We start from the raw sequence: 69,579 nt of genomic DNA, 5'->3' as shown, positions 1-69,579 counted from the left end.
GCTTATGGAGGCAGCAGTCAACTCATCCTGTTTACTTACTGCTGACACAGCAGGTTGTGGTCAGCGAGGCTGTCCACCACAGCCTCCCGGGGTGGGGTGGGGACCAGGATGCTGACACACACAGGCACACACACTCAGCCATGACCAGGTCAGTCTGCCCCGCAGAATCCACAGGTCTTGGGCTGCCTTGCTCTGCTGTCTAGGATGCTGCGGTAGAGTCAGTTGGGTTGAGGTCACCTCCTCTGCTGCTGACGTTGATGGCCCAGCATGGCTGGCGGTGATTCGGGGAAGATCTCCCGACTGAAGACGAGTACACAGGGCACAGCTCCTCGGAGGATGGGGAGGTCTCAGAAGTGAGAAGTGCAGCATCCGGAGGACAAAACGTTAGAAGGCATCCTGCTCAGAGTTCCCATTTCTACATAAGGGAGTTAGGACCACAGAGTAAGCAAAGGGCTTGTGGACTCCGTTACCCTTCACCACATCCTCTTTCTGCTCCAGTGTTGGAGCTCCTCCCTCTTTAATCTGTGTGTTCTGAGACACTTCTCAGTTGTTTTTACTCAGTTTCCCCAAATTTTGTGCAGTTGCTGCGGCTCAGGGCTGGGCTGGAGATTGACAAGATTTCCAGGGGTCGGTATTACGAGTGGGCAAGGGGGTGTGAGCAAGGCCAGAATGTGTTGGGGGACAGATGGTGGTGTTGGTGGATATTTAAATCGTCGCAAGGAAATGAGGCTGAGGAAATGGTGCTCTGTGTTTTCCAGGTGACTGACTAGGACCTGACTCCTAAACTCAGAGGTCAAGGGCCCCAGAGGGCAAAGACTGTCAATCAAAAGACCAAGGGCCCTGACTGGTGTGACTCAGTTGGTAGAGTGTCACCCTGCATATCTAAAGGTTGCCAGTTCGATTCCTGGTCAGGGCATGTGCCTGAGTTTCAGGTTCAGCCCCCAGTCGGGGCACATACAAGAGGCAACTGATCTATGTTTCTCTCTCACATTGATGTTTCTCTCCCCCTCCTTCTCTCTTCCTTCCCCTCTCTCTAAAAATGAACAAATAAAAACTTTAAAAAACAAAAAAAGACCAAGAACACAGAAAAGCCACATAAGCTGAGAGTCTAGGTGGATGCCCTCTGATGGTTCGAGGGGGTTCTCAGAATGCCTGTGGTCATCTTGAGCTTGCCACGGTCTGCCTCATGGCCTGAGTGTGGGCGAACTGGGATGTGAAGAGCCAGAGAGACCAGGGCTTGGTGGGGGCAGCTCTACCACTCACAGCTGGATGACAGGGGCCCATGCTTCTACCAGGAGATTATTCATTGTCTGAAATTCAGATTGAACTGGGTGTTCTATATTTTTATTTGTTCAATCTGGCAACCCTTCTAAGCCCTCCAAAGGTCAGCCCCCAACCCCAACGTGAGGCCATTGCAGCAAAACCTGAACTTCTTTGAAGTCCGGAATTTCACCTCAAAAACTTGCATAAACTTTAAGGTTTTCTCCATGTTGCTATCTTTGTTTGGATGTAAAGCAGGTAATAAATTATGCTTTTTATTTTACTATTTTTTAAATTTATTTTTAGACAGGGGAAGGGAGGGAGAAAGAGAGGGAGAAAACATCGGTGTGTCGTGGCGACTCATGCGCCCCCTAGCTGGGCTCCTGGCCTGCAACCCAGGCATGTGCCCTGATGGGAATTGAACCAGTGACCTTTGGTTTTCAGGCCCGCACTCAATCCACTTAGCTACAGCAGCCAGAGCAAATTATCCTTTTTAAAAGGCAAACATTTCCCACCTATTTATACCCAGTTGTAGATTAATTAAGGTCCTACTTATCTCGATGGTCAACTTTCCAGGGAGGTTTGCACCAGGCACCAGTGAAAGAGGAAAGGAAGAACAAGAGTGAGATTTTTCAAAGGTCACGTTTGCTCAATTTAAAGGACTTCATTTTTGCTTTCTATTTGCCTTTTTGATATGTATTTCACTGTCTCTTCTTTCACAAAATGGTGATTATTTTAGTAAAAAAAAAAAAAAGAAGCAAATTCCCTTACTCAGTGAAATAAAGGCTGAGCAGGCAGAGAGAGCCAGAGCATCTTGGAAAGTGGAGAGCAGGCAGGAGGGTCCAAATCCCTGAAAACAGCAAAGGGCTTTCAGAGCAGTGGCTACACACTGGAATAACCAGGAGGCCCGAGTAGCACTGCAGGTCCCCTGTATCAGAACCTTGGTAGGTGGTACCACGAGAAAGTGCTTTTAAAGCTTCTCAGGTGGTTCCAATGTGCAGCTGACGTTGACACTACTGCTTTGGAGCTTTGCTACTCAAAGTCTGGCCTGAGGACCAGAGGCATCAGCCTCTCCTGGGAGCTTATTCGAAATGCAGAATCTCAGGCCCCACCCCAGACCTGCTGAATCAGGACCTGCATTTTAACAAGGTCCCCAGGTGCGTCAAGTACATTCTGAGAAGCCCTGCTTTAGTGGACCTGTCAGGAGCCTCATCTTGATGGGGTAGTCTCAGCAGGGGCTGGCCTCCTTCAGTGGGGACCTGAAGGCCACAGGTGCTGGCGTCTCTCTCCATCAGAGCCTGTTGCAGTGCCATCCACTTCTGGGTGTGTGGATTTGGAGCCTTACCACAGTAGTGGAACTTGTATCCTTTGTCTGTGTCTGTTAGTGTCTTTTCATCAATACATCATTGTCCCATCAGGACAGCCACACAGTGACCAAGGGTATTGGCTGTCCTGGTGGAGAAACTGAAGGATACCAGTCAGGATGTGTGGAGAGGACAAGAGAAGTATACGGTGTGGCCTTGGCTTCAGATCTAAGCTTTATTTACTGCGTGGCCGTGCAGGCCTGGTTTTGAGCCATGCATCCTCTTGTTTTCTAACTTTTCCCCGTCAGATGGACTTGACATAACTTATGAAAAATCTGGGTGAGCAAAGACACTCTTCATTTATGTTTCTTTATCAGTCGAATAGAGAAATTACATCCCCCAGCCAGGAAAAATCACTTCCTTGGGCACATGTGACCCACCCCTTCTACAACCTAATAGACTCCCTAAGGGCAGAGACTGCTGCCTGTTACCCCCAAATCACCGCCCCCGCTCCCCCCCTTCCTGGGCACACAGCTCGAATTCGTTTCCCAGGTTCCCTTGTAGTAAAAGTGTGACTATGTGACTGGTTTTGGCCAATGGTGTGTGAGCAGAAGTAATGTCTTTCTTCAAGGTAAGGCTTTCCTGCTGGCTTTGTTGCTGCTAGTGATTGCTAGAGGCAAAGGTTGGAATGAACCTAGATTGCCGAATGCAAAGGAAAGCCATCATGCAATGGGAACACTTCTTGATTTTTTTATTTTTATTACATTTTATTTATTTATCTTTAGAGAGGAAGGGAAGGAGAAAGGGAGAGAAGTATCAATATATGGTTGCCTCTCATGCATCCCCTGCTGGGAACTGGCCTGCAACGCAGGCGTGTGCCCTGACTGGGAATCAAACTGCGGTTGTTTGTTTTGCAGGCCTGCACTCAATCCACTGAGCTACACCAGCCAGAGCTATTGTGTGGGAAAGATATGAATACATATTCTGTTTGAACCACTGTATTTGGGGGTCTCTTTGTTACCGCAGCCAACATTACTGTAACTAACACTTTTTAAAGCCCCTCTCTGTTACCCTAGCTGGTGTGGTTCAGTGGTTTGAGTGCCAGCCTGCAAATCAAAGGGTCGCCGGTTTGATTCACAGTCAGGGCATATGCCTGGGTTGAGAGTCAGGTCCCCAGTAGGGGGATGCATAAGAGGCAACCATACATTGATGTTTCTCTCCCTCTCTTTCTCCCTCCCTTCTCCTCTGTCTAAAATAAATAAATACAACCCCCAACAACCTTCTTTGTTACTCTGCCCTCATAACCCTGGGCAACCTGTTCCCTGTGACGATGGGGGTGTGGAAGTGCTTCGTACACCGTGCAGGGCCCTACACTGACTGATCAGTGCTTTACTACTGTCTCCACGCAAAAGGGTCTAAGTCAGTTGCATCAGTGTAGCTGAGACTGACGCTAATGATTGCTGACATCTAGAGGGGGCCTGATGGCTTAGACATTGCTTTCCATACGTTTTATTCCTTTTGATCCTTACCACAACCCTGAGAGACAGGCTTTTATCTTCATGCTCATTTTAAGGATGACGGAAGGGAACATGCTGAACTTGCTCAAGGCCTCACAGCTGATCAGGTGCCCGAGCCTGACCTTTCCCCCCTTGTCGTTCTGGGACCAAACAATGAAGAACTGTTTTAGCTCTAATATTCTGTACCAATTAGGCTCCTCAGGCCACCTTTAAGCAACAGGGAAACAGGTTGTACCCGAGGCTGCCGATGCTGGTGATTTGTAAGAAGTGCTTAAATTCCAGGCCCTAGTTGCCACTGCCTATCCCAGAAATCTGTTCTTAAAAATGAGAGAGAGGTATTATTTGGGGTTTCTGCTCTGTGGTGCATGTTCTGCAAAGATGACTGTAGAGGAGTCCTTACATTCCTGTATGCACTTTTTAAAAAGACTTTATTTATTTATCTTTAGAGGGGAAGGGAAGGAGAGAGGGAGAGAAATATCAATGTGTGGTTGCCTCTCGTGCATCCCCTGCTAGGAACTGGCCTGCAACCCAGGCATATGCCCTGAACGGGAATCGAACCTCGATCCTTTGAATTGCAGGCCCATGCTCAATCCACTGAGCCACACCAGCCAGGGCTGTATGCTCATTTTTTCATGGATTGAATCATGTTCCACCCTCACCGACAGGTCGAGTGTGTTGGAGATACACTGGAGTCCTGACATCCAGTACCTCTGGACAGGTCTTTGTCGTAGCAGCCCTAGCAAATTAATGCAACATTCCACTCTTCCTGGCAAGAGGTAGAGTCAATTTACCCCCTCCTTGAATCTGTGCTGGCTTTTGACTTTGTGTGGCCAGTAGAACGTGGCAGAAATCGTGAACTGGCAGTTCTGGGCCCAGGTCTTCAGATGTTTGACAGCTTCCATTTTTACCCTCTGAGGAGCCAGGCTGCCATGTTGTAAGGAAGTCTAGACTATCCCACTGGAGAAGTCACATGGAGAGAGAAGCCGTTTATATTGTTCCAGGCCCAGCCAAGCTTCCAGCTGATGTCCCCAGTGATCTCAAATGTAGCAGAAGAACTGTCCAGCTGAGCCCAGTCACCACAAAGGGTCAAGGGAAATAAGAAATCATTGCTGTTTTAAGCAACTAAGTTTTGAGGCTGGTTTGTAGGGCAGCAACGGACAACTGAAATGTATTCTGGCAAGTACTCCAGCCCCTCTGCCACGGTTGTCCCTAAAACCATTCTTGCTACCATCCTCCTGAATGGATTCTGGGCGACACCCTTCTCCTCACATTGCTTACTTCCACATAAAACTCCCCGGCGGTGCCTCTGGCTTCAGGCCTGGATGATGCCAGGGCCCCATCTGCAAAGGAGACTAGGAAAGAGAGTTTCTGGCTTTGTAGCAGGGGTGCAAGACGTGTGACCTGGCAAATTCCCTCGACGTGGGAGGGTGTTCAAAAGACTCTGTGCATTCCAAAAAACATGATGAAAGTCTTCAACAATGGCATATATATACATATATATGTAAACTTACATATATATGTATATATTTATCTTTTGCGGGACAAGGTGTGAATTTACTCTGTGCTTGGCACACAGCTCTGGGTCCATTCACCTTCTAATTGTAAACACTGTTCTGGCATCACACTTCTTCATTCTCCATCCCTGTGGTTTGGATGGGGTGGATGCTGGGGCTGGGCGTGTGATTCAGGCCCAAACAATGCTATGTGACCCAATACGAGCTATTTGATATAATCTTGGATTTTTGCTGGGACAGCTGAAAGAAATGAAGACTTGGGCTACCAGCAGCCACCTCGCTGCTGCGAGGAGCAGAAATGAGAGATGGAGAGAGAAGACTGAGTCGTGATGTTATTTTTTTGAGCCTCTGGGTACCTAGATAAGTCATACCATTGGAGTCTTCTGTTATGTAAGCATATAAATTTTCTATTTGATCACAGCAAGCCAATTTGAGTAGGTTTTTATTATTTATAGGTTGTCGAGTCCATATATGTTTATGTTCTTATTTTTAAATATATTTTATTGATTATGCCATTGCAGTTGTCCCATTTCCCTCTCAGTGCCCCCCCCCACAAGTTCTTTAGCTTCTGCATTTCCCATACTACTCTTGCCCTCCTCCCTATTTTCTATCCACTGTCTATGCTACTTATTCTCTGTACCTTCTCCCCCCTTCTCCTCCTCCCACTCCCCTGTTGCTAACCCTCCATGTGTTCTTCATTTCTATGGTTCTGCTCCTGATCTAGCTGTCCTCTTGGTTTGCTTTTGTTTTAGGTGTGGTTGTTAATAACTGTGAGTTTGCTGTCCTTTCACTGTTCATATTTTTTATCTTCTTTTTCTTAGATAAGTCCTTTTAACACTTCATATAATAAGGGCTTGGTGATGATGAACTCTTTGAATTGACCTTATCTGAGAAGTGCTTTGTCTGCCCTTCCATTCTAAATGAAAGCTTTGCTGGATAGAGCAATCTTGGATGTAAGTTCTTGCCTTTCATGACTTGGGATACTTCTTTCCAGCCCCTTCTTGCCTGTAAGGTCTCTTTTGAGAAATCAGCTGACAGTCTGATGGGAACTCCTTTGTAGGTGACTGTCCCCTTATCTCTTGTTGCTTCTAGAATTCTCTTCTTCATTTTAATCTTGGGTAATGTAATTATGATGTGCATTGGTGTGTTCCTCCTTAGGTCCACCTTCTTTGGGACTCTCTGAGCTTCCTGGAAGTCTATTTCCTTTGTCAGATTGGGGAAATTCTCCTTTACTATTTGTTCAAATAATGTTTCTTTTTTTAAATATATTTTATTGATTATACCATTACAGTTGTTCTATTCCCCCCCTTCATTCCCCTCCACCCCCACCCTCCCTCCCCACCATTCTCCCCCCCTTAGTTTATAACCACATGTCTCAAGTTCTTTGGATTCTATATTTCCCCCACTATTCTCGCCCTCCCCCCTATCTATTTTCTACCTACCATCTATGCTATTTTCTGTGCCTTCTCCCCCCTTCTCCCCCTCCCACCCCCCTGTTGCTAACCCTCCATGTGTTCTTCATTTCTATGGTTCCACTCCTGATCTAGCTGTCCTCTTGGTTTGCTTTTGTTTTAGGTGTGGTTGTTAATAACTGTGTGTTTGCTGTCCTTTCACTGTTAATATTTTTTCATCTTCTTTTTCTTATATAAGTCCCTTTAGCATTTCATATAATAAGGGCTTGATGATGATGAACTCCTTGAACTTGACCTTATCTGAGAAGCACTTTATCTGTCCTTCCATTCTAAATGAAGGCTTTGCTGGATAAAGCAATCTTGGCTGTAGGTCTTTGGATTTCATGACTTGGAATACTTCTTTCCAGCCCCTTCTTGCCTGTAAGGTCTCTTTTGAGAAATCCGCTGACAGTCTGATGGGTACTCCTTTGTAGGTGACTGTCCCCTTATCCCTTGCTGCTTCTAGGATTCTCTCCTTCATTTTGGTCTTGGCTAATGTAATTATGATGTGCCTTGGTGTGTTCCTTCTTGGGTCCAACTTCTTTGGGACTCTCTGAGCTTCCTGGATTTCCTGGAAGTCTATTTCCTTTGCCAGACTGGGGAAGTTCTCCTTTATTATTTGTTCAAATAAGTTTTCCACTCGTGGCTGTTTCTTTCCCCCTTCTGGTACCCCTATAATCCGGATGTTGGAACGTTTAAAGATGTCCTGGAGGTTCCTAAGCCTCTCCTCATTTTTTTGAATTCTCATTTCTTCATTCCTTTCTGGTGGGATGTTTTGTTCTTCCTTCTGGTCCATTCCATTGATTTGAGTCCCAGTTTCCTTTCCATCACTATTGGTTTCCTGTGCATCTTCCTTCATTTCAATTAGTTTAGCCTTCATATGTTCCTCTAATTTGTGACTATGTTCCTCTAATTTGTGACTATAATCTACCAGTTCTGTGAGCATCCTGATAAATAGTGTCTTGAATTGTGCTTCTGAGAGGCTGGCAATTTCTCGGTCGCTTAGTTATTTGCTCTGGGACTTTGAGTTCTTCTTGCACCATCTTTTGGGCTGTTCATGCCTGTTCCATAGCAGGATCAGAGCCCTAAAGTGTTCACTAGAACAGGGCAACTAAGTTGCTGTGTTGTGACGCTGTATGTGGGGGCGGGGTCAAAGAGGGACTATGGCTTCCTGTCTGCCGCCTGCCACTGCGGCCCTCACCAGTGCCGCAGTTGCTGCTGTCACCGGGCCCACACGTTTCGTCCCACTGCACGAGAGTGTGCCACCGCCGTCAGCCCTCGCCTCCTGGGGCCTGCGTGGTCTGTCTCACTGTGCTCGAATGTGCGACCGCGGTCAGTCTGCCCCGCACCCCAGCTGGTTCCGGGCTGCCTGCATGCCTGGGTCAGGGGACCTGTCCTGCCCGACCCTGCTCGCTGCTGGCTCCGCCCCTCTTACTGTCCCCGATGAATGGTTAGATGTAGTCGGACTTCCATATAATTCAATTTTCTGTCCTTTGGTTGTGTCTTTGTTTCTCCAAACCTTTGTTGTATTCAAACTTGGTTGTGGGAGAAGGCACAGTGTTTCCACCTATGCCTCCATCTTGGCGGAAGTCCCAAATAAGGTTTCCACTTGTTGCTCTTCCTCTTCCTCCTCTGGTACTCCTATAATGTGGATGTTGGAACATTTAAAGATGTCCTGGAGGTTCCTAAGCCTCTCCTCATTTTTTTTTGAATTCTTATTTCTTCATTCTTTTCTGGTTGGATATTTCTTTCTTCTTTCTGGTCCACTTGATTGATTTGAGTCCCAGTTTCCTTTTCATCACTATTGGTTCCCTGTGCATTTTGCCTCATTTCACTTAGTGTAGCCTTCATTTTTTCATCTAATTTGTGACTAAAATGAACCAGTTGTGTGAGCATCCTGATCACCAGTATTTTGAACTGTGCATCTATCTTCAGGCTATCTCTTTGTCGCTTAGAAGTATTGGCTCTAGGGCTTTGAGTTGTTCTTCTGCTTGAGCTATAATGTTTTGGTCTGTTCATGCCTGTTACAAATGAGGGGCCAAAGCTTAGGTGTTCAATGGGGCGTGTCAATCCAGTTGCTTGGTAGTGACTGGGGGAGGGGTCAGAGAAGAAGAACTGGCATTTGTTCCACTCTCTCTTGGATTTTGGTCCCCTCTGCTGCTTCCCACAAGCAAATTGGGCCCTTCTGGTGCTGGTTCCTGGGTGGGTGGGCTTGTGTCCTTTCAAGGACCCTGTGGGTCTCTTCAACAAACTCTCCTGTGAGGCCAGGAGCCTCTCCTGGCACCTGAACCCCTAAAAGTTTTTCCAATCAGTGCTTTTAGGCTTTATTTCTCAGCACTGGGGCCTTGCGTTGCACGATCTGACTCACTGTCCGTTTCTTCATCTGGTTTATCTGTGCATGAATCTGTGACCACAGTCAGCCAGCTGCCTTGTGCCCTCACTGGATCTGCCCATTGCCACCCCATGCATGGAATCTGCCACCTGCTGCCTGTGCACCTGTGTCTTTCTGGCTGCTTTTTCCTGCCGGGGCCCTGCTCCACCAGCTGCTGACTCCACCCCTCTTACCGGTCTGGATGAACGGTTCATTGTTGTCGGACTTCGGTACATTTAATTTTCTGTCTGTTTTGGTTGTGTTTTTGTTTCTAAATCTTTGTTGTACTTAAATTTGGTTGTGCAAGGAGGTACAGTGTTTCCATCTACACCTCCATCTTGGCCGGAAGTCTCTGTTCTTATTTAATATTCATAACAACTCTTTGGATTGAATAGGTATTTTTTATTAGCCCCACTTTACAGATGAGGAAACTGAAGCACTGGGAATGGAGGCAGAATTCAAGCCAGGAAATCTAATCCTGAGAGCCCACTCATAAACACTCTGTTCTCCTTGGTGTTGGGAAAGGATTCACAGAGGAGTGAGTGACATTTAACCTGGTATATAACTGCAAGGGACATAGGGTCTTGTCAGGGGCAGGAAGTAAAGCTTCTCAGTGGAGGGGCTAGCTTGGACAACGACAAGACCTTTTTTTTCCTAAGAAGAAACCTCACCTGAAATTCACCACATACACGCCCTGCAGCCTGTTGTGAAGGGCAGACTGTGCCCTGGTGTGACAGCTGCCACACCCACCAATTAGGTCCCAGCCAGAACAGAGATTGCTCCCGCAAAATCCCCTCAAAGACTGTTTAATCCACCCCTCCCCAGTGCCCCAGGTGTGCTGGTTCGTGGAGCAGGCCCTTGCCCTAGCAAGCATGTAAGGCATTTTCCCACTGCCTGGAGTGAGTCAGGACCCAGTACCCTATCCACCCAGCCGGATTGTGTATAACTCTTTAGGGCCTGCCATGGGGTGGGAGGATAGCCACATCTTCTTGCTGCAGCCCAAGATCAGCCCCGTAAATTCCCTTACTCTTGCCTGGGAAAATTTCCCAACACCTCTGCCCACTCAGGTTCCTCCCGCAGGGGAGCATGAAAACCTCTGTCCTCCTGGCCTCTGGACCCATGAAGGCTTTTGCTCTGCCTTGGGCCTGGTGGGTTCACTGTGGGGTCTGGGTTAGGTGAGGCACCCTCCTCAGTCTGAAAGAAGGTTCAGGGCAAGGGCCTGGGTTCCACTGAGGGCTTGTACCTCTTAGACTGGTCTCCATCAGCCCCAGAAGGCCCCAAGATGGGTCCAGGGCTGAAGAGAATGAAATTCTGAGACCAAGGGCTCCCTGCTCCCCCCTTACACTAGAGCAAATGAAAAGCTGTACAAGGAACCAGAGCAGTGCTTGCAGAATCTCAGGAAACAAATAATTTCCAAGTAATTGTGACTTTACAGAAAGAAAAACCAAAGTGATCTTCACACTTCTATTAGCTTCGGTTTTTGTTAAATCAAAGACGAGGCAGTGGGTACGAGTATAGAATATTTTCTTAGAGAAGACACTTCCACTCACGGTGGGCTGCGTGGGCTGCGAAGGGACAAGTGGTAGCGTTCTGAGTGTCCCACCATTCCCTGCTGTTGGGAGTTTGAGATAGATTCTCGGAGGCTGGGGGATGGGGTCGAGGGTGTGGCAGCAGGGTTGGGGAGAAAATAAGATTGGGGTGGCCCTTGGGGACGAGCCGACTGACCCCGGTGGAGGTTCTGTGGGAATGAAGGTAGCTCCAGGAGGAAAGACAGGTGACTTTTCCTTTCGAAAGGGCGGTTCCAAATTCCGCGGGGAAACTGAGGCCCGCGTCCTGGCTCTGTTAGTCATCTGGCAGGCAGCCTCGGCCCCACGCTTTACCCAGCCCAGGACTGGGTGGCGACTCTTCTTTCGGGGATGGATGGAGGCATTTGGCGCCAGGTTTTGACCGGGGGAGGAGGCGTGGGGCCCGGGCGGGGAGCGCTGGGCTGGGGAGCTGAAGCAGCTGCACTGTGGTCCCAGTCGCCAGCGAACGCCAGTTTCCCGCCCCCCGCGGGGCGGGGTCGGGGAGGAGCTGGGCGCGTCCCCGCCCGCAGGCGGATCGGGGGCCGGGCCGGAGCAGACCGGGCGGGGTGGGCCGGGGACGCGAGGCGGAGCGGGGCCCCACACAGGCCGCGGCGGCTGGCTCGGGCCCCTACGGTCCCGGTGGCGGCTGGAGGAGGAAGCCAGGCGGCTGAAGAAGGAGGGGAGGCGGAGGAGGCCGAGGCTGGAGCGCCGTTCGTCGCAGACTCATTTCCCCGGCTCAGCAGGGAAAGGTATGGTGCGCTCGCTCTCCCGCTCCGGCCCGGGGTGCGCGGTCCTAGCTCCGGGGTAGGCAGAGGCTGCGGCCGCCGCGGGAGGGTGAGGGGCCCGGAGCAGTCCCGAGGGCTCAGCCGGTCCAGGACTCGGGCGGCCAGCACGGCACTCGGGCTCTCGGGCTGAATGTGCAGCGTTCCCCGAGGCTCGGGGAGAGCGGTGGGCGCCGCGCCCCCTTCGCCCGCGTTGGGGGAGGCGGTGGTCGGGCCCGGGGTCCGGTCACTTCGAGAGGGGGCTGCGCGGGCCGGGCGAGAGTTTCGAGGTGGAGGGCAGGCCGGACCCTGCGAGCTTCGTGCAGCTGGGGAGCAACCGGGGCTCCTGGCTGACGCGCTCTGTGGGCGCAGACAAAGCCGGGCGCTGACGCCCGGCGAGGACTGGGGCCGCCCAGAGGGTGGTCGCTGGGGAGAGAAGAGAAGGCTCCCGGGCGACGGCCGGGACACGGGAAGAAGCTGGGTCGCCCTCCTTGTGGGCGAACTGGTGGTCTCCTCGAGGGGTGCTGGACAAGGGTGGGGAGCAGCTCTTTCCGATGGGCCAGCTAGGCTGCGCGGAGCTTGGCGAGAGCCAGGCTGCGGAAGGGGTAGAGCGTTGGAGGGCTCACTTTGGGGAAGGGGCTGGGGGAGACCTCTGTCCTCGGTTAGGGGCTGGGCTTGTGGAGGCGGTGAGGGGCCCGTGGACCCCCTCCGAAGTTTCACCAGGAAGGGCACCGCCTGATGAGGTAAGCCCTGTGGGTGACACGTATGGTAAGATGTGTCCACAGGTTGTTTGCAGAACCTGCTCGTGGTGGCACATCCGGTGCCAGTCCGTGGGAGAGCCTCCTGTTCAAGCAGCGAAACAAGACAGGTGCCCTAGGGGTCACTGGAGTGGGCATGAATGGAGGGATGGGGTAGGCATGCCATCTGAAAGTACGTGCAGTGAAGGCCCCACATCTGTATTCTGCTGCCTTCCCCCTCTTCCCTTTCTTGTAAGGGACGAGAAGCATTCCAATTCCTGCCACAGGCTCATGCCTCCAGTTGGGCTCTAAGGTGCTCTGCTCCCTGACCCCCCATTCTTCAATTACTTCCCCCTCTCCGGTGTTAGAAGTGGCTTCTTTCCCCCGGATCATTCATGTGGTGTTCCGTCGTGCTTTGGCACCCTCCTCCATCCCACCCCACATTTCAGCAACAGACCCACTTCTTGCCACAAAGCTTGGCCAGAGAGCTGTCTGTGCCTGCCCCTCTGGAGCACATCCCTTAGGTTCCGCAGCCCCCTTGACCTGGCTTCAGTCTCTGCTACTTCACTGAAATCGCCTCTTTGGCCCTGTCCTGCCCTCCTCCCCGCCCCCCATCAGTGTCTCCAGTGATTTCCACATCCCCACAAGTAGGCCTTTCTTGACTGCCCTTGGCCTTGTGGATCATTTTCTCCTTCTAGGACCAGTTATCTCTCTTGGCTTCTCTTGCAGAAATTCTCTCCACTTTCCCTGGCTAGCCTAGCCTTTCCTCAGTCACCTCTGGGGACAGCTTCATTCAACTTTGACTGTTGGAGGATACCAGGGCCCTGTCCTCAGCTTCCCCCTATCCCCTGACTCCCTTCTGTTTACACAGCCCCCTTGCCCCAAACTCTCCTTCTTTCTTAGGACTTGTAAAATCAAGCGTTAATTTACAAACACACAGGTTTTATTTATTTATTTATTTAATCTCAGAATTTATCATTTTCATCTTAAGTTTGTCTTATTTTTTAAAAATATGGTTTATTGATTATACTATTATGGTTGTCCCCATTTCGCCCCTTTATTTCCCTCCACCCTGCACACCCCTTCCCACCCACATTCCCCCCTTTAGTTCATGTCCATGGGTCACACATATAAGTTCTTTGGCTTCTACTTTTCCCATACTGTTCTTACCTTCTTCCTGTCTATTTTTACCTACCATCTATGCTACTTATTCTCTGTACCTTTTCCCCCTCTCTCCCCTTCCCACTGCCCCCCCCCCATAACCCTCCATGTGATCTCCATTGTTGTGATTCTGTTCGAGTTCTAGTTGAAAAACACAGATTTTAAATGTACGTCATTTTCATCCTCATGATTTTAAGTGGCAGATTTTTGTCTCTAGCCACCCATGGGATGAGTTATGGTGTCCTGGATGTGTCACACGTGTGTCCCAGGTGGTCTTCCTGTTGAGGAGACAGAACCTGACTGCAGTCCCCGAATCCTCCGCAGCCTTCCCATCCCGGTGAACCCACCCAGCTTTAAAGACAGGAAACCAGGGGCCATCAACTGGTTTGCCTCCCTCCCCACACCCAGTCCATCCAACAGCAAATCCTTTTGGTTCTTTCTGCAAAATCTGTCTCAGGCTCTGCCTTCACTGTGACCACCCCAACCTGCTGCCCTAGGGCAAGCCAAGCCTTCTCTGACTTATCTGTTAGAGTTGTTACTACCTGTTCCCCAAGTCCCCGCTTGCTCTCTTCTGATCTCTTACAACAGAAAGTATTTAGAAAAGATATCGATTAGATAATCTCATTCTCTAAAACCCTCCAGAGCTCCCTATTGCACTCGGAATACAATTTCAAAGCCTTCCCCCTGGCCTATGAGCCCCTTCCTGAGCTGGCCTTCTCAGACTTCCTCTCACCTTTCCTTGTCCCTGTGTATTCTTCCTGATAGCCATACCTGAATCACTTTGCCTCTGAACATCCCAAAGTTTTTTTCTGCCCTCGAGGCTCTGCTTGTCCTGTTTTCTCTGCCTGGAGCGTTCTCCCAGGGTTTCCTTCTGGGCTGGCGTGGCTCCTTTTTATTTTCCATGTCTCAGCTGAAGTCTGTCTTTTTCACACGCCTTCCCAGCCTTGGGAGAGGGCCCCTCCCACCCCCAAATTCATCGTCACTCCTGTTTTACTTTCTTCATTATATTTATCACAGTCTGTAACCATTTGTTACAATTCTCTTTTTACTTTGTCTGGCTGGAACCTTGACTGAATGGCCCACTGCTGTGTCTGGAGCATGTCCACAGGGCCTGGCGCATAGCTGCTCGGGAGATCTTGAGCCAGGTGGAAGGTCGGGGCTGGGCTGGGCAGGAAGAGGTGGGTTTTGCAATGAGCGCGGGAGCCCCCTTTAAGCCTCAAGTAACATCACAGATTTTTATTTTCTCTCCACCAAAGAAGTTGTGCAAATAAATGGCTGCAAGAATCTGAGGGGGCCAGTGGGATGTGAAACAGGGAAGTAGAGAAGGTACAAGTGTCTTGAGAGCAGGCCTGTGTGTCTGGGTGCGGGGGACTGGGAGGCCTGAGGGATGTGGGGTCAGTGGGGGTCGCTGTGGGTTGGGAATACATGACTTCTTTGCTCTCTTTGGTGGAAATCCAGGCTGGGTTAACAGAGGAGGGTATGTGTGTTCTCTAACTCAGGAGCTGGGAGTGGTCTGGGCAGCTGGGAATTTATTTCACCCTTGGGTGACGGATGGGTGCCCATCCCCAGAGGGCAGGGAGTTGAAAGAATGGAACAAACTGGGGCTGTGGGTCTCTCTATTAGACCCTGTCTTTCCACCTACAGCTCCCTGCTTTGCATAGAGCAGCCAGCTGAGAGTTGAACTGTGTGGCCGGTGTTCTTCGAATGGACAGCCAAGAGCCAGCGGGCCTCAGATCTGGGAGGGAGGGGAGCTGGGCCCTGGAGAGGCAGACTGGTGATGGCCCTGGGTCACACTGTGAGGTGGGTGCTGGAACTGGGGGCTAGGGGTCCAGATCAAGAGTTGGACTGGCAAGACTAAGAAAGGCCTTGACCTGGGATAGATGGGAGCAAGGACGATATCCTGGGTGGGAAATCAGAGGGGCCAAGAGTCTGGGCCAGGGTCTTGCTATACTCACTGTGTATTAGGTAATGTTCTAACAACTTCGCAGATATTAACTCCTGTAATCCTCTTAACAGCTCTATAAGGTAGGTCTTCTTCCACTTAACAGATGGGGAGACTGAGGCACAGTCAGAGGATGCAATAGCGTCAGAGTAAGGATTTGAACCCAGGCGACCAGAATCTTTGTCTAAACTACACCACCCTGCCTCTCCTCTCATGCCTCTCAGAGAGTCTGCAGCTGAAGACTTCTTAACAAACAAGTGGTTTTTCCAGACTTCCAGACGTGCAGGTGACAGGCAGGCAGCATGTCTTGGGGACTGGTGAGGTGGGAGAGAAATCATAACCACAAAGTAGAAGGGATCCGCATTCTGTGAGGGTCTCGCTACATGTCCCACCTTTTCTCAGCAGGGGCGCAGGCCCAGGCCAAAGAGTTGGGCATCATCCACACTGTGATTTTGCGGTGCTGGGGATGCCAACTTCTTTTGGCACAAAAGACCCTGCTTGAGATGCCAGCATTAGACCCTCTGGGTTTAGCATGGCCCCACTGCCCTCTTCGTCTGCCTCTGGAGAGCCCAGGGAGGTCAGCAAGGGGCTCTGCAGATAAACTGGCCTGTTTTGGATTCCATCTAGAATGTCGTGAGGGAGACCTTCTGGCGTGGCCTTGGGAAACCCGGATGGCGGGCAGAGTAGGGCTGGGTTGAATGTGGGAGCCAGACTGGGTGAACAGAGAAATGGGAACTGAAAAGAGCCTAATCTACTTCAGTGTTGGGCCTGCCCGTCCCTCTCTTTTCTGTTTGTAAAAGGGGATTAGAGAGGCTTTCTGCCTTTGCTCCTCAGGGGTCCTAGAAGCTGGGAACTCCTTCAGGTCACATGTTCGAGTGCCTTCTCGAAGACCCGTGTGAAGGAGGACTTCCCATGGGGCACCAGCCCGCAGGAACCGGGCCAGGGAGGAGGGAGCTGGGAGGAGGGTGTGGCAGCCCTGTCCTGCGAGGCTTTCCTGTTTGGTCATGAAAGGATGCCTCTGGGCAGGTGACTCGGCCTCCCAGGGGCTTGGCTGGCTGGCCAAGCAGGGATTTGCTGACCACACAGGGATGGAGTCTCTTTGCTGCAATGTCTGAGCCCCAGAGTTAAGGGATCTGCTCATCTATCTTGGCAGATTCTGCTAGGCTGCCAGGAAAGGACAGAGGCAGAGCTGGTGGCCTTCTCTTCTGTGTTTTGGGAAACTGAGGCACAGAGCAAGCACATTGCTGCACATTGCTGGGGAGTGCCCTTTCTGTGGCAGGGAGTGTGCAGAAGGCTTATCCGTGCTGCCTGAGTCCTTGTCTGCTGGCTTGAGGTGAAGGCTGTGGCAGAGCCAGAGGCTGGCAGGCACGGGCTGAGGCTGGGCTTCTGGACAACTGGATGCGGGGCTTTGTTCCCTTCGGGCATCACTTGGCATCTCTGTGCCCCAGCCCAGTGCTCACAACCACTGGGAACACAGGACAGGATTCCCTGAGGTCTCCGCACAGTGGGAGTGAGCCCTGCCAGGTGTGATGAAATGAGGTGCAGTTTAGACCAGCTTCCTCCAGGAGGCAGTGCTTTTACAGGGCCCCGAAGTCCCGGGTGGCTGTGGCCAACAGAGGAGGGATGGCATTTCTAATGTGGGGGGTGGGGGCAAGCCTGGAGAAGTGGGTGGAAGGCACGTTGGAGAAGGCCTTGACTGCCAAGCTGCTGAGTCTGGACTTGATTCACTAGCCCTCCCCCCCGCCCCCCCCAGGAGCCACCAAAGGTTATGGGTCCCAGGTGCAATGACTTGATGAGAACAGTGGTCTGTAAGAGTGCCTCTGAAACTCCAGCAGACAGTGGCTCACCTGGGAAGTGTGGTAAAATGTAGGTTCTAATTCAACAGGTCTGTGGTGGGGCCTGCGATTCTGCATGTGTAACAGGCCCCTGGGTGGTGTGACGCAGCAGGTCCGTGGGCCGTCTCTGGGTAGCGAGGGGTTGAGATTGAGCACTTGGTCCAGGCAGGTGCAGGGATGCGTGCAGGTCAGGTGAGACCTGGAACAGGTAAAGGGGGGCTGTCCAAGCTCCTGTGGACTGTGTTGGGAGGTGTGGGGACTGTCTGTGGGGGCTGAGATGGAGGCAGGGTGTTGGGACGTGGGGCTGGGTGAGGGGTCTTTAGGGTCCTGGGTGTCAGGCAAGGGAGCAGGACTTATTTCCAGGGTGTTTGGCAGTGATGAGCTCCCCAGACCACAAGGGGGTGTCTTAGGTGACTGCGCCAGGGCAGGGTGACATGCAGGCGGCGTGTAGGCATCTTATCTTTTCCCACAGCCGAGCCCTGTGGGTAGCCAATCTGGGGTGAGCATTCTTCCTCCCTCCAGGGTTGGCCCAAGGAGATTGGGGTAACAGCCGACTTCAGCCCCAGATACAACGTCTTCTAAAACCCCCCAGAATCTCCCAGCTGCGGAGCCACCCCTCCCAAGAGGGCAGCGTTCCTTACCCTGGCCTGCGTGAGTCCTTGTAGCGACCACCAATGGTTACGGGAGCCGCTGCTATTGAGGTCTCCTCTCACTGGGCCCCCTTCCCAGTGTGCCTGGAGTGGGGGCGCCTAGATGCTTCTCTCTGCTGTGCCCCTGGCTGGGCCACTACAGGCAAGTGCCTGCTCTCCTCGGAGGGCTTGCTTTCCTCTAAACTGAGGGATTCTGTTCTCCCCCCCGGGGTGCAGGGGGGAGGGTCACAGGGTTTGTCGGTGGGGCACTGCTTCCTTCCTAGAAAAACGGCAGCTGAATGCGTTTTAACTTTGGTTTAAGATGAAAACTTGCGTGCTAGTGATGGAGTCGAATGAGCAGTTTGCGTAGAACTGTCCAGTGCGCTTTGGAGGGTCTCTCAAGGCCCTTTGCCTTCCGGGCTTGGCACGCCCTCAGATGTCTGTGGGCACTGCTCCGATGCGGTTCCTTCAGACCCTGGAAGGACGGCCCTCAGTCACCTCACCCAAAGGAAGGTGGGAAAGTTCTGGGGCCTGGGCAGGGCCAGGAGTGGCTCTCAGACGCTATTCCCCAGATGTCCCCACACCTCCTAAAAGGTCGGTAGGGCCCAGTGTCTGCCCGTGTGCCCTCTGCTTGGCCAGGCTGTTCTGAGGAGGTGGGAGGGTGTGGCATTTCTCAAAGACTGTTCTGAGAGATTTCAAGGCTTCAGGGGATAAATAAGGGCAGAAACTGGCAACTTGACTCGACCACCATGCGGGAGATTCAGAACACCTTTTAAGAGGGGGAAAGGTTCTGACCTTTGAAACCCGGCAGCCGAGAGACCATGTAGTGTTTCCCAGAACACTAAACCTGACCAATAATCTGACCACAGAAATCTGTGTTTTGAAGACTCCCTAATAATATCCCACGGACCGGGCACACTGGCCAGGCGGAGGCCGATGTGGAGTGATGCCGCTGCTCCGTGAAAGACTACAAACACGGGTGGCACCCAAGTCCAGAAGTGCCGGACAGGGGAGGAAGGATGGATGGGCGACTGCCTGGGGGAGGCGGGCTTGGCGGGGGTGCCATTCAGACAGTCAGAGGGAGAAAAGGGCACTGCAGAGGGAGGGACGGCCTGAAGGGGGTGGGGCCCAGAGCCAGCTCTGGGTTCTCGGGGCAGCCGTTCTGCTTCCCTGTTGGGGGGAGGGAGAGACCTAGGACCCCTCGATAGCCGGGCCTGGGTCTCGGGGTTCTGGGAGTGCCTCCCACCCACCACCCCACCATCTCCTCACTCTAGAAGCTCTCTCCCAGCCTTTCATCTCAGAGGTGGGGGCGGGACCTCTGGGCAAGAAGATTACTAAACCTCTTGGTGCCTCAGTTTACTCCTTTGTACTGTGGGAATAATGGTGTTTCCCTCCTCGGGTTGTTGTGATAATGGAGTACCTGTTGGCTACTCCTAGTGTGAGTGACAGTCTCCAGGAGGGTCCCAGGGAAGGGGACAGTGGTCAGGGAAGTGAGTGGCACAAAGGCCAGCAGAGAGCCTGGTGAGGTCTGGGGTGAGGTCCTGCTTAGACTGGAGGGGTGATCTTCGGGAGAGTAGAAGGCAGAGTGAGGGGAGCCAGGACTGACTTCCCAGAGGAGTGGCCAGCAGCTGGGCAGAATGAAGAGATGTCACAGGCCGTGTGGGGCCCAGGAAGTAGCCTGGGTGTGCGCGTCAGGGGATCTGGTGGGTGAGTGTTGGAGTTGGGAGCTGAGGGCGTGAAGGGGTGTCTGACGCCTGCCTCCGTTCGTTAGACCACGGGGAGCCATCGCAGGTTTTTGAGCAGGGCGGTGTGTGAGTGAGAAGCATGGCAGGTGTGTGACGGTGGGTTGAAAGTGCAGGACACTCCTCCCCACCCCCAGCATTGGGCTTCCTCACTGAATGGCTATGTCCCTTCGCGACTCAAAGCATGGGGAGAGGTCAGGTTGCTTGCATGACCCTTTATCCTCAGATTCTCAGAGTTCTGAGTCATTTGCCCCAAAAGGCTGAGAATCTCATCCTGTTGCCATCCTGGAAGGGGTGTCGCAAGTGCAGGAAGGGAGAAGGGGGAGTTCCAGGCCCCTTGCTCCCTTCTCCCTTTCCTCCCCTGTGGTTGGTGGGGGCAGTCAGTGAGGACACTCTGCCTTGCCCCTTGCCACAACTCATTTCCTCTAAACTGTGAGGACTCTTTGTTCAGCAGCTCAGGTGGGGGTGAGGGGGTGCATTCAAACAGTGACCCAGGGGAAGTCCCTTTAATAGTGTAAAATCGGGCAGATGGGGAAGGGGGGGGCGGGGGCTGACAGAGGATGCTCAGCGAGCTTGCTTACCCCGCTCAGCTACCTCTCCTGTCCTGCTTTGCCCTTCTCTTTCTTCCTCAAACAAGTGGGGGTGGGGGGTGGCTTTTCCTGATCTCTCTAAACATGCTGGGAGGACGACAAGCAGTGGGGTTCAGCCAGAGCAGGGGAGCTTGGCTGGGGCAGTGCAGCACCCCCAACACCCCAGTCCAGATTCCTTTACCCTCCAGCCACTTGGAGGAGGGTTGTAAAGGAAGGTGTGATGGAAGCCCAGAAGTACTTGGAAGTGAAGTGTAGTTTATTAGAAAACAGAACAAAGAACCTAGCCACCCTCTGCCAACTTTGTGCCAGGTGCTGGCACACCCACAGTGCCTGTCCTCCCCTCTCGGCTTCATGAGACGGAAGCTATGAGCCCATTTCACAGTCAGAGGGAGATGCAGGCAGCCCCAGAAAACGACATGACTGGGTCTCTGACCCAGGTTCTTGGACATCTGGCTGATGCCTGTTCTTCACCCCACAGACCCCTTAGAGCCTGTCCCCAAAACTTCAACCACACCTCCCGACCAAAACCAGATCCCCTCCCCCCACCCCAAGCCAGGCCAGCTTCCTGAACTCCTGACCCCGGGGAGTGGGGGTGGGTGGGTGTTTTTGGACTGGTAAAAGACTAGACCTAACGTCAGCTAGATTTTTAAGATGACTTCAGCAGAGACAGTCAGGACCACCAATGGACAAATATTCTTGAGAAAGATTTTTACATGAGGCCTGCAAATATTAAACATACAGGTCCCCTTTACTCTCTCTCTTTTTTATTGAAAATTAATTAAAAAAATCATACCCAATTAATGGAAAGCTTTGGACTTAATTTGAAAAAGTAACTCAAGACAATAAACTCGACTCCTTCTTTGGTTTTAAAAAAGAGTAAAGCCGGCAGAACCTTAGTATTTTACTAAGTGAGTTTTGTTTGGCTTTCTTTCTCTCTCTCTTTTTTAAAATTTGATTTGAGGGCAGGGAGAGAGAGGAAGGTTCAGGGAGGAGAGACAAAGAGACAGAGAGAGAGAAGAAGAAATATTGATTTGTTCTACTTTCGATGCATTCACTGGTTTTCTTGTATGTGCCCTGACCAGGGATCGAACTTGCAGTCTTGGTGTATCGGGTCGACACTAACCAACTGAGCTACCCTGCCAGGGCCTAAGTGAATTTTGGAGTGCCTGATGTCAGTCGGCAGGCATGGACCTCTCCGGACCTCAGTTTCCACCTCTGCAGAATGGGGATATTGACTTGCGGTTTCACTGCTGTATGAAATGCTTAGCACTGTGCTCTGTACCTCAGACGGGCTCAGTGAAAAATAGTGATAACGATGATGACAGGATTATAAGAATAAGCATTTCCTGATTTCAAAATATTAAGTCTTTCTTTGAACTCAACAAAAGGGCTCGAAGAACATCTTCCTTGTCCAAGCCCACTGTCTTAACTCCATTGGTGTTTCATGGATTAAATTGCGGGCTCAGGGCCCACGTGTGCATTTTGAGATGAAGACGATGGGCCTTGCAGCCCCGGTTTCAGTTCTTGCTGGGGTCCCGCCTCGGTGTCGAACTCACGGAGAGCCCTTTGCTGGGCTCATGTGATCCTGTGTTCGGCTCGTCAGAAGAGCAGTTACAGTGTCCTGCGGTTACCGGGTAGGAAGAGTCTTGGGTCGCTGAGAGAGGAGGTGGCTGTCTGTAAGGAGGTATGTTAGCTGTTCTTTGCATTTTTCTTGTGTGTGTGCAGGCAGAGCAATTAGACCAGTGTCCCTGTCCCTGTATCTGGAGGATGAAAATCAGGGCAGAGGGCTGTGGCCTGGCATAAGGCGTTGAGCCAGCCCCCCTGGGACAGGGAGACTCGAATGGCCCGAAGCCCACCCACCATCACCCCAGGCAGGAGGCAGGTGGCTTCCCCATGGCAGCCCTACGTTTTGGCACAGCAGCCAGGTGGAGTCGCCAGGCGTGGGGACGACTCCTGCTGGGCAGCCCCAAGGGCCTGGCACAATGCATGCAGTGTCAGTCTCCTGGGGCAGGGGCGGGGAGCAGGAGAAGGGCCAGGCCGGGCCGTCCTCTGGCCTGCTGCTCGGGGCGCTGGCGTGGGCCTGAAAGCCGAGCAAGCGTTGGGCAGAAAGCAGTGAGCTCAGGGTTGTTGAGCGCTGCTCTGCCCTCACTTTACCTGGGGGGCCTCCATCACACCTGTGACCCTCTCTGAGCCTGTTTCCCCATCCGTAACACGGGGACCCAGGTGTTCTGAGAGTGTCCAACACGGGCACCTGGCCCATGACGGACTCAATAAGTAGGGGTTTGTTAGTGTAGTTCACCTGGTGGCTGGATTTGGGGGGGTGTTTTTCTTTTTTCATTTTGGGATCATGTATGCCACCTTCATCCTGTGATTAACTGTGCTGGGTGGGGGCCATAGGAGAGGGAGCTTTGTGGGAAGAGTTCACAGCGAAGGGGGACCCCCCTCCCCACAAATGCTGCCTGGACCCTGCAAGCCTTGAACACTCAGCTCTGCCATTGGGGCTGCAGTGTCTCTGGAGGCAGAGAGCACAGGTCCCAGGCCGGCCAGAGTGGGGACCCCGTGGCTTTGGAGAGAGGATGGGCTTGGCGGAGACCCCCCCTTTTCGAGCCCCCTCCTCCTGGGGGCCGGCGCTGAAGCACAGTCGGGCTTTGTGCAGAGTCACGAGGGGCCGGCAAGGGGGAACTTCGCCCGGGCTTGAGCTTGTCTCGCAGGCCCCAGTTTTGTCAGTGGTTTTGAAAGAGTCAGTGGAAAGTGCTGACTGGGCAGTCCTCCTTCACCCCAGAACCGGGGCTGCGCTCCTGGCAGGGAGAGGGGAGGAACCTGGCAGGGAAGCCGCTTCGTCTGCCAGCTCACACCTCCCAGGCTTCAAGTGCCCCAGGTGCAGAGTGGGTGGCTCTCTGTGTGGGGACACTAACCCAGGGGCGGGTCAGGGTGGCGCTGCAGGTGATGGCTGATCAGGTGGGGCTGGGAGAGGGCCTGGGGCTGTGTGTGGGGCTGTGCCGGGCCCTGCATGGGGAGGACGAGGTGGCCTGGAGAAGCGTCATCGGCAATGCTGGTGAGAGCCTCAAGGGGAGAACAGGCTTCTGGAATTGGACCACTGGGGCTCTCCTCCCCCCGTTTGTCTTGCACCAACGTATCTGGCCTCAGTTTCTCATCTTTCTTGCCCCACAGGCTTCTTGTCGGGGGGAGAGGGGTAACCAGTTGACACAGAACGTGTCAAGGTTTGCCCCTGCCGAGTCAGGACTGGTCACCCAAGTCATCCTGACCCCACCCTTGCCCTCACCCCACATCCTGTCGTGCAGCAAGTTCCCAGGAAGTCACCCGACTACTTTTACTTTCTGATCCCCTCCTGCCTGTCACTGCTTTGCTCCCTTGTCACCTCAGCAGCAGGGCTTCCCTCTCCTCCCCACACAGAGCAGCTGTTTCTCCCTTCACCCTGATTTTCCTGTCTTGTGGCACCTGTTACCCCCGATCTGTTAGATCCTCGAAGGGGAGGCTTCTGCCTGCTTCTGCGTCCCGAGTGCCTGGCACGAAGTAGTGCTCACTGAACTTTTTGTCCTGGTGTTCATTGTGGTAAAATACACATAACCCATGACTTACCACTTAACCATTTCTAAATGTGTGATACACCCCCCCCCTTATCCACAGGGGACATGTTCCAAGACCCCTGGTGTTTGCCTGAAACTGTGGGTGGTACTAGACCCTATATAGACGTATACCTACCTATGATAAAGATTAATTTAGATATTAGACACAGTAAGATTAGTGACAGGAATAAAATAGAATACTCACAGCAATGCACTGGTAATACAAGTTATGTGAATATAGTCTCTCTTGTCAAATGTCCTGTTGTCCTGGATGCAGACATGCCGGACAAAGGGGTGATTCACATCCCAAGCAGGATGGAATGGAATGGGATGAGGTTTCCACCACGCTACTCAGAGTGGCACACAATTTAAAACCTATGAATTGTTTATTTGGGGGATTTTTATTTAATATATTTTTATCACAGTTGACTGTGGTAAGGGGGGACCCCCCAGGATGTCCTGTGTCCACCCAGACTTCTCACCACGCTGTGCACTGGCCCAGCGTGCCTGTCCTGTCACTGAGTGACTGCGTGACCATTCTGCCACCTCCTCCCACTTCCTCTGGATGGTGGGGGCTGCAGGTGATGCCTGACAGAGCGGGGCTGGGAGAGGGGCGGCTCTGCACACCCCACTGCCCGTGGGGTCTTGTGCCCTCTGGGGGGCTGGGGCCACTCTGCCTGTTCTCTTGGGCGTCCCCATGGGGGTAAGCTTACGTGTGTCTGACTGACTTGGGAAGCTCCGGGAAAGCCCCCCATGCCTGCGCTGTGGTTCAGGTCAGGTGAGTGGCCACCCGAAAAAAAGTGGGGCTGGGGTTTGCAGGGTGATTCCCGGCGGGGGAGGGAAGAGCAGTGCGGATAATTTGCACATACAGTCTCCCCTGCCAGGAGCTCACTTCTAATGTCCCTTCTAGAAATCTTCTCTGAGCCCTCTCCCGGCCCCCATTAGGGGCCCCTCCCACATTCTTCATTACAATCCTTATCAAATTCTTATCACTGCAGGGTGTACCTGTGAGTTAACTGATGTACCTGTGTGTTGGACCCGTTGCCATGTTCTCCCCAGGGCTGTGCCTTGGGGGAGAGGAAAGATATAAATCTTTCTGAAGATGTCTCAGGAGGAGCCTAGGACCCCTTGGAGGGCAGAGCAGGTGTGGGGCTGATTCTCACTTTTCAGATGAAGGAACAGAGTCTTCCCCAAATCACTCAGAGCGAGACCCCATCCTGCACCCTGGGTCCTCTTGAAGGGAGCTGTCCCCAAGGGCAGAGGATGGCCCTGTCTAGCTTGAGGCACATTACCTATGACTTGGGGAGCTGGGCAGCTGCACGGGAGTGGGGATAGAGGGACACCCTCAGCTTAAGCTGGGGGAAGGAGAGCGGATCTCGGGCACTGCCTGGCTTGCTGTTCTCTCTGCCGCCTCCTGTCCTGCACAGGCAGACACGCTGTCCCTGGGCTGGCCTGGACTCCGCCTTTGGAGTCTGCTGTAGAGGTGATTCTCCACCTCAGCCATACATCAGCATCGTGTAGGGCCCTTAAAAATGTGTCCGTGCCGGGACCCCAACCCCAGCAGTCTGATTAGATGACCCAGCAGGGGCTGGGTATCATCTTGTATGAAAATCCCCGTGTGAGTGCACTGGCTGGGAAGGGGCTCCTGTCTCCTGGGCCTCGTACGTGGTGGGGCCTAGGCCAGGCTCCCTGCTCACTCCACCCCAGTCCTGAATTTCACAGCAGAGGGAGCTGTGGCCCTGAGGGAATGGCCAGTTTACCTAGGGGCCCTACCCTGAGGGGTTCCCCGGGAGAGAGAATTGATGACTCTGTCAGTCACCTCTTGCTGTGTAGTAAGCCACCCCAAAACTCAGTAGTGTAGAACAGCAAGAAACGTTACCCTCGCACTTTCTGTGGGTCAGAAACTTGGGAGCGGTTTTGTTGGGTATTTCTGGCTCAAGGCCCCCGAGGAGGTGGCAGTCGCCATGTGCCTGGGGCTGCAGTTGTCTGAAGGCTCGATGGGGGTGGGGGTTTGCTTCCAGGGTGGTTCACTCACCAGCTTGGCAGCATGGTCTGGGCGCTGATGGGAGGACTCCGCTCCGTGATGCGTGGGCCTCTCCGAAGGGTTGCTTCAGTGGCCTTGGGACGCAGTGATTGGCTCAAGAAGCCAGTGCTTCTTGAAGAATTGGTCCAAGAGAGCAAGGTGGAGGCCATAGTGTGTTTTTATTTATACAGTTAATTTATTTGATTGACTGGGGTGACATTGGTAAATAAAATCACTTAGGTTTCAGGCGTACGATTCTATCATATGTTATCTGTGTATGTATTGTGTGTTCACCACCAAAGTCAAGTCTCCTTCCATCACCATTTATCCCCCCCTTTACCCTCTTCTACCTCCCCCACCCCCTCTCTCTGGTGATCACTGTACTGTTGTGTGAGTCTGATTTTTTTTTTCTTCATCTTGTCACCTTTTCCACCCAGCCCCCACCATCTGACAGCTGTCCGTCTGTTCTCTGTGTCTGTGAGTCTGCTTCTGTTTTGTCAGTTTATTTTGTTCATCAGATTCCACACATAAGTGTGGCCCTTGCACAATGTGTTTGTGACCTTGTCTCAGAAACCGCACTCTGTCACTTCTCCAGCGTCCTGTTGGTTACATAGGTCAGTCTGGGAGGGCACTAGATTAAGGCACAAGTACCAGGAGGCGAGAGGCATTGAGGGCTGTCTTGAGGCTGGTGACATGACCGCCCAGATTGCTCTGTCATCACACTTGTGGCCTCACAGACCCTCTGGCGGGGGGGGCCAAGTGGCCCCAGTCAGCTGGGGCTGGGAGCTTCTGCTTTAGTCCTCTGCGCCTCCCCTGTCATCAGATCGTAGCAGTGTCACTGCCTGGAGGTCATGGAATTGTCATGCAGTAGGGTCTGTGACCTCTCTGTTGGCTGGACCTTGCCCTGCCCCCACCACACCTGGTGTCCCGGCCCAGCCCTCCCCATGGTCACCCCCCGTGGTGTGCGGACCTGGGACTGTAGGAGTATAAATATAAGAACCATTGCTGTTTCGTGCCTGGCTGTGGGCTAAGCACTCTTGCATTGCCGCACTGAACCCTGGGAGGCAGGCACCCTTTCATCCCCACTCTGCTGACCAGGAGACCGGAGCTCAGGTCACTTGCCTAATCAGTGGTAGAGACTCATACCGCTGGCATTCAGCAAGTGACCTGGCCCAGAGCCTGTATGGAAACCATGGCTTTGTAGGGTGTCCTAAAGGAGGGGACTGTTTATTAAGTTGTCTCATCAAGTGAGACATAGCAAAGTGTGTATTTGTGATTGTTTGTGTGTGTCTGGGGGTCCTCAAGGGCCTTGGTGACGTGGGGGGTTCAGAACATAGCTGGCACCTTGGTTTTGAGGCGGGTTTTCTCTCTAGGTTCAGCCCTTTTAGGAGAACTTCCTCCCAGGGAGTGAGTGCCTGAGTACCACTGACCGTCCTCCTTCTCCGTCTCCTGCCCACGCCCAAGGCAGTTTCGCAAGAACTCCGTCAACTAGCGCAGTGACCAACTTTGTGGTCTCTCACAGTTCTGTGGTTGCTGACTTCCTGGAGGGGGTCCTGAGCTGAGGTGTCAGGTTCTGCTTGGAGGGGGGGGAATCCAGGCTGCAGGGTCTCACCCGAAGGGTTGCTAGAGGGAGCCACAGTGAAACCCGTGCCTGTAGGACTTTTCTGGGGGGTATAGGAGGCTGGCTAATCTGGTCTGGGATCGGTGCTGGCCTTGTTCAGGTTAGGAGTGATTATTCCCACTTTTAGATGGGGAAACTGAGGCTTAAACCAATGGACTCTCCAAAGGCCACCCTGGTTAGGAGCAGAAGTTATTGTCTGGGCAATTTCTTTTCCTCCAGGCCTGTCCAGAGTTGGTATGGTTGTCATCTAAGACCCTGACTTCTCTCTGGGCCGAGGGGGAATGGGGTTTTTCTGCCTCTGTTAAGATCTGGGATCTGAGTGGAAGAACACGGCCCCTGCTGACAGAGGTGACTGCCTCCCTTGCCAGACACATCTGCAGGTAGACACACACAAAGGCGGGGAGAAGGGCATGGGGTACAGGGGTGGGAGATGGAAGCTGAGCCATGGGGCTGGCCCCGGTTTTGAAAGGTTCACAGATGTTCGAAAGCCATCAAGACCAGCGCTTGATCTGATCTATTGTCAGAGCGTGATCCACTCACGTGTTTTTGCTGAAGCGGGATCTTTAGGATGGAGCTTGGGGTACAGCTGTTTGGGGGTGGGCGTGAGGACAGAAATTCAGACCTCAGCTCTGTCCTGGCCCATCTCTGCCTGTTTTTCTCTCTGGCTGCACAGTCATCAAGCCTGCCAGCTGAGCGTTATGCCCATCAGGGACACCCTACCCTTTCTCAGGCTTCTTTCTGTGTTCGCCTCCCCTCTGTCCACCACTAGGCTTCTAGCCAGAGGCGGGTGGTCGTCAGGGTCTGTCCCTGCAGGTAGCTATAAGCTGAGGTCCCTTGAACAGTCCATCTGAGTCTCTGGCCTTGCAGAGCGTCCTGGGAAATCCAGGCTGGCCCTGAGTGCTCACCTCCCCGAGGATGACCGTCCCCTGCCCCAAGTGCTTGTGCAGGCCATGACATTGGCTCTGTCCCCCCTCCCCGAACACCCCGTCTAGGGCTGCCTCTCTCCATGTAGTGCAGACTTCCCGTTCCTGAAAAGGCGTACAAAGCCTTTTAAAGATGTGTTTTAGGGACTTTACGCATCTGGTTTTGGGGAAGAGATGCGGCCAACAGACACTGTACTTAGAAAGAAGTTTAAATGCCAGGAAGGATGAAGGGCAACCCCCCCCCCCCCCCCCCCCCCCCCCCCCCCCCCCTCTCCCCCCCCTNCCCCCCCCCCCCGCCCGCCCTCCCCCAGCCTTTCCTCACCTCCGCCTGTGAGGGAGGGCTGCTCGTAGGAGGCCTCTGTGGACTGTGGAATGAGGCACCCATGCCCTCTCCCTTGTATGAGGATGGGCTTGGCCAACAGCCCCCATCTCTGGGACCTGGCCGGACCCCCAGAACTGGGTAGGTGGAGACATGGTTGGGGGCGGAGACAGGGTTGGGGGCGGAGTCAGGGTTGGGGGTAGAGACAGCGTTGGGGGTGGAGACAGGGTTGAGGGTGGAGACAGTGTGGAGCCTGATTGATGCCAGGCGTAACGTCCAGTCTGGTGTTAGGGTTGGGGTCCCGGCGCAGGCCAGGGTCTGAGCTCATGTGAAGGTTGGGGTTTCTCAACTGCAATGAAGCTCTGGGCCCTAGGAGAGGGGTGCCCACCTCTGTACTAGCCTCTTTGAGACTTTCCTCCCTCTCCTTCCCTCTCTGCGATGGCCCTTGCAGTCCTACCAGGTAACTGCACCTGACCCCATTTTACAGATGGGAAGGCTTGAAGGCTAAAGGAGTCAGTTAAGCATCTGATGGGACTTAGACAAGTGTGTCCAGGGGTACAGATGTGTGGTGTCCATGGGGTGAGTCCAAATGTGTTGGCCAGGTGGGGCCCAGAGAAGGGGTCACCTGGCAAGGGAGAGACTGAGCTGGCAACGGGGTCTCTGGGCTCCCAGGCCAGTGTTTTCTCCCTTTCCTTGTGTCTCCTGGGCTCACAAATTGCCCCTGTCCTGTGTCGGACCCTCCCCCACCCCGCCATCAGTCACTGGCCAGGCCTGGCCCAGCTCTCCTGCCTCTTTCACTTCCTGGCTGGCCAGCCTGGGTAAGGAGGACTGGGGAGGGTCTGGCTGGGAGGAGTTCAGGCCCAGCCCCTTCCCGGGGTTGAGGGGTGGGAGGAGCCCCGCAGGCAGACACAGAGCCCCTTTGTCTGGGCCACTGTGCAAAGCAGCTGGTCTGGGATTTCTGGGTGTTTTTTTATCTGAAGAATAATTGCATTGTTTGGGGGGCCCCTAGAGAATCCAAATCCCTCCCCAGACCTGCCAGGCAGTCCGAAGAGATTTCCCTTGAAAGCCCCCCACCCCTCCCCTCCTGCTGGAAGCCTGAGGCCGAGGGATCCCTCCAGGGAAATTGAGTTAGGGCTGCTGCCCTTAAGCACTAGGAGTGTGGGGTCAGAGGGGAGAGAGACTTGGAATTCCCCAAGGTTGGTTGGGAGGGGTGCAGGTGGCCCCCCACCCCCAGCCCCGGGAGGGCTTACACCAGCAGTCATGGGGCTTAGAGGAGGGGAGGAGCCTGCTGGTTGGAACGGGTGGGCTTGTTTTCCAGGGCTTCAGCTGGTGGAGGCTGGACCCTGAGGGGTGAGTCAGGTGGGCCAGCTGCCTTGGCAAGCTCTTCCCCTTTGGGTCTTTCACTTGGGTGACCTTGAGAAAGGGACAGGAAGAAGACACGTTTGGGAGTAGCCTGTGTTCAGAGAGAAGGCAAGGAAGTGTAGAAACACTATAGAAACAAGGATGTCTTGTTTCTGCTGAGGTGTGAATTTGGAAGGGCACCTGGGAAACTGGCCCTTTGTTGTAGTGGCCACTGTTGGGGGAGGGGAAAGTGGACTCCCAACACTGAGGAGGAAGGGGCACCCTGTTTTGAGCTGGATCACTGGCCCTCCTTGCAGTTGACTCCTAGGCTTGGGGAGGGGTCGTCAGTCTAGCCTGGGACCGTGGCCCTGCCCGGTGGTTGTGGGGCTGTAGCCTCACTCTGGAATAATAGGCAACAGTATTTCCAGTGGGGGGGGTGAGATGCTCCTGCTTTGAGAATAGGCAGGGGCCTGGTGGTTGCAGAGCAGAATCAGTACAAGGAACTCACCTTTCCAGGCTGCCTGTTGCTTTAGGAAACCTCAGTGGAATAGGCCTTGCTGGTCCACTGTCCAAGTAACAGACAACCATGCAGCCCCACCGCTGCACATCCACAGCACCCTGCACAAAGGTGAGCGAGTAAGAGAGCCGAGAGCCAGCTTTGCTGACGTGTGCGGCAGGGATGTTTCCCACGGGCCTTCAGCGAGGCTGCACTGGGGGTGCTCAAGGGTTTGGTGAAGCTGGGGTATGTGTGTGTGTTTGAGGGGTGTGAGTGAAAACCGAAGCCAGAAAGGTCAGCTAGGACCAGAGAGGGTCAAAGGCTAAGGCCTTCCTCATGCCTGGTAACATCATAGGTGCCCAGCGAATGGCTAGAATTTATTCCTGGTCAATGAGAGGCCTGGCCATGCTTGCCTTTGAGGGCATGGCTGAGCAATTCTGCGGAGGGGCAGGCCACCGCCTAGGGAAGTTGAAGGTAGAGGTAATAGTTTTTTAGGCTGTGGGGTTGACATGGCTTGACCGGATGGATAAGGGTAGGCCTTCCACCCAAAACTGCTTCAGTTTGGAGCCTGGGAGTGCTTGGCACTCCAGTGCTTTTAACTGCTGTGGGGAAAGTATAAGGAGATGTGTGGTGTCCCCAGCTCAGTTCTGGGCATTTCCAAGAGGGGATGGGCAGGGTTGGATGTGGGAGCCCAGGACTAAAACCCATCTCTAATAATTGACAATTAGGAGGCAGCTCTTGGAGGCTGAGTCTCAGGGTGACAAAGGCAGCTGGTGAGGATACTGAGAGAAGGGGGTTGTGGGGGGAGTGGGCACATACTTGGCTGCTGGAGCCTGTGCCCATTGGTTGGCCTCCTGGTCTTCGTCCATCCTTGTTTGGTGACCCTGCCCTGGGACAGGGCTTTTCTTCCGTTTCTTCTCTCCCTGCTGCCCTCTTTCCTGTTGGGCTTCTTGGGCAGCTTAGTCGTGGCAGTGTTGGCTCAGGGTCGTGGTGGCCCGCAGGCCAGAATGGGAAGAAGGATGAGGGGAGGGGCACGGGGGCACTGGGGCATCTTGAATGGCGGGGAGACGTTCCTGCAGAGTCTGGCCTGATTTCTGGAAGCTTAGCAGGCTTGGCCTGCTTGGAGACACGGGGTCCCCAGGTTCCCACCCCCATTTTGCCGTAGAAGCAGGAACAAGAAGGCAAGCGCTGTTGCCCTGTGCCTTGTGCCTCTCCTCCTCCTCCTCCTCCTCCTCCTCCCTGCTTGGCTGAGCCAGCACTTTTTTTCTTCTCTCCTTTATCTGCTCGCAAAGTACAGGGTGTCCTGTTTCTCCTGTGCATGCAGATCAAGGAGTGGATGTTGTTTGTTTATTTATTTATTTATTCCTCCAAGTCTACAGAAGGGCGGGCAGGCACTGAGGAGCATTAAGTGATTCTTCTTCCTCAGCAAGGCATCTTCTCGTGAAACTAAACCATAATTTGAAAGGGAAAGATGATACAAACCAGTGGCAAACAGGTTGCTCCCCTTACCCCCAACCAGATAACACAGCACCTGAAGGCCCGGTTCAGCATTTAGCTGAGGGCCCAGCACACAGTAGGTGTCCCCAGCGCCTGGTTTTCTCTCTCCCTTTCAGTTGGGACCCAGGGGTGTGTTGGCACCGAAGGCCGATATGGGGAACTGGGTACCAAGTCCTTATCTCTCTGCCCTCTGTGGGCTGTGTGAGTGGCTTCTCTGGCTTCTTGGGAGTCCCGGGGGTTGATGGGCCCAGCTGGACCTAGCTGTGAGTGTCAGGTGACCTCTGTGGCCCCACTGCCCTGTTCCACTGTGGCACCCCACATGCGATGCCTCCCTGAGTTCAAGGTCTCTGACACTGGGAACTTGGGATTCTTTCTGTGTTCATTTTAAACATTTATTTATTGGTGTATTTGTTATCCTCACCAGAGGATATTTTTTTACTGTTTTTAGAGGGGGGGCAGGAGTGGGGAGAGAAACATTGATGTAACAGAGAAACATCAGAAACATTGGCCCGCTGCTTTTGGTAGTCTCCCCTAATGGGACTTGAACCCACAACCTAGGTATGTGCCGTGACTAGGTATTGAACCCTCAGTCTTTTGGTGTACTGGATGTTCCAAACAACTGAGCCGCACCAGCCTGGGCTCTTTCTGTGTTCATTTTAAAGGCAAGCTGCCTTCCTATACCTCCCACAATCCATTTCTGAACCCGGTCCCAAAGACAGCCTGCTTGTAATTTAGCTACAGAACTTTACAAACGATGTTCACACAGGAGAAGATCGTGAACATGATGACAATGTCGTGACATCCAGTAGGGCCTTATTTGATGGTCACAACAATGGAGTGAGGACAACTGGCCACCACGGAGAGAAGGAAGTTCAGGGAGCTGGCTGGGAAGGCGCTGCCCAAGGCAGCAGTTCATTCAGACCTGGGTTTTTAGGTGTAGTGCCCTGGGAGTCTGGGGGGTTCTGTGATAAGACTTCAGTGGGGTAGGTCCCCCAATTTCATCCCAGCCACATTCTGGGTCCCCCTGCAGGAGCTCTTTGAGAAGAGGTTTCACCAATAAGGTTTGAGAACCACTGCATTGGTCCCAGATTTTTTTTGGGGGGGTGGGGGGAGGTGGCCTAGGGCTGGGGATAGGAACGGAGGCCCAGAAACAAGCACGTAGACAGAACCCCCTGGGGACCAGGGTGTGGGAGCAGGGAGGGCAGCAGAGCCGCATCCTGCTGTGTTGTCACTGGGTGCCCAGCAGTGGTGGCGTCACCAGCAGCTCTGAGCACCCCCACCCAGTGTGTTTACAGACCTGCTGGCCGCCCTGGGGGGGCGGTGCAGGCAGCCACGCCCTCACCTCTAGGTTTACTTCCCTTTGGAGAACCTGGGGGAGGAAAGGGGGAGGGGAGTAATGGACTCGAGCCAGCCTGACCCCCTTGTGGCGTGGCTGGAACATCAGGAGGGCTTGGCGGGGAGTAGGGTGGTGGAGGGAGGAAAGGACTGACAGAGGAGGGAAGGGGAGTGGGAAAGCCGAGTTACCAGCTGTCCTGGAGGGGGGCAGGGCACCAGTCAGAGTGGCCCAGCCCCTCCTTGGAGCTCTGGGCCTTGGGCACCACCTCCTGGCCTTCTGGGAGATCAGTTCTGCAGTGAGTTGACCTGGGCCTGGGGACTTTGGAGGGCATTTGGGGGCAGCTCATGCCTGGATGTGGTGTGGGCAGGTGGAGTGGATGGGGGGAGGCATGAGGAGCAGCTTCTCAGCTTGAGCGTTTTGGGAAAAAGACCCCTTTGCCAGACCTTGAAATGTGTGGAGAAGGAAGTCGGTGTGCCAGCTTTTATTTTTTTATAGGGAGCCAGGAATGGATATGCGAATAGTTACTGAGTAACACGCAGGCAGGAAATGGCACCCACGCTAAATGTCCAACTCTGTGGATCCTTATACATACATTGTAACCGCCACCCAGACCGAGATGTATATTCCTCCACCCAGAAAGTTCCCTCATCCTTTTCAGGCGCCCTCCCTTCTGTCCTCACGGATTGATCTGCCCTCTTCGTGAACTTTAAGTGAACTTTTTATCTCTGACTTCTTTTGCCCAATGTAATGTTGAGATTATTGCTGAGAACATTCCCTTGGGTGGATGTTACACATGGCACAATAAATTTATCCATTGTTCTGTGCATGGACCTTTAGGTTGTTTGTAGGCTTTGGCTCTTATGAATAAACCTACTATGAACATTCTTTAGCACGGCTAGTTGGTGGAATATGCTGTATTAGGTACAGACGACAGCCTTTTTAAAAAAAAAAAGTTTGTTTATCTTTAGAGGGGAAGGGAAGGAGAGAGGGAGAGAAATATCAATATATGGTTGCCTCTCATGCATCCCCTGCTGGAAACTGACCTGCAACCCAGGCATGTGCCCTGACTGGGAATCGAACCAGTGACCTTTTGGTTCACAGGCCCATGCTCAATCCACTGAGCTATACTAGCCGGGGCCAGATGACAGCTTTTTAGATGGCCCTGTCTGCCACCCAGCAGCCACCTCCCACCCATATTTGCCCCCTGTTGTTAGGTCCTGGATGCTGTTAGAATCTGCAGCTTCTGCCACCGAAACCTCAGCAAAGGCAACTGGAATCTAAGTTGCTTGGGTCAGGAAAGGAACAGGGACAGAAGCAGAGTGGAGTGGCCTCCTGGGGTAACCCGTGGACACCTTCAGATTTTTGTGGTCACTCTGGGAATAGGAGGGTGGCCTCTCCCAGCCCTTGGGCCAGATTCAGGGACCCCCTTGGCCTCTTAGCCATCGGCTCCCTAGCCTGGCGTCTCTGAGCAAGCTGGCTTAGTGTAACTGTCAATTTGATGTCTGGCCTCTGGTGCCGCGGGTCCTCACGGTCCACTGTTTCCTGGGCTCCTTGCTGCTTTGTGGTGGCTGAGGGGCTGGATGGCTGGGGAAAACAACCAGAGGTCTACCCGGAATAGCAGAGGCTCATCCAATACTGGCCTTGTGGCATTTCTGGGGGGAGGGCAGTACTATGTCCTTCCCACCAAATTGCCACCTCGTTGAGGCTGTGAAAGACCAATAAGTAGAAACCCAGAGGAGAGGAGAAGGGGCAAGGAAGAGAGAGTCCTCGGGAAGAGCAGGGCAAGGGAGGGCGAGCAGAGGGTCCAGTGCTGTGTGTGTGAGTATCTGGGGTCCGTGTGAGCATCCTTGGGTTGGTGTGAGCTGAACCGCAGCAGCTGTGCTGGGCCCAGCTGGTCCAGGGTCAGTAGTGCCAGAGTCAGTTTCTCTTGACTTTGGCCTTCTTGGTCACCCTCTTCCTGGCTGGCTTTTGTCTCTGAGCCCAGGGGAAGGAGTAGTGCCTAACAGGTTTTAGATGGGATTGATGGCTTTCCGGGGCTCAAAGTTGGCCCCCAGCACTCCAGCTTGCTGGTGGGGGCCCATAATGCATCCTTCCCTTCCATTCTCTTTCCCTGTGTCTCTTTTCCCCTCCCACATCCTTTGGAGATGGCCCTTATTTCCAGGGCCTCAAGGAGGACAGGGAGGGCTCAAGGTCTCCCCTTGAGGCAGAGCCCCTGAGTGACCCCTGGGGCAGATGGGAAGTGAAGGCATGTAGGGGAGCTGTGATAACCCTGCTCCCTGCAGGTTTCTAGGAGGCGAGTGCGGACGGTATGCAAAGTTGTGAACCCAGTGGCGACAGTGCGGATGACCCTCTCAGTCGTGGCCTTCGGAGAAGGGGACAGCCTCGTGTGGTGGTGATCGGTGCCGGCTTGGCTGGCCTGGCTGCAGCCAAAGCGCTTCTGGAGCAAGGCTTCACGGATGTCACTGTGCTCGAGGCGTCCAGCCGCATCGGAGGCCGCGTGGAGAGCGTGAAACTCGGTGAGTGCCGCCTCCTGTCCCCCAGTGCTTTGACCCCGCGTGAAACCTCATTAATTTAGCTGCTTCTCTCGGATAAGTGTTCCATCGTGCATGTTGCCTGGATGTTTTCCATAAGCTTCCTTTGCCCCTGTCAGTAGCCCTCTGAGGGAGGCAGGGTAGGGTTTGGGCCTCCATTTTTGGAACATGACCTGGGATTCATAATGTTTAGGAGGGAGGAGATAGCCAGAATCAAACTCTCTTCGTTGTGGACGGACCAGTTCCTATCTCACAAGAAGGAATTCTGCGAGCTTCTGTTAGTCATTACCTTTTGAGTGTGAATTAATGTATTATGACTGAGAGTTACCTGGGATGGTAGAAGTTCGGGGCAGTGGAGGTGGAAGGGGATTTGAGGCCTCCTTGTGGGTGATGGACAGGTCTTAGCATTGTCTGGGGCGTGAGTCTGTCCAGGTGCGGAGTAATGAGGACTCTGGAGAGAGGAGCCAGGTTGAGAGACTTACCCCAGGGGTGAGCACATAATGCCAGGGTCCTAGAAGTTGGGGAATTGCCTGAAATGCAGTTTGAGGCTGGGGCTTCCCAGCCGGGGGGCTCTGACCATTGAGAGGTTGAGCAGGTAGGAACCACGCACTCTGGGCTGCACTGACCATAGGATTTTGTGCCTGTTCCCTCACGGGCAGCAAGGCTAAGCAGATTCTGTGTGCACATTTTTGATGAATGGGGCAAGAGAAATAGGTGGTCAGGCTTAGACTAAGCAAGATCGAGACACATGGGGCCCTTCTCTCTTCTTTCAGAGACTTTGATCACGCTAGGAGTCTTCCCCTATAGAATTTTCTGGATGGTGTAGGTGAGGTTGCACCTGTCTTCACCTGGCACACATAGCGCACACAGGAGAGTGTGTCAGCAGTAAGGATTGAGGCGCCATCCGAGGCACTCGTAAACCTAGAGACGGCCAGCACGGAAGCATGGGGTTCTTTGCTTTACACCTGATTGGCTGGCCTGGAGTCTTAGAGACGGGGCTGCTGCCTTTGTGGTTTCTGAGTCTGGACAAGACAATTAGAGTCTCACGCAGAAGCAGAACATGTGAGGACAAATAGCCCAGCGTCAGCGGGAGCTGACTGTGAGACATGCTGTGCAGCGAAATGGTGGTACAGGCAGCCAGGAGGAAGAGGCGGGGCTTCAGGAGGTTGTGAGGATGCACAGTCCAGCAGGAAGACTGACCAGGGGGAGGGAGGTGAGTGGGTCTCAAGTGATGGTGGGAGTTGGGTGGTAGTGAGAAGGCTGAGGCTGTACTCGTACAATGATGTATGTGAGGAGCACCAAGGCAGACCTGCCAGGAGAGGGGAGAACATGTCTAGGCGAGGTCGGACATGCATGTGATGTGTATAAGACACCTGGGGCTGAAAGCCCAGGCTGCAGTTGGACTTGTTGCAGTGTGAGATGGTAGCTATGAATCTCAGCAGTAAGAGCAGGGGTCAAGAGTGGGAGGCCCCAAGGACCCAAGGATACTGCGGGGGGTGGGGGGTAGACCTGGAGATAGTAACTAGTACCTTTTGCATGCAGGGCTGTAGCAAGGATGACACAGGCAGAGGAGCATGTGGGAAAGGGCAGAAGTATCCTCAGGTTCGGGCCTGCTCTGGGTTGCCCCACCTCCTGGCAGAGCCTGGGGATAGGGGTGGGACACTGTCTTGCAGTGCTTCCGTTGTTCCTGCTTTGCTGAGTGGAGCCAGGAAGGATACCATATGTCTGGACATCGCTTCCCAGTGGCTGTGTGACTGTGCCCTGGGGTTCACTAGGGTCTCTAGGATGCTGGCCCTCTTCTGCTCCTGTTGGGAGTACAAACCAGGCAAGATTCTTTAGGGAGCCCTAAGCCTCAGGCTCTACAGAAGGATTAGTAATAAAAGCTCCCAGTGCCCATGAGGAGCCCACTGGAGATGGCATTGGGTTCTAAGCTTTGGGTGCCCTCTGGTGTGCCCACTTCTAATTATTCTGGTGTGGTGACTCTGGGGCAAATCACTGAGTCATTCAGGGTGGCAGTTATCTCAGCTGTAAAGTGTAATTCGTTCACTGAAAATCTTGGTGGTTGCTAGCGGGTGACCCTAATACCTGTCCTGCTCTGTTGTGGGGTTGGAATGATCCTTCTGGGGGGGGAGGGGGAGGCAGTGTTTCAGCCCTCTCTGAAGACGTTTCCACACCTCAAAGAGCCTATCGTTGTCATCATCAGGACACACCATCTTTGAGCTGGGAGCCACCTGGATCCATGGCTCCCAGGGGAATCCCATCTATCATCTAGCAGAAGCCAACGGCCTTCTGGAAGAGACTACCGACGGGGAGCGCAGTGTGGGCCGCATCAGCTTCTACTCCAAGAATGGCGTGGCTTGCTACCTTACCAACCGTGGCCGCAGGATCCCCAAGGACGTGGTTGAGGAATTCAGCGATTTATACAACGAGGTGAGATGCCAGCAGGGCAGCTAGGCATGGAGTATGGGGGCAGGGAGCACCTTGGCAGTGTGGAGGGAGTCAGGTGACCTGCTGGGGCCTCTTAGGATCCCGGCCATGTCCTTGCACACTCCCTGGATCCTGCAATTGGACATGAGGACGATTTGTGGATAGAATGATGATGAGTGGAGAATTACTAGATAAGAGATTATTGGTACATATGATTAAATATTTCTGCAGAAAGGCTATAAACATCTTTTATTAGATTTATTACTAGATACTTAGGTGGTGATTGTTGTTATTGCTTTACTTTTGTAAATGGTAATTTAAAAAAACTTTATTTTCTGGTTGTTCCTGGTATACAGAACTATAACTGATTTTTTATATATTGATTTTAGCTACCTTGGTAAATTGTTACTTTAATTCTAATACTGTATCTATTAATATGTTAATTTATATTCTAATTATGTTTTGGAATTTTATGTCTATGATTCTATACAAAAAATGAGAATTCTGTTTCTTTTCCTTTCTGATCCTCAGACCAGCATTGTCTAATAGAACGTTCCACTGTAACGGAGATGTCTTATACCTGTACTACCCAGTATTGTAGTCACTAGCCACACGTGGCTCTTGAGCTCTTGAAATGTAGCTAGTAAACTGAGTAAGTAAATATTTAATTTAATTTAATTTAATTTAATTTAATTTTAAGTTGCTACAGATGTCTAGTGGCTACGGTATTGGACAGCACAGCCTAAGACTATTTATTTTTCTTGCCTTATTGCATTGGCCAGTATTGCCTGTACAATGTTGGATAGAAATGGCAAATATCCTTGTCTTATTTAGGTTTTAAAAAATGTTAATATTTTTAGTATCTTTCAGTGGTGCTGTGAACTGCACTGGACAAGCAAGGTAACATGTAGGCTCTGCCCTCTGATACCTTGTCATTTATACTATAAAGAGCCTTTATTCTAGGTCCGTAAATTGTCCAAAAAACACCAATTGTACGTTTTCTACAACTCTTGGGCATGGGAATGGAGAAATGACCCTTGTTTTGGGGTAATCCCTGCTCGCTGAGACTGGCTTAATGTGTGTGAACCCACAAGGTATGTTGTGTACAATCCCTTGGTATTATGTGTTTTCACACATGTGCAAAGAGACTGAATTATTTATATTTATTTTATATTTTTTAAAAAGATTTTATTTATTTATTTTTAGAAAGAGGAGAAGGGAAGGGGAAAGAGAGGGAGAGAAACATCAATGTGTGGTTGCCTCTTGCATGCCCCCTACTGGGGACCTGGCCTGCAACCCAGGTATGTGTCCTGACTGGGAATCGAGCTGGTGAACCTTTGGTTCTCAGGCTCTCTGCCACTCAATCCACTGACCCACCCCAGCCAGTGTGAGACTAAATTATTAATGAGTAGATAAGAACCAGGATTCTTCAATATACAGCTTCCTGGTCTACTGGGGATCAGTAATGCTTCGATTCTCAGGTTGTGAGTGTTTCGAGCATGGATACCTCTTGAGAATTACCTCCAGGGTCCACAACCTACTTGTTCTTTTAAATGTTCTTAAAAGTAGATCATTGTGAACTTCTGCCTGTGGTTTTGGTTTTTGAAATCCAAGAGTGTGAGTTGTAGAAAGTATGATGAATAAGGTAGGTGTTATCAGTCTGGGTGGTGATGCTTTGGGTCTGAGGGCAAAGGTGTTAATGATGAGGTCCAGATAGATTTCCCTGTGTGGCTGTTAACCTGTACTGGAGGCCATTCTCGAGAAGTGGGCTCTAAGCATGTGAGCCCTGCCTAAGGGTGGTTTCCTAACAAATATGCAGCCTCCCTCCAAAGGTGGTGACTTTGAAGGGCTTCTCATTCAAATGCATTATATTTGTTAACAGATAAATGAGTTGCGATAATATCATAGAGTTTACTCTCTGGAGCGAGGCTGCCTTGACTCAAATACCAGCCTCTGCCATTTATTAGCTGTATAATCTTGAGTAAGTTATTTAGCCTCTCTTGAGCCTTACTTTCCTCATCTGTAAAATGGACATAGTTTTATCTTCTATTCAGTATCATGAGGATTAAATGAGATTCTGATGAAAAGTGCCCATTGAGAATTGGGGTGAGTATTAGCTGTTACAGGCTTGTCCCATTTCCCTTGGGTCACATTGGGAAGATGTCACTTAACCCAGGTCTGGAGATGGTACCCATATGAAAAACCCATGCTCAGTTATGTCTGACTTGGTTGGTGACTGACAGAGAGAGTCATGTAGATGGACTAAATTTATTACTAAATTTGTTACTCCTCAGCTGGGCATTTTGGCCTCTAGTCAACATAAGCATCTGTGACTGAAGGGAGGAAAAACAAACAGTTTAACTCATTTACTTCTTTATATTTTACACTTCAGAGGCATGTTTAATTCATTTTTCTCTCTCCTGTGGCGGCCTTTTCCTCGAGTGGAATGATTGGGGGTGGTCAGTGCCACCTTCCTTCCTCCACTCTGCAGCCTGAGGGTCCATGCCAGGACTGGGTTAAAGGGCAGAAGTCATTTCTGCATGTGTGCTTTAGGAAGGGAAGCACACCCTCAATCGGCACTAGCCACCGCTGTTTGGCCAAGGAGCCTGCATTTGCCAGTGTTCAGGGAGGGAGCGTGGGCCTATGGGCATGCTCACAACCCTTCAGTGATGTGAGAGTTCTTGACAAAACCCTTGGTCTTTCCTGCCACAGCCCCTGCCCGCCTTTCCAAAGTCATCTCTTGCAGCTTTCTCTTTCCTCGCTGATCACGTCAGCAACACTGAACCACTTTGAACACAGTGCATCTTACGTTCTCTTTCTCCCCTTCTCCCTCTCTTTCACCTTTGAGGATGCTGCTCCTTTCGTCTGAAACACTTTTCCTCTCCCTCCCACTGCCCACCTGGCTATCGCCTGACTGTCCAAGGCTGCCTGGGCTGATCTCACCTGCCCGGGGCTCTTTCCTGCTGTGGCATGTTTTATGACGTCTCCCCAGCTGGAGTGAGGGCAGACGTTCAGGACTGTGTCCATCTGGTTCACTTTTACAACCTGCGTCTGGCAAAGAACACAGTAAACATTTGTTGATGACTGTTGGGGCCTGGATCTTGCCTTTGGGGAGTCCCATGTCTGACCCCAGGGCTGGCTTCCTTTCCTCGGCAAGACCTGCCCAGTGTTTGGTGGGGGTGATATACCAGGCAGGCGGGAAAGGCAGTGGGACCTGCCCAAGGGGTCGTTCATTCCTCTCCGTTGTTGAGATGGGGGTTGAAGTTCTTCAAAAGATATGCCTGTGGGACGCACCTCCGTTCTTTGGCACACGGGGGCCTCCTTGCTCTCCACGTGCCTGCCCCTCCACAGCCCTCTTTTTTTACCTGAGTCCGAGTCCCCAGTCAAGGGAGCAGCCTGTGTGGATGTGAGCAGGGCCAGGCAGCATCTGCTGGGAGTCAGACCTCAGAACCCCTTGCTTCTCCTCTCTCAGGACACTGGCCAGGTCCTGGTCACCGTGGCTCTGCTGGTTGGCGTGTTGTCCTGTAGACGGAAAGGTTGCAGGTTCGATTTCTGGTCTGAGCACATACTCAGGTTGCAGGTTCAGGCACTGGTTGGGGTGCATGTGAGAGGCATCTGGTCAGTGCTCTTTCACCTCAGTGTTTCTCTCTCTCTAGCGCCCCCCCTCCCCTTCTGTCTCACTTAAAGCAATGAAAAAATGTCCTCGGGTAAGGGTTAAAAAAACCAAACCAAACCAAACACATTGGCCAGGTCACCATTCCAGACGGCCCTCGTGGGACAGTGAAGCAGATATGCCTGGGCAGAGGCGCCAGGGAAGGGGCTTGTGCATTTGTTTCTTGGAAAAGGGAGACGTGTGCAGACCCGGGTGCTAAAGCCGCAGTCCGCTTGGCCGTGGAGAGCCCACGAGGGGCGGTTCCTTTTCCACAAACCGTACGGACACCAAATATTTCACTTTTCTAAGCGAGGGCTCAGCAACAGGGCCTCCAGGGCCCACCCCACCTCCCTCACAGCCCAGGAGGCCTTGTCTGGCACCGGGAGGAGGCTGGCTGCTGGGGGAGCTGGCCACCCTGGAACCATGACCCTGTTGAGTCCCACTGCTGCGTTGAGCGCCACAGTGATGATGTACCGAGGGGAGGGAGAGAGGTCACAGGCTTGGTGTATCCGGGGGCACCGGGAGGTACTGGGGCTCTTTGGTCTGAGGTGGAGTGTGTTTTCAGTCTCCTCGGTCTCTCCGGCAGGTCTATAACTTGACCCAGGAGTTCTTCCGGCACGGTAAACCAGTCAATGCTGAGAGTCAGAACAGCGTGGGGGTGTTCACCCGCGATGAGGTGCGCAACCGCATCAGGGGTGACCCTGACGAACCGGCGGACACCAAGCGCCTGAAGCTCGCCATGATCCAGCAGTACCTGAAGGTATCTTTCTGTGTGTGGGAGCTTATCTGAGTGCCAGAGTGAGGAAGACCATTCTAGGGAATGTGGGTCCGAGGGGGGCACGCTGTTCCGAGGTCCAACTCGGACTCCTGGCCAGCCCCGGGAGTCGCCTGGCTTCCCTCTGGCTCTTCCCGCAGGTGGAGAGCTGTGAGAGCAGTTCGCACAGCATGGACGAGGTGTCCCTGAGCGCCTTCGGGGAGTGGACGGAGATCCCCGGCGCCCACCACATCATCCCCTCAGGCTTCATGCGGGTTGTGGAGCTGCTGGCCGAGGGCATCCCAGCCCACGTCATCCAGCTTGGGAAACCCGTCCGCTGCGTGCACTGGGACCAGGCCTCGGGCCGCCCCCGGGGTCCCGAGATTGAGCCCCGGGGCAGGGGCGACCACAATCACGACGCCGGGGAGGGCGGCCAGGGCAGAGGGGAGCCCCTGGGAGACGGGCGGGACGAAGACGAGCGGTGGCCGGTGCTGGTGGAGTGCGAGGACTGCGAGGTGATCCCGGCGGACCATGTGATCGTGACCGTGTCCCTGGGCGTGCTCAAGAAGCAGCACGCCAGCTTCTTCCGGCCGGGCCTGCCCGCCGAGAAGGTGGCCGCCATCCACCGCCTGGGCATCGGCACCACCGACAAGATCTTTCTGGAGTTCGAGGAGCCCTTCTGGGGCCCCGAGTGCAACAGCCTGCAGTTTGTGTGGGAGGACGAGGCGGAGAGCCGCCCCCTGACCTACCCTCCCGAGCTGTGGTACCGCAAGATCTGCGGCTTCGACGTCCTCTACCCGCCTGAGCGCTATGGCCACGTGCTGAGCGGCTGGATCTGCGGGGAGGAGGCCCTGGTCATGGAGAAGTGTGACGACGAGGCGGTGGCCGAGATCTGCACGGAGATGCTGCGGCAGTTCACAGGTGCGGGCCCGCCCCTGCGAATCCCGGGAGCCCTGGGTAGCTCTCCTCTGCACCGATTGTGAAACTGGGTGGCGTCGCCGCTGGGAGAGCTGCCACCGGGTGCCACGTCTCAGCCCTGGGCTCCTAAATTGCGGGCTCTCGCCTGTCTGGAGCTCAAAATGTTCAAAACCATAGGCTCTGTGTTTCTCTTCCCTAAGGGCTGATGGTACTGACCGAGCTGTCACCGCAAAACCTCAGATTGCCCGTGTCTTCCTCATTGCCCTGCTAAGAGATGGATTTGTGTTTTATTGTTGGATTCTTTTGGTTGAACATCGTTCATCCACTCTCCCTGGGAAGTCCCACAAGAACCCCTGGTGCTGGAAGGAGACGTGCTTGTCTAGAATGTTCTTCGGATAGGAAAATTAAGGCCCAGAGAGATGTGGTGGTTTTCTGGGGTCACAAGGGGGCGTGAGGGGTACACAGCTTGAACCTCAGTCTCCCCCTCCTCCATCTTCCCCGCCTGCCCACAGCAGCCTGGCCCTCTTGGGAGCCCGGAGGTGGATGGGAGGTGCTCTGTTCAGGGCGTCTTCTGCGTGTAGCCATTTCTTACCCTCCTTCCTCTTGGCTCTCCTGGCTCCCTAACAGGGAACCCCAACATTCCCAAACCACGGCGAATCCTGCGCTCGGCCTGGGGCAGCAATCCCTACTTCCGAGGCTCCTATTCGTACACGCAGGTGGGCTCCAGTGGGGCAGACGTGGAGAAGCTGGCCAAGCCCCTGCCCTACACGGAGAGCTCCAAGACAGCGGTGAGTGTGGGTGTGAGCAGGCTGTGGTGGGTGGGGAGGGTCCTGGAGGGGTGGGTGTGCATACCCGCACGTGTGTTGGCCCGGGGAGGGGGGAGGGAGAAGGGTGGCCTTCACGGGGGGTGCCAAGGTGAGACAGGGGTGGAGGGCTTCCTGGAATGGAAGAGAAGACAAATTGTGCACTTAACATCTGGAAGAAAAAATGGGATCAGCCTGAGACCTTAAACACCTTCTTGAGGTTCTGACACCTCAGCCGTGGAGTGCTGTGTGGGCCGGTTGGTAGCTGTTCGTCACATTTCACTGAAGTCAGTTAAACTGCAAACTAATACATTAAAATGGTAGTTTCTCAGCGGCACCAGCTGCATTTCAGGGTCAGTAGCCACAGGTGGCCGGTGGCTGCCACCGTAGGTTTCGTAGCTCCGGAGCCTTTCCGTCATCATGAAAAGTTCTGCTGGACGGCGTCGACCCAGTGGAACCAAGTTTTCCCATGTGTTTTCCCTTTTTGCCCTCATTGTTTTAGAATGTAAAATTGAGAATACCTGTTCTCTCCCAAATTATGTCAACTATATAATAAATAATACGTAAGGTAAATAATAAATACAAGAGAAATAATTATGTATATTTCTGCTCCGATAAAGTGGACTTTGAATCCTTCCCTATAAGCATGCACATACAATAAATGTTAAAAAACCCCAACAAAATCTAAAACAATTTTTGTGAGTGTGGAATTGGTATTTCCACCAGCCCCTCTCCATCTGCCTGTGTGGAGTCAACAGCCCGCAAGGTGCACTGTGCCGGGTGGAGCGAGGAGGAGGCGCTCACTGCTGCCCCAGCCATCTCTTAAAGAGCAAAACAAAACCGAAAGGACTGTGGTTTGAACCAGGCAGAAGGTTACTTGTATCTCACTGAGGGAAATCCAGGGCCAGTGTCAGGACCTGGCATCACGAGCGCCCCGCGCCATCCTCAAGGCTTCCGTGTGGTCCCAGAGGGTCGCAGAGGCTGCTGCTCTCACGTCTGTATTTTAGGCTAGAAGGAGGGGACCCTCGGGGCTGCATCGGTGTCTCTGAGCAGCAGTGCCTTCGAAGCTGACTGGCAGGAGCTCAGGCACATGACTGCCCCAGCTGTGGGAGAGGCTAGGATACATCATTTTTATTCTGGATGGCAGTGGGCCCAGTTAAAGAGCAGGGCTTTGTTACTGAGGAGAAAGGAGAATGGATGTGGGAGTAGGCAGCCTTGCCCTCTGCCCTAATACGAGTTCCCCCTTTCAGTTTTATCACTGCTGTGTGCTCCTTTTTGGTGGGTTAAAGCCTCCCTACTCGGTCGGAGTGGGTGGTCTGTGGACCAGCAGCTCCAGCATCACGTGGGAGCGTGTTAGAAATGTGGACTCCCAGCCCACTGCAGACCTGCCAGGGTCCCCGTGTGGCACCTTTGCACATTCAGTTTGAGACGCCTTGGGGTCAAGTCTGGACTCAAGCTGAAAATGGGAGCGCTTGTGCTTTGCCTGGACCCCAGCTAGACAGCCTGTGTTCTCGAGGTTGAGACCTGGCTGTACCAAGATTGTCACTGTCCCCTGAACAAGGCCTGCCTTGGTGCATTTTTGCCCCCACTTCTTTTTGAAATGTCCTTTGCCTATTTACCTACTGTCTTCCAAGAAGCAGCCCCAGGTCCTGTCCTCTGGGAAGCTTTGTATGTCCATACCCCGCCCCCCCCAACCACGAACCTCTTTTTCTGGGCTCTCAGCACCTCACCCGAACACCCATCATGACACATATGACACCATTAATAATTGGGTTTCGTGTCTGGCTTCCCCACCAGCAAGGAAGCTCCTCAAAGCAGCAGCCTGGTCACCTTTTATCTTCCAAGTGCCCAGAACAGTCCCTGGATCCTAACAGGGGCTCCATAAAGGTTTGTTAAATTGCCGCCTGACTTTATTGAGTGCTTGTGTTCTTCCAGGTTCTAAGTGCTTTAGATTCATTATTTCACTTAATCCTCCCACCACCCTTGGAAGCAGGTGGTGTAAACCCATTTTGTGGATGAGAACACCAAGGCTTAGGGAGGTTAATCTGCTTTCCCTGAGTTCACTGCTAAAGAGGCAACAGTGAGCCTGTGAGACTGCAGGGCCAGGACCCCTAAACGCCTTGGAGCAGACAGAACTGAGGCCTGGTGTTGGGGCAGAAGCAGGGGAAGGTGGCCAGGTGGGGTGGGCAACTCTTCATCCCGTGCAAGCAGCAGTCCCTGCATCTCAGATGCCTGCTCGGTCCTCTGACTTGTAGGATGGATGGGGGTTTCCGGGGCAGACAGGTAGCCTCTCGGCCTCTCTCGCCCCCCCACGCTCACCCTCCCCACCCCCGCCCAGCCCATGCAGGTGCTGTTCTCGGGGGAGGCCACCCACCGCAAGTACTACTCGACCACCCACGGTGCTCTGCTTTCCGGACAGCGTGAGGCCGCCCGTCTTGTCGAGATGTACAGAGACCTCTTCCAGCAGGGGACCTGAGGGCCCTGTTCCTGCCGAGCGTGTTCCGTAAAGAACCACTAACTCGTGACTGCCAGCCCTGCCCCTTGATGCCCTGTGCTCCTCGTTTCCTAATCCTCTGTAGAATGGATTTGTATCTTTGGTAGAGCTAGACACCCTGACTGGCTTCAGGCCTGGCCCTGTAGCTTCTTTCCTCCATGCCCGGTGGTGACCAGGGTGGGGCCTGCTGATTTACCTCTGTGCTCTGACCTCCGACCTCCCGTGCTTCCCACCTCTCCCCCTCCCCTCTTCTTCCCTCCCCTCCTGCCTTGTTACTGAAAGTGCCTTCAACACTTTGCATTTTGGGATAATAAAAGAGGCTTGTCCTTCCCGTGCTCCTCAGCTTCTGTCTTGTTTTTCTCAGTTGTGTGTGTGTGTGTGTGTGTGTGTTTGTTACAGTTCCTTTTAGCGGGTTGCAGGGGAGCAGGGGGGAGCCGTGGCCTGGCCGTGCCCCCTGAAAGGAAGGTGCTTGCCTTTACTGGAAGAGACATTCCCTCACCCCATTCTGTTTGTGGCGGTTTGCCCTCCTGCTAGACAGACCCCTCGAAGATAAGGGCTCCTCGCTGTCCAGCCCCGGCTCCTTCAGGACAGGCCTGGAAGTGTGTGCTGCTGGCCCTTTGCTGGACTTTTAAGAGCCTGAGTGAGTGATGTGGCCACCTGGAGTGAAAGGGGAGTTCCGCGGTAGGGGACACCTGTTGTGACTCCATGCCAAACTCGGCTGTGTTAATTATTAATCATATCACCTGGCCTTGGGGCCCTGGGTCACGCCCTTGGGTGGCTGCTGTTGACTTTGGGAAAGAGGATAGACTGACCATTTTTTGTGTATATATATTTTTTGACCACTTTAATGTATATCCCTAAGTGTTTCTCACTGTTGTGTTTCAAGGGCCTACCCCTTATTGGAGGGTGGTCGTTTCTGCTCCTTATGCTGAGTGCACACATACACACACGTAAGCACACCCCTTACGTACATTTACCCATAAACACACCCACACTCCCACAGACACATCATCTCAAACCCTTCCGCCTACACACAGTCACATTTACACACATGTGCATTGGACCTGAAAGGATATTTGGTCAATTTTTTTTTTAAATTCAAGATTTCTACTGACAGAGTTTGAATTTCATAGAGCCGAGGGGTAGGCGGCAGAGGAGGCTGTGAGAAGCCAGGTGGGCCCCCTGCTCCGACTCTGTGTGGCTGAGCTGGGTCTCCTGCTTGGGCATTTAGGGCACTGCCTTGGATGTGACTCTGCGTCCTCTCCCCCTCGTCTCCAGTGGTGACAGAGCTGCCCGACGTGCAGGCTCAGCTGTACGCATGGTTGCTGCACCCCGCAGCCTGCACACTCACCCCCACGCACCTATCCGCCAGGCACCTTGCTTTGCCAGGGCCGATCCACCAGACAGCTCCATGGGGTTTATGTCAGGAATTTATATTCACCTGGTGCATATCTTGAAGATGTATAAGCATACACACTAAAATTATTTTGAATAGAGGATCTATCGATGTGGCTCTTAAAGCTCACACGTCACAAAGGCTGCTCCGAAGCGTCTCCCCCGAGACTGGCCTGCGTTGCCACTCCGCACAGCCCCACGGTGGGAATCTGTGTGTCCATTTCTAGATGTAAGTCAACAGAAATACATACCCTTCGCCATCCTTTTTGTACAAAAGTGACAAACTCTTCTTCCTTTCCTCATTTTGCTTGTTTTAGTCAAGATAAGGCATCTTGGAGCTCTTTCCATAATTACTTAAACAGACAACGTAAATTTGGACCCGTCTATTTCCTGGCCCCAAGTTACTTGGCAGGAAGCACCTTTTATTAATTTCACCTTGGGAGGCTCTGGTCCGGCGTGAACCCTCCCCACATCCTGGATTTCCCCCACTGACTGTGATGGGATGGACAGAAGTGGCCCAGCACGCAAATACTGGGGAAGAAAGCCATTAAGTAGGTTCTCAGGTTCTCATTAAGTAGGTTCTCATTAAGTAGGTTCCGACTGATGTAGGAATTTTAAAGGACTCCATGAGGATGAAAAGGCCCAAAATGTTTAGTTGCTATCTGCAGGTTGGGTGCTTCAGGTGTGGGCCAGAGGGAGGGAGAGAGAGAATGTTTGCTTAGTGTTGACCAGGCGGGATGTCAGTTGTAAATGCTGGGGCGCTTTGGGTTGGATGTGGATGAAACTCAGGCTGGGGAGGGCAGTTCATCCCCCTGGGGGAACGGAACCTCCCAAAGTTAGTAACCCACCCAGTGTCACTCAGGCCGGTGGTGATACTGAGGTTTGAACTGCAGTCAGTCTGACCCCACGGTGCAGGCTCATTCCTCGGCACAATAAAAAGAGGCTTGTTCTACTCCCCACCAAAAAAAAACCCCAAAAACCCACCACAAAAAAAACACCACCCGCAAAATCAACCAAACAAGCAAAAAACCCAAGGTCATTGCTGGAGACTGGAAATGGGTACAGCGACACTGAGACTGTGTGACAGGTTCGACCACAGTTGGTTACATGCCCACCAGCACTTCTGCTCCTGTGTGTGCACAGCCCAGAGAAACGGGTGCATGTGCCCTCCCAAAATACATACTAGAATGTTCGTAGCAACAGTTTGCAATAGCAGAAAACTGGAAACAGCTCAGCCGTCCATCAGCAGAGTGGACAAACCAGTGCACTCACACAGTGGAATGCTAACCTACCAATAGAATAAAATGCGTTAGACTCCACAACATCTATTAATCTCAAAAATATTACATTGAGTGAAAGAAGCCAGACACAAGGCTGTAGGCATGCCTTGTTGTTGTATTGCACCCCGCTGGATTACACTTTAAGTTTCCACAAATCAAGGCAAGCCCCCCACGAGCAAAAAGATTATATCTTGTGTTATTGCAATATTTGCTTTATCGTGGTGGTCTGGAACCAAACTGTAACATCTCCTAGGAGGTATGCTCGTATATACTATATTGTTTTCTTTTATATGAAGTTCAAGAACGTGCAAACATAATCCATGGCATTGGAGATGAGGGTGTGGGGCTGTGCCTGCGGGGGAGGGTGTGGAGGTAATTTCTGGGTTAGGGGATGTTCCACATCTTGACCCCGGTGTGGCTGCATTGGACAGCACAGGCATATATGCCGGTCTAAATGCAGTGGGCTGTACACTGAAGATGTATGCACTTTTCTCTGGGTGTGATATGCTCAATTTAAAAAGTCTAAAAAAGAGTCTGAGGTTGCCCCTCCCCATCCCCAAACAGGGCTGTTTTGGCCCAGCGGATTTCTTCCTCACCACAGAGGTGAGGAGGTGAAGGGGGGAATGACCTACTTACGCCCTGCTGCCTCTCTGGTGATGAGGGTTGGCCTGCATTTGCATAGGATGCCACCGTTCACTGGACCCCTCACCTGCGTCCCGTCATCTGGGCACCACATGAAGGAGGCAGCGATAGTTTCCCAGCCAAGGAAATCCGGGTTTCTAGAAGGACATATGTGGGGCTGTGTCATCTCAAGGGGAAGAGAGCCACCCTGGGATGGGAGTGGGGGGAGCCTCGGGGACCCAGGTGGGGACTGGTGCAGGAGGGGTGGCCCTGGAGGGTTTGCCAAAGCAGTCAGCCCCCCAGTGCGCTGCCTCCATACCGAATAATTGTGGAATGTGGGTAGCACTTAACGAGTTTCAGCTTCAAAAGCAGATTCAAAAAGATAAAGAAAAGCAAGAGTCATTCAGGAGCGAGGAGAGACTAGGTGTACCAGGAAGCCAGCATGAGGTCCTTGCTGCGGCTATTTCTGAAACAGCCTTGACATTGATTGAAACCCGAAGGACTCGATCAGGGGTGGAAAATGTGGCATGCTCAGGCCAACAGCCAGGCCAACCACCGCTATCCAGTTCCTATCACCTGCGGAGGAAGGTCACTTGAGAGGAAAGTTTTTTCCTGGCACTGGATTCTAGGTAGAATTGTTTGCATTGTTTCTTGTGCTGTCGGCATCAGTGAATCCCCGGGTAAGGTGCTCAGTTGCGGTTTTGTGGAGGCCTCAGAAATGCTCCCTCAAGGGGCCTGGAAGTACTTGGCAGGTACTGTCTCCTTTTACCTTTGCTGCTACTGGACAGGTGAGCAGTGTTTGAGCTCCCACTTCCTGAGAGCCGCTTGGAATGCCTGCCCCGCCTGCCCACAAGTGCAGCAGTAAGCGTCTCTGGTTTGAGTCACCCCGAGTTCACTTGGGCCCATTGGGATGGGCCCCAGGGTAACCCTGAGGCACAGAGTGAGGTAGGCGGCTGGTTCAGTTCTAGACCAGGGCCTGTCTAATGAATGGTCTGCGAAACATAATGGTAGCGTTCACATGAAGCCGTGCTTTCTCATAATGACTGGCTGGGCTGTTTGTGGAGGCTCCTCATGATTTGGGTGGGATAATCAAATGTCCACAAACAGAAGGATCTGTGGCCCTACCAAGGTGGCATCGGGGACAGTGAGCTCCTGTTAGCTATTTCATGTAAGAAAGAAAGGGCCGGTCGCAGCCCCGCTTCACTGGAGGTGATGGACACAAAGGCTGTTCCCGCCCCCGCGGTTCGGAGGGTGGTTCTTGGACACCGGTTTTGCAGGAGTGTCGGAAACCTGGGCCTCTGTTAGGCGATCGTGTCAGGCACATTTTATTTCAGTGAGCCCAGTAATTGATCTGTCGGACGGGGCGTTGCCCTCCATTTCACTGCGGAGCCCATTACTACTTTTTGTCTTGGATCTGTCCCTCCCCCTCTCATATATGGGGCATATGGGGTCACACAGCTATCTGTCCAGGCCTAGTTCAAGGCCATGATTGAGACCGGATGTCTTATAGCTCTTCCTTCCATTTCCAGGCTACTCACTGCCTTTTCCAGCTACACAAGTCATTAGTTCCCTTTTTGCTTAATTGGCTTGGGTTAGGCTTTTATAACTAGTGTTAAATTAACGTAATTAGTCCTGACTAATTAAAAGTAGTTCGGGGGGGTGGGTGTTCAATTCTGTATCATTTCACCAGATCTCTTTCCAATATCCTAACTCTTGTGCCATTTGTTCTGCATGGATCTCTCGTCTGCTTTCTCTGCGCTTATATCTGAGTCACCAGTAGGAACAGCTGGAGAAAAACACGAAGCCACACCTGCCGGCCAGAAACACAGCAATGCAAAGCAAACACCACCACCTAAAGGCGCTTTCCATTGACTCGCCATGTCCAGAGCTTCTTGATCTTCTCCTTCCCTATCTGCTCCGCTTGATTTGAGTAAGCGGTCCTGGTACTGTCTTAGGACAAACACCAGAGACACCGACGCCCCTTTTCCTTTCATACTGATCACCAGATTTGCAAGCATTGGCTCTACCTACAAGATACCTGCTCACCTGAAACCTTCTCCCCTGCTCCTTTCATCTCTGCCATCGACACCTGCAGTAGCCTCCCGCGTGGTGTTGTTCCTTCTTCCACACCCACGGCGTAGCCTGTTCTCCACCCAGCAGCCAGGGCGATCCTTTAAAAATATGAATCCAGTCACGTGCTCCCCTGGTTTCCCAGGACGCCCAGCACTCTCAGCATCCAAGGTAATTTGATGTGATCTCCTCGCTCCTGCTTCCTGCCCCCTCCCCTTGGCTCTGGTTGTCCCCTGGGTCTGGAATGCTTGTTCCCGGGTATTTGCAAGCCTCTTTCCCCCACTGTCTTCAGATCTTTATTCAGCTGTCACTTCTTTGGGAAGACTAAGCACCCCATTTTCCCAGTATGCCCGGTACCCTGTCCCCTCCCCTTGCCTGTTTCTTCATAGCCCTTCTCTTTGCCTTTTGTCATTGTTTGTTTGTGTATTTATACATTTATTTGTCTGCACTCCACACCCCACAAAATGTAGGACGCAGTGTCTAAAATAGTACCTTGTATGATAGTAGGTTATCAAATATTTGCAGAATGAATGAACAAATGAAGAAAGAAGTCAACCCCAAAGGTGCCAGCTTCTGCACCCACACTTGGTGCTGGCTGGCAACCCGCCTGGGTGTCCCTTGTCCACCTCTGACTCTCCTACCTCTTCGCTGTCAGCAGGCAACCTGGTCCCCTGTGTCACAGACAACACAGAAACCAACTGGAGGCAACTTTTGCACAAAATCTACAAACAGCTGGCCTTTGTACGGGTCCTTTCAGTCTCCCCTCACCCTCTCACCACCCTACAAAGGAAGCCTGTGGCCCTCCACTTGTGCGTCTCGGGTCGCAAACTCAGGGTCTCATCGGTTCCTCTCCCCCTTCTCTCTAGGACGTCCTTCCCATCCGCAGGTCAATCCCATTCATGTCTTTCTCATCACTCACCCGCCTCGGGCTACCACCTTCCCTGGCCTCGCCTTCATAGTCAAGCCTCACATTAGCATTTTCTACACGCGCTCTCTCTGCATCCTCACCGTCCTCATCCTCGATATTGTTGGGGGGCAGTCTCAGGTTGCTGAGGAAGACAGGAAGGGCGGGGCTGGCTCCCCAGCTCACCATGGCTGGGACAGGTTGGGAGAAGCTGCCCTGATCTCTGGGCGGCAATAACCTCGTGCGCTGAACCACGTCCTCTGCCGCCATCTGCTGGCCATACTGAACTATAGCTCTCTTGCTGTTTGGAGAACGGTTTCAGGATTCTGTGAGCTTTTCTGAATTTAAAAATAAGATAATAAAAGAATAAACCACAGAAGGTGCCTTTAATTAATGTTTAGTAAATGAATGTAATGTTTAGTAAACGAATAAAATAAGATGGTAACTTATTCTAGAGTATTATTTTTTAATTTTTAACAGTAAAAACAGGCTTTGGCCCCCAAGATAAGAATGTTTGATCATTCATTCATTCATTCATTCATCAGATTTTAGTGGTTTCCTTTTGTATGGCAGCTTCTGTGCTATAAAAGTTTAATTATGCTCTAATAAATAATTTCACTAAGTAAATAAATAAATAGGGATTGTGAACTTATTTACTTTGTTTCCCAAGCAAAGCTTTGCTGTATGATTTCTTTTAAATTCGTTAGTGTTTGTTTTATGGCCCAGATACGGTCAGTCTCGGTAGATGATCGATGGTGCTTGTGAAGAGTGTGCATTCTGCTATCATTGGGCGGAGTGTCGTGTAGATGGTGAGTGGATCCTGTTGGTTGGTGGTGTTCCTGATTTCTTCTGTATCCAGGCCGATTTTCTGTCTAGTTTCATCAACTAACTGTTAAGAGAATAGTGTTGAAGTGTCCAGCTAGAATTGCGCACTTGTTTATTTATCCTTTCAGGTCTGTCAGTTTTTTTGCACCAATACACTTTTTTAGAATAGCTGTAGGCTTACGGAAAAAGTAAGTATATAGAGTCTCTACCATTTTCCCTATTATTAACAGCTTACATTAATATGGTACATTTGTCAGAACTAATAAACCAATATTGGGCCCTGGCTGGTGTGGTTCAGTGGATTGAGTGCCGGCCTGTGAACCAAAGGGTCGCCGGTTCGATTCCTAGTCAGGGCACATGCCTGGGTTGAGGAACAGGTCCCCAGTAGGTGGCACATGTGAGAGGGAACCACACGTTGATATTTCTCTCCCTCTCTTTCTCCCTCCCTCCCCCTCTGTCTAAAAATAAATACTCAAATAAATATTTTAGAAAAATACCAATATTGGAACATTATGATTAGCTAGAGTCCATGGTTTATTCATATTTCCTTAGTTTTTATTTAATGTCCCTTTTCTGTTCCAGAATTCCAACTAGGAAACCATGTTACATTTAGTTATCATTTCCTTAGGTTTGTTCCCTCTTGATTGTGACATTTTCTCTGACTCTTCTTGTTTTGTTTTATTTTTTTAAGATTATTTATTCATTCATTTTCAGAGAGGGGGAAGGGAGGGAGAAAGAGAGGGAGAGAAACATCAATGTGCGGTTGCCTCTCATGCAGGCCTCACTGGGGTCCTGGTCTGCAACCCAGGCATGTGTCCTGACTGGGAATTGAACTGGTGACGCTTTGGTTTCACAGACTGGCACTCAATCCACTGAGCCACACCAGCCAGGGCAGACTCTCCTTGTTTTTTATCCCAAGTAATAAAGATGGCATTCTATGTTTTAAAATAATTCTTAAAGTTTTATTTTATGTATTTAGATCTACGATGGACTTGTGGTAGGGGGCAGGAATCCAAGTGTATTTTTATTCCTCATTGTTGGCTAGCCATCACAGTGCTTTTTTTTTAAGAATTAAAAAATATTTTTTAAGATTTTGACCCTGGCTAGTGTAGCTCAGTGGATTGAGCACGGGCCTGCGAACTACACGATCGTGGTTCGATTCCCAGTCAGGGCACATGCCTGGGTTGCAGGCCAGTTTCCAGCGGGGGACACACGAGAGGCAATCATACATTGATATTTCTCTCTTTCCCTTCCCCTCTAAAGATAAATAAATAAAAAATATTTTTAAAAAATTTTAAAGATTTTATTTATTTATTTTTAGAGAGAGGGGAAGGAAGGGAGAAAGAGAGAGAGAGAAATATCAGTGTATGGTTGCCTCTTGAGCACCCCCAACGGGGGACCTGGCCCACAAACCAGGCATGTTCCTTGACTGGGAATCGAACCAGCGACCGTTTGGTTTTGCAGGCCGGCACTCAATCCACTGAGCCACACCAGCCAGGGCTGTTCATCCCAATGTTACTTGTTGGATTATCCACCCTTTTCCCGCTAATGGAACATGGCATCTACTGATAACTGGTGGGGAATAGGAAGAATTAAGTTTTTGATTTAGATGTGGCTAACTTGCATACTCTTTTATTAGTTTGGATTATTTAGCAGTCACTTTTCTTGGGTTTTCTAGGTAGATTCACATTACCTGCAAAGTGTGATAGTCAAGTTTCTTTACTGTCAATATGCCTGCTGTTTGTTTTCCTTTTTTCTTATTGCGTTAAGTGTAATTACTGTACCATGTTGAGTGAAAGAATGATATGGGGATTGTAGCCTTATTCCTGATTTAATGGGAATGTTTGTAACATTTCTAATAAGTATCCTGTTTGCACTTGTTAAAGATAAAAGGTTCTGGAAACCTTTTATCAGGTTAAAGAAATTTCCTTCTGTATTAATTCGTGAGTGTTTTACTTTGAATGAACATCGAATGTTATCAGGTATGTTTTCTGCATCTATTGAGATGATCATAGAATTTTTCTCCTATTATCCGTTAATGTGTTGATTACACTGATGAAATTTCTAATGTTTTTCTTGTATTTTGGGGACAGTCTTTGCCTTGTTCTATTAGTCAGCTTAGGCTAAGTTCTGCTCTGTTAACAAACAACCCCCAAATCTTAGTAAATTACAGCAGAAATTTATTTCTCGTCCATCTCACATGAGCCCAGAGTCCATGATCCCATGAGTCCATGATCACTGATTTTACATCCTCTAAATCCTAGGCCTCATGTTCATGGAGCATCTTATGGTAGATGGAAAAGACAGGTAATGGAACATCTTAATGTTTCTGATCAGAAGTAGTGTGTGTTACTTCTAGCCACATTTCATTGTCCAGATCAAGCCAGTGCCTGAGCCTGATGTCAGTGAACAGGCATATAATCTTCTTTCAAAAAGTATCCAGCAGGTTGGGGCAGCAAATGTTTTGTCGACACACCCCACTACACGGGTCTTGCTGGATTTTGTGTGCACGTGTTTATTTAGGCTTTTGCATCTAAGTTCAGAAGTGACCTAAGATTTTTTTCTGATGGGCTTTCCAGGGCCTTTCCCCCTCCCTCTTGGGCTTTTAAAACAATTTGGGTAGTTTTACATATTTTTACTATATATATTGGGAAAATATGTACAGAATGTTAATTATCCATTTCCTGGAGATTTAAACAACTTATTTGCAAAACTTGCTGGACTTAGTGCATTTTTTTGGAAGTAGATCTTTGACTATTATTTTAATTTTTTTTCTATGGTCGATGTTCTGGTAAGATTTTCTACTTTTGGAGGTGAGATGTAATTTGGGCAATTTATATTAGAAAATTGGCTTTTTTGTGTTGGTTGAAACATTTACTGGTCTAAAATTTTTCAGGTAGCTCTGGCTGGTGGATTGAGTGCCGGCCTGTGAACCAAAGGGTCATTGGTTTGATTCCCAGTCAGGGCACAGGCCTGGGTTGCAGGCCAGGTCCTCTGTAGGGAGCACATGAGAGGCAACCACACAGTGATGTTTCCCTCCTTTCTTTCTCCCTCTCTCCCCCTCTCTAAAAATAAAATAAAATCTTTAAAAAATGTGTTCAAGTATATATTCTGTCTCAAGTACACAAGTCTCTCTTGTGACTTTAGCTATATCCCCCTTTTGCTTCAGATTTGTTGTTTTGTATTGTATTTGCATTGGCTGGGCTTTGTCAGGGGGTCCTTTTGCCTTGTGACCTTGCATCTCCTCCAACTAAAAAGGTCGTTAAGCAAAACCCCCGTTTGTGTGTTGAGGTCCTAACTAGCTTTCTGAGCTAGACTGAGAGATTATTCAGCAGATATTCTATAGCTTTCCTCTCCTTCTGGGAGCAGAGCCTATTTTCCTGGCCCACCGACTTTGAGCTTGGCCATCTCACTTGTTTGGCTAATGGAATGTGAACAGTCATGATACCGTATGAGCAGAAGCTTTGAGCATGCTTGGCACCTCGTTTACTTGCTATTTGAGAATAACATGCCTTGATAGCTGACGTTTCAGGGAGAATAGAGAGAGAACGGGAGTAGGGGTGACTGAGCCCATAAAAGCCTGAAACTAAATCTAGGACCTGTAGCCAGACACATACGCAGAGAACAAATGCTTGCTCCTGTAACCTGTGCGTTTCCAGGTGGCTTGTTTTGAGGCACTATCACGGCACTAGCTGACTGATACACAGCTGACTGATACACGGCACTAGCTGGCTGATACACATCTGCTTGGGGGAGCCATCCAGCCCCAAAGGGACATTTCTAGGCATTAGTGATAGAGTAAGCACCAGACCCATAGACAAGGAAGCCACCCAGAATTCATGGGGGGCTCTGTCCCAGCAAAGGGCCCTGCAGGAATGCACCAAGGGATTCAGGTCCCTGGAGGATACATTTCATGGCTTGACTCTGGCTCAAGGAGCTGGAGGAGACAGAAGCCGGTGGGCATTCTTCCAGTTCTGTTCTATCCGACCGAGGAAAATCTTCTACTCCTCACTGCCCAATCCTCAGCGAATGAGGAAAAACTTTGTTCTAAAGATTCAGAGCTGCTGGCTATTCCTTTTCCATCAAATGGGTCACCTGAGAACTATACTGTTCTGCTCTGTTCTCAAGGTCCCTTCTGACCTCAGACCCACAAGCTTGGACAGTTCAGTGAGCAGGTAGAAAGTTCCAGAGGGGGACTGGGAGGATGGGGGATGATTGCCGTGTCCTCAGTTACTCAGAAAGCAGCTTTTGGGCAGTGGGGCAGGGGCTAGAGATTAGATGACTGGGAAGGCTCTTCTTGGAGTTGGGGGTGGGGAGTGGGGGATATGCAGGGGGATGGGTGGAGCCTTAAATGGGGAGGCAAAACCCCAGTAGGGCCCCTGAGCCTTTCCATGCAGCTTCCTCAGCGCTGGAGTCCCCACTGTTTGCAAATGGTTGCCTGATACCTTTACTTTTCTGACCTGTTTTGAATTTCTATCTTGTGTTTAGGTTTTCATTGGTGTTTTAAGGGGAAGGGTCTTATAAAGGGCTTGGTAGGATGCCATCTTAAGTTAGGAAGTCTCTATCTTTCCTACACTGACTCTCCTGGAGTCTGGAAAAGAGTTGTGTGTGCACCATCAGAGTCAACCTTAGATGTCTTACCAAAGTAAATATGAGGTAGTGAAGACAGCGTTGGGGCTGGAAAGGTGGATTTGGGACATGGATGCCCTCTGGGTGGCATTGAGGGAAAGGAATAGAAAAGAGAAGTAAAGATAAGCAATCAAGTAGAACTTTAGGAAATGCTTACATTTAGGGGGAGATGAAAGGGGGGCAGGAAAACAATCTTTCCTGATATGTGAAGGGCTCCTCACAGGGCGAGCAGGTCTTGATGGTAGATTGGGAACGATGGACATGGGTGTGCCACATGGAAATGCCATCTTCAAAATCCCCAGAATCTATCTCTTCTCTTCATTTATATCCATCCGTGTGGCCAATGGCCAAGTGTCCATCATCTCTTGCCTGGATTGTTGTGGTCCCCACCCTCCCTCTAGCCACTCTCTCTTTCTTTCCCCCAACACAAAAGCTAGAGGGGCCCTATTCACCCCCGGGTCAGGTCCCGTTACTCCTCTCCTCAAGCCCTCTTATGGCCCCACCTCACTCGGAGGGAAACCTAGAGTCCTGCCATGGTTTATACAGCCCAGCGAACCCAGGTGAAGGCTGCAATCACCTTCTTCATCTCATACTTCCCCCCCCCACTGTGCCTGATCTTCTCTGACTGCAAAAGGCTGGGAAGCATGAGCCTTTTAGATGGAAGGAGGGAGTGTCGCTGGCATGGGGCTCGGTCCCCAGGCCAGGGCTCCACCTCCCCGTGTATCCTGCCTCTGCTTCCATGACAGATCGCTCTCCATGTGTAACAAACCGTGTTTAGTCAGCTATTGATCAGCTTCCTGGTGACTTGCAGTTGCCTTCTCAACAGACCCAGTGTGTTGGAAATGCCAGTCATCACCTCCTCTGCTACCCCATCTAGGAGAATCACTCTGTCCACAGACACTGGGACCCAGTCGCTGTGCTGTGTGCCACGTGGTTGTCCCATTCCCATCTGCCCGCCCAGCTCTTCAGACTTGTCTCTGAATGAGTCAATCCATAGGCTGGTCACTGACCAGCCTGTGTGGCTTGGTTCAAAAGATGAGTGAGGCCCATCTGGGTCTCTCTCAGGAAGGGGACCTGGGACCCCCTCGGTTTAGAAATAGGTGGCAGACAGCATGGTGGAGTCATGTGAATGGAGAACCCTGGAAGCGTTAGAGTCCGCAGTTAGACAGGCATGAGCCGAGCAGAAACGATAGGACAGACAGGGGATGTCACCAGGGAAGAAAGTCTCAGGTGCCTAGCAATGGGCAAAACTGGGAAAACAAGTATGATAGGCTAGGACCTTACCGCAGAGTGACCCCTTTGCACCTGGCATATCACTAGTCATGCGGTTCAGACCCTTTAGAGGAGGAGCCAGGGGGCTGCAGAATAGCCTCATATGACTCCATTCAAGCCCTCATATGACCACTCCCCCCAGCATTGGGCACTCAGGACAATGAGGGTCTGACCCACATCAAATAATCTTAGGAACAGAGCCTTGGGTCTGTTGACCACAGAGACAGATTCTTAGTCAAACTAGGGATGACATCTATATAGGCCTCATTTGTATTTCAGATCCAGGCCCAGAAAGGCAGCAAAACCAGATGAAGCAACGCTGTGCATGGCTGACATCAGGTCCGGCTGTGATGACTAATGACCCCCTACCCTAGTGCCAACCAATCAGTGGAGACAAGGACCCTGAAAGGACACACCTGGAAAGCTGATGAATATAGTCTGTTGAGATCCTCTTCTGGGACCTCCCCCGAAACTCCTGCCTTTAAAAACCCTTGAGACAAGGGACCCAATGCTCCCTCTCTTTCTTTCCTCACCTTCCACCTCTTCTCTCAGGGGCATTACCTTTGCATTCCTTCTCCTGATCTCCAAGGACCCCTCTTTTGCCTTTGTAACTTGTTCTCCTGAGTCCACACAGCCCAGCTGGCTCACTTCTTCTACTTCTGTGACTTTCTAAATAAACTTTCACTTGTATTTGAGGTTTCGGCTCTGAATTCTTTCTTAGCCCAACTGAGGTCTAACTCCCAACTCCACTGGTAACAGAAGCACTTCCACGAGTGGCAGGGGGAGGTCCCTGAAGCTGCCTCCAGTGCATCCCTCTTCCTGGCTCTTGGCTCTGAAAGCTCAGCCTGTCGTGGCTCCGGTTTCTAGATTTCTTCTTGATTCTAAGTTCTCCCCACAATGTCCAATTCATTGTCCCCCGGACCAGAGCAATTTGAGAATGTAGGCCTGGGGTCCCATTCAGCTTTCCTTTGTTTCCCTGCTTCTGCCAAGGGGTCGACGGGGAAAGGGAAGAAATGCCAGCCCAGACCAGCCGGAGAATGCAACGGTCCCTTCCCAAAGACCCCACTTCCAGTACCAGCTGGGTCCACCAGGCTCCCCAGAGAGCTATTCTGAGTAGAGGACTGGTTTAGCCTTTATAAGCATCTGGTTTTGTGCTTCCCAAAGCCAAAGGAATAAAAAAAAGAAAGAAAAAATTCTTTCCAAGTGCATGGTGAATATGTAACCCCCAGGCGGGGGCGGGGGAGCAAAAGGATGGGAATAGAAACAGGGTCAGGAGGGCACTGAGGAGTCAGAGCTCTGACAGGTCACTGAGGGGACAGCCACCAAGGTCCCAACCTTTCCTTAGTGCCTGTCAGCACCTGGAGTAGGGGTGGTGGGGAGAAGCGTACAGGGAGGTGGGGCTCCATGTGGGAGGGTTAGGTGGGCTGGAAGGCGCATAGATTCTCACAGAGGTCCAGGGGTCAGCTGGCTCTCTGCTTGGGGGAAGATACAGGCTCTAGCTCCTTGAAGACTGATGGGATAAGATGGGGTGAGGGTCTTGCAAAAAATAGCTACCAGGTGGGCAGAGTCACAGGGAAGGGTCAGCAGATCCATAGATCCAATACTTAATGAGCACTCACATCAGTCCTGAGCAGCCCTGGGGACAGCCCACTCCTGAGGGACACAGATATGGATTCTAACACTGGACTGCTGTAGGCCAGGGTGATTTTGGTGTGAGCTACCAGGAAGACTGAGGAATGAATGCTCTGGGATTGGTTCTGGGTGGTGGATCTGGGAAGGAGACCCTGGGAAGATGATGAAGCATGGAGGGGGGGTGGGGCAGGGGCAGGGCCATGGGGAACCAGAAGCCCCAGCACCAGTGGCTTTGTCCTGCCTGCAAGGAACAGATGAGATGGCCTCACTGAAGGTGAGTGGGCTTGCATTTGGGGTGTTTGGACGTCATCCAGACACACATTGGGAGCTGCAGTCAGACTCTCGGGAGCCATTTATATTTGAGACTGAGATGATTTGGAGTGGATGAGATTGTGTGGAGGGTGGAGGAAAGGAGGAAGAAAACCCTGGGGGACATTTAAGGACAGAGAAGGGCGCCTGCGCAGGAGTCAGAGAAAGTGTGGTCAGGGGACCAGAGGAGATCCCAGGGGCGTGGCTCAGGCAGGAGGGGGACTTTTCAGCCAGTGGGAGTGGCCACAAGTGTGGGTGGCAGTAGAGACCGATTATAGGAGGAGATTAGGGAAATGAAAGGTCCCAGGTGACTCACAAAAGTGGCTCTGTGGAATGCTGGGGACAGAGGTCCTGAAGAGTGTGGGAAGCAAGGCAAGATGGGTGGCAAGAGCCCAGCCTGAGAGGGAGGGTGGACTGGAGCTAGAGGTTTCGGGTGAGAAGCAGGAACGAGGCTGAGTAAAGGGTGGAGGGGCAATTGGACAAATGCCAATGTCTGTGGAGACTTTCTTTTTTCCCCTGTCACATCTCACAGGACTACACTTTTCTCACAAACAGACGTCCTCATTTCTTGAGGATTGTGCAAAGGAACTCCTATTCCCATTTTGATGGGTACTGAGTCTTCCCCATCCCCCCCAGTCACCTTGACATTTCATAAGGGCTACCTGGAGACAAAGGTCCCATTGTTTAATATGCACTTTAGGGACAGTGTTTAATGAGTCGTGTGGGCCAGGATGGGAGGCTGGGGCACGCAAGGACCTAGGAAATGGTGCAGTAAATGCCCTTCTCCCAAATGCCCTAAATCACTTGCAAGAGGCTCCCTCCTCCAGAAGGGCTGTTGCTACGCTCTCCATTCTCCTTGGCCACTCTACCACTTTTTTGGCAGGTCCTGCAACCAAGCTTAGCAGCTCAGTGCTTGATTGATGCTTAGAGCTGGGTCCCTGAATGCCTCTGCTGTGGTGCGCCTTCTCTGGGCACTCTGCAGCTCTCTGCCATTTTCTGAAGGCTCAGCACCTGGTGTGGGGGATACAGGAGGAGGTAGCTGCGTGCAGAGGGCCTCCACGCCCAGGAGATGGGTGCTGAGGCTTGAACATTGGACATGTTTTGCTGATGGATCATCATGCCGACAGAAAGTACTGGCCAAGCTGCGTGCACCGTCTGCCTCCGTGCCTACTCTCATGGGGGCAAGGATGTCCCCTCACCTACCTATAAAATCCTTCTGAAGACTCCCTCCTTACCTTGCTCCCTTGCCCCCCACTGTTGACCTCCTGGGGGCTCAACTTCTCTGGCATGGGGTAACTAATGTTTACCCTGCTCGGGGACCCTCCCCTGCCATTGACCCCTGACCAGGAGCCCAATGTTCAGCCCTCTGATACTAGGGTCTGCTCCATTGCTGACCCCTGATTTGACCAACAACCCCACCTCTGGGAGACCACAGGGGCTATCCCCCAGTGTCTCCCCCAGAGGTAACCAGCATGGTTAACTCTGGGCTAACAGGCATGGTTTCTAGGTAGGCATTCTCTCACTTGCCATGTATACCTGCCTACTTGGATTTGCATATTTTTTCTTGTAATGTTTCTCCCATTTACCCAGTGGCTGCCTTCCCCACTGAGGCCCTCAGAGTGTCTTAGCTGCATCTGGGGAGAGTGACGAAGTGAAAATTTGTGCGTATGATTACAGTTTGGGTCCAAGACTAATCATGTGAATTTTAAAAGTCAACAGCCTCCCCTCTGGAGTCCTTTGGTCCGACTACAAGTCCCAAAGGACAGCAGCCATTGGTTAAAGAGACAATTAAGTTGAAACCAGAAAGGTGAACGAACCCCCACTATCCTGTCGTGGGCCTTTAGTACTTGAGAAATTTTAGAAAACAAAGGAAAAAAAGGAAGTTCTTTATAGACTGTAAGCTAAAGAGGGACAGTTTGCACAGTTTGGACAAAATAGAAGTACTCTTACCAATAAATATGTCTCAAAATGACAAATAAAGTTCTCCCTATTTGACGGCTCCGGATCCGGGCGAGAGGTGATGGGCACAGGCACAACGAGCTATGTACAGAGTGTAAACAGTAAGGCCCTTGGGGGACGTAAGGAGGAGCAGGGCCAGGTGATGCGGGGGGTGCGCATGGAGTTCCCGTAGGGGAGGTGCGTCCACCGGTAAATAGAACAGGCCTGTAAAATGGTCGTCCAATCTGCCACCAAAGCTGTGGATGGCGGGGACAGGTCCTCAAGGTTCCTCCAGCCGGCAGCAAGGAGGACCGGTGTTCATCGAGAAGCCCTGGCCCCAATGACTTCTCCCTAGGGAGGCGGTGGGGCAGCCAAGCAGGGCCTCTGTGCCCCTTTCTCCGCAAGAGGAGGGACAGACCTGCCTGGCCATGCTTGCGGCTGTCCACCCAGGGTTCCAGGCATGGACGGGGCAGTGTTTGTCAAAGAGATTGGGAGCAAATGGCTCTATGGGCTCCGCAACCCCTCCCTCCGAAAGGAGGAGCTGGGGCAACCGTGTCCGCGTGGGGGCCCATAAAATTCTACCCTTCCAGGGTACCACCCCCGCCTCAGTTTCGAGTCCCTGGTCCGTATGGGCCACTTGAACAGAGCCAGCCTCCCTCTCCACGCCCTCGTCCTCACCCTGCCTTTTCCGCCTCCCCAGCACACCCTCACCCCCGGCCTAACTGGGGAGTCGGTCCTTAGATATCCGTCTCCCGGAGGTTGCTGTCCTCTGCCAGTTCACAGGCCTGACAGGTGGCGCCCTCCGCGGCAACCTGGGGGACGCCAAGGCACACAGCCTCCACCTCCGAGCGCAGGGCGCACGCGGCCTCTGTGCGTTGCGCGCTCCCGGAGCGGATCTTGTGCGACAGGCTGGACACCTTGGCACGCAGCTGGGTGGTAGGTCTCCGGAACGGCCCAGGCAACCTCCACTCTCGAAAAGCGCGGGGCGGCTTTCCGCAGCCAGCGGCGGCAGCCTGCACCTCAGGCATGCCTGGGGCGCCGGAGGCTGAGAGCTCGGTGAGAGCCAGGGGCGCGCCGGGGAGCGCGGCACCCTGGCCAAGGGCGCAGTCGGGGCGTGGCCCGCTGGTGGAGGCCCGCCAGTGGTGACTGTAGACGCGCCAGAGGGGTCGTCGGCGCCGGCGTCGCCGGCACTGGCAGCGCAGGAGGCGGACGAAGGCGCGCTTGAACTCGCGGCTCGAGCAAGGGTAGATGAACGGGTTTACGCAGCTGTTGAAGTAGCCGAGCCAGAAGATGACCTTGAAGACGCCTTCCGAGGGCTTCAGCTGCGGGAACAGGGAACCTGCAGGGAATGGAGACCCAGGTGGGTTAGAGAGATGCCCCGGGAGGACGGAGGCTCAGGCAGCCCCTGGACACCAAGGGGCCGCCCTCCCCGCCCTCCCGGGGCCCTAGCTAAGTGATCACCTGGGGGCTATCAAGGTATCTCTCCCCAAACGGTTCCTGATATAATTCGAGGGGGTCCTTGAACTTGGATGAGGAAAAAGGGTCATCTTCAGTTTTACTCACAACCACCTGAAACTGAGTATTGCCCTTAATGGGGAGGGTAGGCAAAAAACTGAAGTAGAATTAGGTAAAACTATATGAAATTACAGTTTTTGTAGCTCAAAACTGGTGCAACACTGGCCGGTTCCTGAGGCTCAATCTAATATTCGCTGGTCCTGTGTATATTTTTCTATCACATTCGGCTGTGGCAGTTGTTTTGAAATGTTGGCTGTGCTCCTCACCATTTGGAGAGGATGGCCATTGGAACGCACCGCTAGACCTTATTTCATGCCTTAACATAGAAGCACATTGATGACTACATCACAAATTTCATTTAAAAACACGTTGGTAGGAGGTTCCATAAAATCAGTTTTACTTGCAGTCCTTTGAATTTTATTTAGTGCATCTGAAAGCGTGGCCCTGAGAAGGGCTCTTAAATAGTCCCTAGCCCCAAAGGGGTGAGAACCCGCGATCCATGCCGAGCGAGGCTCTGCCCCATGCCAGGCACTGCGCTGAGCTCACGTCAAACATCGCCCTGCTCCCTGCCAGTAAGGTGGGTCCGCTGTCATGGGTACGCAGGTGGGGTGATGGTGGTGCTCAGCCTGTGGGGTGGCGACCTCCCAGGGGTCTCAGCGATCAGGAGCCAACCAGGATAGGTAGGCAGAGGGTGTAGGAGTGGAAAGGCCCGATGGGCAGGAGAGGAACAAGGCTGGGGCCTGGGAGCGTCACATAGGATATGTTCAGAAAACTTCATCGGGACAAAAGGGCTCTGGGAAGTTTAGCTTTTATTTTGTGGTCAGAGCCCTGGATATTTTTAAGCAGGTGAGAAATGGGACCTAGAATGAAACCTCAGTAAACAATGCCCATGGCTGTGGGAATTCAGGACAGCAGGGCTGTCCCAGGGGGAGTGGTCGTGAAAGGCTCCCGGGGTGGCTTGAGGGAGCAGTGCCAGGCAGGAGGGGGTGAGGTGGGGGCACTGGGGTCTGAGCGGTGCCAGGAAGACCTTCCTGTAAACCTCCCCCCTGGCATCTCCAGCACGGACCCGAAGGAGTTGTGTCTCCAACAAGTACCTGACAAAACGCAAAGGCACGATCCAGGAAGCGAAGGCCACTCTCTCGGCCTCACTGGTCAGCAGCAGCAGCAGCGAGGTAGAGGGCAGGTGGCAGGAATGTCCCATTCCGGGCAGGAGCTGCTGGTGCCCAAGAGGCTGAGCAGACCAGGGATAGGGGTCCTTGATGAATCATGGGACCTGCTCTCTCTTTCCCTTCCCCCCCAAAAGACAGCAGGCTCCCTAACTGAGGGGGCAGAGATACCATGCCCCCCTCTTGAACCTGGGGTCCTTGCGTATCACCCACCTCTCACCATACAGAGAATCCAGGTGCTAAGAGACACCTGGGGGAAGAGAAAGGTCCCGCAGCATTGCGTGGCATGGGCCTTTCACACCATGGTCATGGAACCCCAAGCAAGTTATTTGGTTAGCTAAGTCTCATCTTCATTTTCTGTGAAGTACAGACAATAATAGTTCTCTGGCAGGGATTTTGTGAAGATTCATGAATTTCAGGGTCTAGAACTTAAGTTCTTGATAAATACTCCCCTTCTCCCTATTTCTGTGGCTTTTGAGACAGGAGACCTCCGGCCAGGAAGGGACCCATTTACCAGCTCTGGAGAGTGGCCAGAAACAGAAGCCTGGACCCGATAGATTTGGGGGAGGCTGGGACATCAGTCAGGGTGTGTTGAGGAGATGATATCCCCTGGGAGAGGAGTGGGGTAGTTGTCCCTGGACTGTGGGGCCCACCAGGATTCACCCCAGCCTCCAGGAAAGCAGCTCTCCGAATAGCATCCCTTGGAGGTTGCAAAGTAAGACAGAGTGCTGAAAATAACTCTCTGACTCAGGCCACAAGTTTTTTATATTTAGCCCAGGATGACAAATCAGTGGACTATGCTTTCAGCGACAAAGCCTGACACCGGCCAAAGGGCACTGATATCAGTGTGGTTTTGATCTGGATTGGTGGGTGACATGGCACACCGTATGAGCTGGGGCTTGTTGTAACCATTAATACTGTCATTTATTCTCAACCAACCTGTGTGGAAGCCTGCTGTGGGATTCAAACAGTCTCTCAGCCCCCCAATTTTCCTACTGTGTCCTACTGTGTCCTGCTGATGTTCTGTCTTACTCTGGGCTCCCCCAGAAGCAGACCCTGAGACAAGGATTCAAGTTGCATTAACCATGCAAGTTGTTAATTTGGGAGGTAAATGAGACACCAGTAGTGGAGTGGGGAAAAGATGGGGAAGAGAAGAAAGCCAATAAAAGGTGTTATGGAATTCCTGGGAACTCTGGGAGATAGTGGAGAATGGGAACCTTGGATATAGTCCCCTGCCCCCTCCCACCAACGGGGTGAGGGATGTGGTGTATCTATACACCCATTCCTGTAAGTCATTGGTTAATTTTCGACACCTCCTACCTGCTGCATATGTGGACAAGGAAGATTTTGGTGGATAGAGACAAAGGCAGGTGCTTGGGCGGGAGTTAGCCCACTAGTGAGTGCACTGAAGGTCTGAGGGAGGTGGGCGAGGCACCAACAGCATCTGCACAACTTTATTTGCTCTCTGCCCACAATGCATAGACGTCTTGCCTGGAAAATACAGACATTTGTGCTTTGGGCTCCAGTTTCTACAAGCAGTAGTTCCCAAGGGACATTTCCTGTTCTCTTCATAGTTCACAGTTCTGAGTCTCACAACTACGTCTGCTTAGAGTGTTACATGCAGTTTCCCCCATGCCTCCCTGCCTCCCCTTTTTCTCAGTGTATAGCCTCTCGCAAGGATCTCTGGGCCAGAGAGGGCTGTGGGCAGGCACTTCCCTTCCCTTTGCATGTCACAGATGAGACGAGGAACTGTCCTGAGACCCCTGAGGATGGGCACTTGGCTCACAGGCATCGTCCCTGCAATGCTGCCCTGCTGTGGGGGCATCAGTGAACAAGCTCCTTCTTGGCCACTTTCAGCTTTTTCCTCCCCCAGCCACTCTGAGTTATGGCTCTTGGGTCGACCAGCTGTCCCACCTATCTTGCCTCTGCATCCCTCTCCAGCTGCCCACCACACAGTTTTGCCAGGACCTGTAGCTCAGATACAGAAAAGCCTCAATGGGAATCTGTGGGCTCTCTCTCCCAGTACCTGGCCGTCCCCTTTTCTGCCCTGAGTTGGCTCCCACTTTGCCCATAGTTTTTTTCTGAAAGCATGAGGCCCAGCTATACTAAGTAATCTTGGCAGCTGATATTGGAACCAGAGGCTCTCGTAGGATGCCCTCCCTTACCTTCCTACCTCTCCATCCTGGGGCCCAGCATCACCTCCTTGCTCTCCTTTCTCTTGTGGTTCCTGCTTCTCTCTGCCATCTCACTTTTGTCCTTATGGGCATCAGATAAGTGGCCACACTGACGTCTCACTGTCCTCTGGCCACAGCAGGCTCCTTAGTCATGCCCTTTGCACGTGATCATTCTGGATGCCTTTCCACTTTCTTCACCTGGTAGTGCCAGCTTCATGGCACTTCCTCCTGGAAGCCTTCCTCACTCCATCCCTTCCCGAGTGAGCAAAGTTAGTTGTACACCGCCCCCCACCACTGCCCTGGCATATCTATCCACTTCTAAGTTTCCCATCTACCTTAGCCATAAATGGTAAGCTCTCACAGCATGTTCGTCACGTCATAGGTGCTGCACACATTCTGACCCCTCTCTTTCTATTGCATCCTGCATCCCACCACTGCCAACTCCTACCGGTCCCAGAATTCCCCCATTGTGCACCATCCCCTATTATCACCCTGGTTCCAGCTACCATCTGCCCCAGCTTCCCTATTCCTGCATGGGCTCCTAGAAAAGCCCTGTGGCTGCCCCTTCACCTTCTCCAGGACACTTGACCTCACTTCCTGATTCATGAAGAAAACAGAAGCCAAAGAAGTTGGAGACTCACTCAGACCTTCCTCCCCAGTAAGAAAGGAGCCTCTCTGCTCCCCCCACTCCCCATAAAGCCCACGCCCTACTTGTGCTGTGGTGCTCCCGAGCCATCAGTCACCTGTG

General features: G+C 52.2%; 2 protein-coding genes across 5 annotated transcripts in view; one reads left to right on the top strand and one right to left on the bottom strand.

Moving 5' to 3' along the window:
- Window positions 1-11,540: 11,540 nt before the first annotated feature.
- SMOX (spermine oxidase) lies at window positions 11,541-47,443 on the top strand. 4 transcript variants are annotated; one of them, XM_037051709.1, is made up of 8 exons: window positions 11,541-11,731; window positions 35,805-36,038; window positions 38,257-38,483; window positions 42,719-42,892; window positions 43,048-43,807; window positions 44,432-44,592; window positions 46,405-46,494; window positions 46,946-47,443. In XM_037051709.1, exons 2-8 carry the CDS (start codon window positions 35,831-35,833, stop codon window positions 47,081-47,083), a joined length of 1,758 nt encoding a protein of 585 aa, XP_036907604.1. In that variant the 5' UTR covers window positions 11,541-11,731; window positions 35,805-35,830; the 3' UTR covers window positions 47,084-47,443. The 4 variants fall into 4 exon arrangements, with proteins under 4 accessions (XP_036907604.1, XP_036907607.1, XP_036907605.1 ...); XM_037051710.1 differs by lacking the exon at window positions 11,541-11,731 and adding an exon at window positions 18,008-18,210; XM_037051711.1 differs by lacking the exon at window positions 11,541-11,731 and adding an exon at window positions 34,745-34,859.
- Window positions 47,444-63,909: 16,466 nt separating this feature from the next.
- ADRA1D (adrenoceptor alpha 1D) overlaps window positions 63,910-69,579 on the bottom strand; it is a 19,541-nt gene continuing 13,871 nt past the window's right edge. The window contains exon 2 of the mRNA XM_037051708.1: window positions 63,910-65,315. Coding sequence (XP_036907603.1) covers window positions 64,714-65,315 — 602 coding nt within the window. The 3' untranslated portion in view covers window positions 63,910-64,713. The remainder of the gene's footprint in view (window positions 65,316-69,579) is intronic.

The sequence above is a fragment of the Sturnira hondurensis genome, unplaced genomic scaffold (assembly GCF_014824575.4).
Source record: "Sturnira hondurensis isolate 20B ecotype Veracruz unplaced genomic scaffold, ASM1482457v3 Scaffold0007401, whole genome shotgun sequence".
NCBI classification, from domain to species: Eukaryota; Metazoa; Chordata; class Mammalia; order Chiroptera; family Phyllostomidae; genus Sturnira; species Sturnira hondurensis.
Note: the sequence above shows the minus strand (reverse complement) of the source record. Positions and strands in the feature narration are given on the sequence as shown.

Excerpts from the sequence above, each read along its gene's own strand:
- SMOX (XM_037051709.1), top strand. The coding sequence starts at position 35,831 with ATGCAAAGTTGTGAACCCAGTGGCGACAGTGCGGATGACCCTCTCAGT. Across the intron at positions 43,808-44,431 it reads GATGCTGCGGCAGTTCACAG|GGAACCCCAACATTCCCAAA; the intron begins GTGCGGGCCCGC and ends GCTCCCTAACAG. Across the intron at positions 46,495-46,945 it reads CTAACAGGGGCTCCATAAAG|CCCATGCAGGTGCTGTTCTC; the intron begins GTTTGTTAAATT and ends ACCCCCGCCCAG.